This window comes from Pantherophis guttatus, chromosome 5 (assembly GCF_059756535.1).
Source record: "Pantherophis guttatus breed Tessera chromosome 5, ASM5975653v1, whole genome shotgun sequence".
In the NCBI taxonomy this organism is placed as follows: Eukaryota; Metazoa; Chordata; class Lepidosauria; order Squamata; family Colubridae; genus Pantherophis; species Pantherophis guttatus.
This window is the reverse complement of record NC_142067.1, coordinates 96,074,578-96,146,666: the sequence shown is the minus strand read 5'-3', so window position 1 is coordinate 96,146,666 and position 72,089 is coordinate 96,074,578. Positions and strand designations below refer to the sequence as shown.

Genomic DNA, 72,089 nt, shown 5'->3' with positions numbered 1-72,089 from the left:
TAAAACAGCTGAGGTGCAGCAATCTGCTCTGCCACACCTATCATTTGGGCTTCAAACAAAGGAAATATAGGTTGGTATAGCGCAGGGGCAGGCGGGTGGGCCCAGCTGATCATCGGAGTGAACCAGTTCGCTCTCAGCTAATTGTCAGACCTACAGGTTCACCCGAACTGATCTGAACCGGCAGAATCCCACCACCGTATGAAAGACTCAGCCAAGGAAAACAAGGTGCCTCTTTGGAGAATAAATCCACTCTTATGAAAATAAGAGATATTCCTTCTGATGAAAGTAAATATTCATTACATCCACATTAATTCAAATTGTAACTTCTCATTATCACTTTCAGAGTTGAGGATTGAGGCAAAAGGAGGAACTATTGTGTTAGTTAAGGAGTCTGCAAGGCAGTTTTCAAATGCCATGAACTGAACTGTCAGCCTCAGCTTTGCCTGCTTCAGCTGCCATAAGAAACGGGGGGAGGGATAGTTATGGGGCAAAGGGTGGGAAGATGCAGGAGGTGTTTTTTTTCCTTTGTAGGACGTGTCTTCATAAGAAACGAAAGTGGATCTTCAAAGGGGACGGCTGACCAACTGCCCTACATTCCTGATGAATGACGCTGCCAGACGTGTTGCCACCTGACCTTTGGAAGACCTTTGGATTGGCTGATGACTGATGGACACGGGGGGGGGGAGAAGCTTAGTAGATGCATTTCGCGCGTTTTGCTCACTTCCAGCTTTACTTGGGTTGCGATCTTTTCATATTCAGTAAAAGTACTATTCTCTTCTAAATGATTGAGTTTGGGTTTTCCTTTCCTGAGTACTGAAGGAAGCATACCTGACATTAAGCTGGAAGTCACATCCAGTCATCCCGGACAAAAACCGAGGGGACTGTAAATCCAAAATATGTCAGATCGAGAGACTGATGGAGAAGAGCAAAGCGGGGCAGCGTTTTCAACGGCAATCACTCTTCAAACAGAGAAAGAGACAGCAGAATGGTTGGAAAGAATCCGCTTAGAGCCGGAGGAAGCTAGATGGTCGAAAGGAGTGGGGAGTCTGCCAGACTGGGGGGAAGACCCCCGGGGAGTGACGACTTCCAGACCCTGTAAAAAAGAGGCAGTGTGGATGCAACAGCAGAAGGAACGTCTCATGATAGACCAAGCCTTGCAGCTTATCCGTGATGTAGAAGAAAGCAGAAAAAAACGTGAGTCTTTTGGGATTTCTGTGGAAAAGGGGAAGGCAGGCCCCAGGGGAGAGCCAGAAGAGACAGCCTGTGGGAGAGAGGAAGAATTTGAGGAAGAAAAATCCCAAACTTCGGCAGCCCAAGGGAGAGATACAGCCGGCCAGAGAACCCCAGCCTTGCAGCCCCCCCCCCCGCAGACGTAAAAAGCCAAAAATCCCCCCCCTTCCTGGGAAGTTTGATGGGAATCCTAAAGCCTTGGGATTTTTCCTGACCCAGGTGTGGAACCACATGCAAGATTGGGGGGAGGATTACGAATCAGAGGCTGCTAAAGTCAGAAGCGTCGCGAATGCCCTAGAGGGAGTAGCTGCTGAGTGGATGGTGGTTCTCCACAATAACAACTCCGTCTTGCTGAGAAATTGCAACCAATTCATGGGGGGCCTCAGGAGGCGTTTTGAAGACCACTTAGCTGAACGAAAGGCGAGACTCAGAATGAAAAGTATTCAGCAGGGCCGGAGGCCGGTGGCAGAGTATATCCAAGAGTTTCGTGAACTGGCACCCTATATGACAGGCTGGTCAGAAATGGCTCTTTTGGAGAGTTTCAAGGATTGGATTGAACAATTAAAGATCACATGGGCAGTGACTCGGAAGGCATTAGATGAGGCACACCGGGCCCATAAAGTGCAAGCTGATAAGAAAAGGTCCCCAGCTCACATTTATAAAGTGGGTGATAAAGTCTATTTATCTACTAAATACTTACAGACTACCCAGAAGTCCAAAAAGCTAGGGCCTAAGTATGTGGGACCATTTCGTGTGATTAGACTGATTAATTCAGTAACAGTTGAATTGGAATTGCCAAAAACGTTGAGACGTATACATCCTGTATTTCATGTTAGTTTATTGAAACCTGAACACTCATCTCCCCTAAGGGCTGACCAAAGTACCCCTCCAATTCCCATTCTCATAGAGGGGGAGCAACATTTTGAAGTTAAAGAAATCTTGGACTCTAGAAAACACCATGGAAAAGTCCAATATCTGATTGCCTGGAAACATTTCCCTTTGTCTCAGGCTGAATGGGTGAATAAATGAGATGTCCAAGCTCCCAAGAAAGTACAGCAATTCTATGCCAAATACCCAGATAAACCATAATTATTGTACATATTCTGTTTCTCTCTCTTTTCTTTCCTTTTATTTAGGAATAACGTCTCTTCTGCAAGAGGGGCCGAATGTCAGCCTCAGCTTTGCCTGCTTCAGCTGCCATAAGAAACGGGGGGAGGGATAGTTATGGGGCAAAGGGTGGGAAGATGCAGGAGGTGTTTTTTTTCCTTTGTAGGACGTGTCTTCATAAGAAACGAAAGTGGATCTTCAAAGGGGACGGTTGACCAACTGCCCTACATTCCTGATGAATGACGCTGCCAGACGTGTTGCCACCTGACCTTTGGAAGACCTTTGGATTGGCTGATGACTGATGGACACGGGGGGGGGAGGAGCTTAGTAGATGCATTTCGCGCGTTTTGCTCACTTCCAGCTTTACTTGGGTTGCGATCTTTTCATATTCAGTAAAAGTACTATTCTCTTCTAAATGATTGAGTTTGGGTTTTCCTTTCCTGAGTACTGAAGGAAGCATACCTGACATGAATTTTTAAAAGCATTTTTTCAGCCGAAGAGGTTGTAGAAAAAATGCTTTTAAAAGTAAAAAATTTTTTTTCAAAGCCTCTGATGAGGTGGGCGGGGTAAGCAAGCAGCGACCGGGCCAGGGACCGGTTCGAGGGCGTGCCCGCCAATGTTATTACCGGTTCTCCGAACAACTACAAATTTTTACTACCGGTTCTTGCGAACTGGTGTGAACCGGGAGCAACCCACTACTGGTTCAGTTGAAATTTCTAAGGACCCCATTTTCAGATATAGGTTATCTATTAATGGGATCAAAGCAGGTTCTTCATGTTATACAGTCCTAGTCACTTTAAATAGCTTTAAATCCCTCTCTTTCAGCTGTTATATAAAGCTGTAAAGGGATCATCTTGATACTTTTCTCCAGAAATAAGTTATCTGGGACTGGAACATCCTCAACTCTATAGACTGGAAAGTACCCCAAATAATGGGAAAATCAGTTGACAGGATTAAATTCGTTGGACCTGGCATAAGGCTAGAATCCAGCTCAAGGCAATTCTAATTACATTTATCTTTTTCTGGCTTGCTACCTGGTTATGATCAGAAAGCAAAGAAGGAGAATAAATAGTCTTACAACAAAGTCATAGAGTTTCTGAACTTGGCTCCTGTATCTGGAGAACTGGAATATTGGATGAGATTTGTTTATGGAATAGCTCTTTTATGAGAATATCCTAGGGGTATAGTGTGTTTGAACCAGAGATCAGGACACAATTAAAACACTAACACAATATGCAGATTAGTTTATTGACAGTGATAGAAAATAATAAAGTTGAAATGTTGGTGAAATTATAAGCCCTCTTTACAATTAATCACTACTAATATGATACAGCATTAATAAGGTTATATTACTGATCAGGTTAATTCAGATATATTGAAATACATAACTAGGGTAGAAAGAATGAGATAATGTTTCTGAGGTTGTTATTTTACAATAGCCATTATCTAAAAACCTTGAGTTCCCAGCACTAATTGTTAATTTCCTAGTGGCTAGACTTGCAATCCTACAGTTAATATTTTTACTTATGTTGTTTGCATCTATGGCATCCTGTGTGTGTTGCAGAATTTCTAGGGCTTAATTGCTTTTTAGAAGGGCTAAAAATACTGAATTAACAAAGCAATGTGTGTGTTTCAGAATCCTGATCCTGACCTTTCAGATTTTCTCTTGTACTTTGTTGTTTGTTTAATGTGTGAAGATTGTCTCGGTTTGTAAAAATGGGAAGAACTAAAGATCTATAAAGAGATTAATTTTTGTCATATGATAAAAGTTTCATCTATCTCTTTATTGCGCAGAATTGGTCCTCAGGATTTTTGCAGACATTGTCAGGAATCCCTAGTTATGGTGAAATCATATTGTGATAAGAAAAGGATCAGCTCTGTAATCTGTGGACATGGAAAGAATAGAATATATCTGTAATTAACAAAGCAAGATTTTGATTACTGAAATTTCCTCTTAAACATTCAACAGGAAGGAATCAGGAGCAACATTATTTTCTTCCTAGAATAATATGAAAGAGGCTTCCTTTCTTTAACTCAACTTCTTGGAAACCAGCCTTGCGGAGAAGCACATTAAACTCAGTTGTTGACCGTTCTTTTCCTTCAGTGTAGAGCAACATTAACAAGGAGTAGATGTGAGCTGCTAAAGGCCCTCTTCTGTCTTCATCAAGAAGCATTTCCACTATTAAGACACCACCACCTGTTCCAAAATATATAGTACTTATTTCAAAAGCGCAATGAACATTACATATTTTGAAAATACCCAAATTTTGTTATGAATCCTTCTTTCAAATATATTTATTCCTGCCAACAGATAACCACAGTTGTGGGTTTTTTTGCATATTTTGTCAATTTACAGATATTCTGCGTATTTGCCAAGGCTTTCCCCTCAATCTTTTCTAGAATAAAGCTTTTCCTTACCAAAATTCTTTTTGTTTCATTACATTATATTGTAAAGGTAAAGGTTTTCCCTGTCCAGTTATGACCAACTCTAGGGGGTCATCTCTGTTTCTTAGCCAAGAGAGCCAATGTTGTCCAAAGAAACTTCCCTGGTCATGTAGCCAGCATGACTGTACCAGTGGTGGGTTGCTCCTGGTTCGCACCGGTTCTAAAGAACCGGTAGTAAAACTGGCGGGAGGCTCCGCCCACAGACCCCAATGTCATCAAAATGGTTCTGCACATGTGCAGAAGAGCGTGTGGGCACGGGCGCGGTCCCGGTCCCGCTGCGAACCGGTAGTAAAGGTAAGTAGAACCCACCCCTGGACTGTACACTGAACTGCTTAGAACACTGTTACATTCCCACTGAAGTAGTACTTATTTATCTACTTGCATCTGCATGCTTATGATCTGCTATGTTGGCAGAACCTGGAGCAAATAACGGAGCTCACCGCATCATGTGACACTCAGATCTCGAACTCTGGCTGTCAGCTTTCCAGGTAACAAGCTCAGCCATCACTCCCCCATATATTATAATATAATATTATATTATATTAATATTCATGTTTTCTTTCCTGCACATTCAACAAAGACCAATTTTTAACTTGCATCAATGTTGGCTGCACAGTCAGCAGATGTTTAGATTAGATTTGGCATTTTTATCCACCTATTATCCACTAAGCACCTGGGATAGGTTGATACTGTTATTTGATATATTATTTGATGGCACTAAAGGTATCATCGAAGGATGTAAGTTGCTTCCAAGTAAAGTTTCCTTTTGCAATTGTCTGATGGTGATTTTGTCAATGCTGATTCTGTTCAGGTGGTGCCTCAGATGTTTTGAGATTGTACCTCAGGTGCCTATTAATATTGATACTATCTTTGCTTTCATCTGCCACATTCATTCTAATTCTAATTGCAGGTCTTTGTATTTTGTGATTTTCTCTGAGCCTTTCTGTTCTATTTTGTTGTCTCCCAGGTTTTGCAAGGTCCAGTATTTGTACTTTTTTGTCTTTCGTATCAACAAAATCTGGGATGGTATGTTTATTAGATTTCTATACCACCGTTCTCCCGGAGGACTCAGGGCGGTGTACAGCCATATTAAAACACATATAAATTTACAAAATTTAAAACAATTTAAAATTGAATATATAAAAATTTGGCCCATAGATTAAAACAAACATACACCCATTCTAAAATTCGTATTAGGCCAGGCCGGCTTGTTGGAACAAAAGGGTCTTCAAGGCACGGCGAAAGGTACGCAGGTCAGGGATGAGACGAATCTCAAGGGGCAGCTCATTCCAGAGGGCTGGTGCCACCACAGAGAAGGCTCTCCCCCTGGGTGTCGCCAGTCGGCATTGTTTGGCCGACGGCACCCTGAGGAGCCCCTCTCTGTGGGAGCGTATTGGCCGGTGGGAGGCTGTTGCTGGCAGAAGGGGGTCTCATATGGCGGTCCTAAGCCATGGAGTGCTTTAAAGGTGATGACCAACACCTTGAATCGTACTTGGAAGACCACCGGGAGCCAGTGAAGCTCGCGCAGGAGGGGTTTTACGTGGGTGTGCCGAGTCGCCCCCATAACCACCCGCGTGGCCGCATTCTGGACCAGTTGGAGCCTCCGAGCGCTCTTCAAGGGGAGCACCATGTAGAGAGCGTTACAGTAGTATGTGGCAGGTGCCTTTCTGCTTTAATTCTAAAGTCCCAGAGCACTTTAGTTTCATTTTCTATTTGTCTATTTTGTGATCAGTTCTTGCTTGCAGCAAATGGTATTTCTTGCACATATTCCAATGCACCATTGTTGCTATTTTGTTAGTATTTGTAGTCAGTCTGTGTGATAGTCTGCCAGCAGCCAACTAGGTGGTCCACTGTTTCTTCAACTTTTTTGCAGAGCTGTCTTCTCAGTTCTGACTTTGAATGCATTTGTTCTTAAGGCTTATTCTTGTGCAGCCAGAATTAGCTCCTTTGTCTCTTTATTCAATTTTCCTGCTCTTAGCCATTGCTAGCAGAGCTGGTATTCAGCAGGTGACCAGTTCTGGAGAGCTAGTAGTGGAAATTTTGAGTAGTTCGGAGAACCGGTAAATACCGCCTCTGACTGGCCCCGCCCCAATATATTCTCTGCCGAGTCCCAGCTGACTAGGAGGAAATGGGGATTTTCAGCAACCTTCCCCTGGAGTGGGGAGGGAATGGAGATTTTACAGTTCAAAACTTGAGCCATGTATGATCTTTGCCAGATGTAATTTTCTATGATTAAAGAACACCTACCAGGTTTGCAGGCCTGGTACACTTTATGTAGCAGCTGCGAACAACTCTCATCTGACCAGTCATGCAGAATCCTGCCCAAAATGTACAGGTCCGCTTCAGGAAATGGATCTTTAAAAAAATCACCTATAAAAGTAAAATCTCATTTAGCACCATGTCTTCCAGATTATTCTGATAGAATAATCTTTTTTTCCCTTTAAAAACCACAGAATCCAGTCTGCCTGTGAAAGTTTCTTGTCCTTAGCAAGACATGAGTTCAACCCACAAGGAACATCGCATCTTTTACCTGCATGGAAAGTGATTCGGGTCTCTTCTGAAGACAAACAATGGTTCTTGGAGGCTTCCACTACTCCAGGGAGGTCAAAAATGGTCACAGTACATTTTGGGTAGAGTGAAATTAATTCCTTAGCTAAGCCACCAAAGTTTCCTTAAATACACAACAAAATGTAATTAAGTAACTTCAGAACAAAATTTTGTACATGTCCAGCTTTTTTCTATGAAGCTACCTGCCTATTAATTTCTCTACAGCTGCACTTCAGATTAATTGGAATCTAATAATTTCAAAAATGAGACAATCTTGTTTCAAATCTGCTATGCTTCGTATCATGGAAAACAATTGACAGTACAGATTGTATCTGAGGCAGTAGATGGTGTACTGTCACATGATCTATCTATAATTGTAAAATATACTCCCTTTCTATGTGTATTTTAACTTGGTCTCTGACCGCAATAAAAGCTTACTTACTTACTTCATGGAAAACAAATACTAATAGGGAAAAAGAACAGAGATTGAGTCAATTTGTTCTCAACTTTCATATGGTCCTTCCAGCTTATAAAAATTCCTTAGGCTGGATGCACTGAATATTCAAAAGATGCAAAAACTTTGGCATTTGATGCAGATTGAACAGACAAAAACTGAACATCGTCTCAAAGGGCACAAATTCCACCTCATCTTCAGTCATGATCTCTTGCATCCCCCAAATGTTCCCAGGCAAATCCAGTTTAAGGGTCCTTTACTCATCAGCCTGCTATTCTCCTTCCCATCCTTGGTCAGCACTGGTAAAGGGGAGGTGGAGATGACTGTTTTCTTTTCAGAACTCTCTCCTCTTTTCAAACACCTCAGCCAATTTCTCCACTGTTAATAATCTTTAAAACAGGACTATTTCTCAAAGTCTGCTAAGGATTTCTCCTTTTCCAAATACAGATGAAAAGATTTGTAAGAGAAGTTAAGAACCCATCCAACCCATTGGCCCAACATTTGAAGAAGATGGCAAAACACTTGTGATACTTACCACCTAGATCGCAAATGAGTGGGAACTGGGACAGGTCAAAGGCAGAAAGCACTTCTCTTCCTACCGCAGGCCAGAGCTCATTCATGTGATTGGAGAAGAACTGTAACTCTTCCTTTGATCTAGAATTAAAATAAACACCTCTAAATATAACTTTATAAAATGCTATTGTTATTGTTTTACATATCAATTTATGTTTGAATTGAAGGAATTCTTTTTACAGCATCACTTAAATGATGCTAATCAGAATTTGGAAAAATCTGCATGTGATACATGGAGCACTCCTATTATTTTGGTGGAAAATGTTATAACGTTCTTGAAACAAAGCAGATTCATATAGGTACTCTAATTGCAGACCTATGCTTTGTATATAAAGACACACCTGGTCAATTAGATGTGCCACAACAATATTACAGTGCCATAAAAGAGAAGCTGAATATGGTGATGAGTCAGGATCATATGATAGAGAAAATTATGATCATATTGATTAGTTGCCCACAAAACAGTTTCTCTAATGACCATTCTCTAAAATTATGTTACCTGTACATGACGTCAAAAGTCTTGTGTGAGGGAGAGCCATATATTGATGGAATCTGATTTTTCCCTTTCCTAAAAGAATTTTAAAAAAGTTAGAAAGGAACAAGACAATCATCCTGGCATTTTCTTCTGCATAGAAGTAGATCCTGAATGTTGTACTGAATTTTCATAGTTCAGATTTTATTCTGAAGGTTTCATTACTAAGCCAGTTGTCCTTCATTCTCTGAAATACAGAGATCTAATGCATTTCTACTAAGAAATAGCTGTACAGTCATGTTGATTAAGTTGGTTAGTTGAAGAAACTCCCCAGATGAAGGCAAAAAACCCAACTGACTTCTATACTGCTGCCTTTTTAATGAAATTACCAGCTACAAATCCTTTGTTTTCTCTTTTTTTAAAAAAAAGAATTATTTTAATATTTTTGGTTTAAAGGAAGATTCAGAGGCAATCCCAATTCAGCAAGTTTTTGAATTTACTGTTGATGGATTTGTAGGTAAAAAACTCTTTTTGTCATAAGATATACATCAGATAGAGTAGCTCAAATACTTGTTCAGTCACTACCATGTTTCCCCAAAAATAAGACCCTGTCTTATATTTTTTTTGAACTCCGAAATAAGTGCTTGGCCTTATTTTTGGGGAGATATTATTATTTTGGGGTGCACGGAGCAAGACAGGGCTCTTCTTGCCGTCTTACCTGATTTCCTCATTAGCTTTATTTTAGTCTCTTTCAGAATTGCCTGCACAGAAGTATTGTCAGTTCTTCTCCTTCTGCTATTTATTTATTATTTTTGGGGTGCAAATGGGCTTTAATTGTAAATCACTTCTGAGGATTTACTGGGATTTATTGCCTCTGCCATCTCAGGTGTGAAACCTTGGCTGTTATGACACTATATAGTGCTTTTAATAAGCTCAGCCTCCGATGTCTTATTTTCCTTGGTGATGGGAGCAGAATGCTTTGCTGGTCTCTCCCCAACCTTTCATGGGGGGGGGGACCATTTGCATCTCCACCTTCATTTATGGAGGTGTTGCATATAGGCCCAAGGCCTGGAAAAAGGGAGAGTGGCGGGGCTGGATGTGATGAGTGACATTGAGTTGGTCATACCCACCCAGTCACATGACCACCAGGCCACGCCTACCCAGCCAGTCATTAGGGCAGAGAACTGGTTGTTAAATTATTTGCAGGACCTTACAGAAATAGTGTAAATCCCATGTTTTGAAATGGGAGAAGAGAGACTCTAAAACAGGGCTATCAAACTCATGCACTGGCCATGCATGAGATACGTCATGCGCTGGCCACGGCCACACCCAGTTTAGAGACGGGGAAAAAAGTCCTGATATGTCATGTGGCGCTGTCGTGACACCACAAGTTTGACACCCATGCTCTAAAACAACCCAGAAAGGCAGAACATGGTCCTTGACTTTTGTAAAAGAAGGAAACTATAAAAGAATATCCTTTGATCTGAACGAGAAAATTCAGTGATGATTATTCAGTGCCATTGCAATTAAGGAAGTAAATGTGATAATGTCATATTCAACATCCAAAATGTGAAATTTCCGTAGTTTCTCATGGATAAGGGTCTAATAATTCTGATCTTAAGATGATTTTTCATGTTTTTTATTTATTCTAGTTTACTTGTCCCCTGCTGGATCTGTTTACCTCACAGCATCAGGCAAATATTGCATTGATGGATACACAACTTCAGAATGGAATATTATGGAATGATACTGAGACTTTGGGCTTGATTTGACCAGGTAGAGATTGGTAAAGTCTGTGTTTCTATAAAGATCTAAAAGAAAACAACCACAAAAAATACTGATATCATTGCATGTAACTATCTTTCAATTCACAATAGTGTCTTAGCCTACTTCTTTAAAAACAAATTATGCTGTATTTATCTCAAGCTTATCATAATAATATAAAGCCAGTTTGATGTAGGTGTTAAGGCATGATGCTGAATTTCTTGGAGACTATAAGTTCCTGTCCCATGAAGCCAGCTCCTTGGGCTGGTCTTTTTCTCTCAGCCCTAGGAAGGAGTCAATGGCAAACCTCTTCTGAAAAACCTTGGACGAAATATATTGAGTACATACAAATTACATAAGAAGGCATCGATTGGCGAGAGAAGTGCACGTTAGATTCTCAAAACGAACAATTAGAGATGAAGTATACAGAAAGTTTAGAGAAGAAACGTTGACATATAAGGGTAAAGAAATACCCCGAAGAATCAGAAACTAAGGTCAACAATACCAATTTTTAACATCCCAATTGATCAGATATAAAATAATGTTTAGATGGCTTACTCTGGACGGGATCTTGGTCACTTGGCAAGACAAAAAATACAAAGTAGACACATTAGAGAAAGCAAGAGAATTCTATAACTTGCACTTTACCCAGGAGGAGGAACAGGAAAGTAAAGAAGAAACAGAAAGTAGAATCCAGGAAGAAGAGCAAATAGAAGTGGAGCAAGAGAAAGAAGTAAGAAAAAGTCAAGAAAAAGAAAGAGCAGAAAGAGAAGGCGTGAAAGCAAAAACATGGATGGAAACAAGATACACCAAAAAACAACTACATTAGGCAATGGAAGAGGCAATCAAACTTCTCTCTGTAAATATAAATGGATTAAACGCACCAAAGAAAAGAACTCAAAACTACAAAAATTAGAAGCAGATGTGATATGCCTTCAGGAAGTACACATCAAAAAAGGGTACCAAAAAATATTAGAAAATCCAAAATTAGGAAAATTATATACATCTCTGATGCAAAAAAAGAAAAGAAGAGTAGCGGTTTATGTAAAAGAAAGGATAGAATCGAAATTAATATACGCAGACGAGGAAGGTAGAACGGTGATGGTTGAGTTAGAAGTAGAAAAGAAAAAAAACATTATTAGTAGTAATATATGCCCCTAACCAAAATCAACAGGAATTTTTTAAAGGAATACATAAAAAAATAGTAGATCTAGAATACGAAGATATCTGCCTAATTTGAGATTATAACGCGATAGTAGATGTGAAAAAAGATTATAAAAGTGGTAAAAAGATAAGAAAAAGAAAGAAATACTTCCAAAAGAATTCTTTAATATGGCTGCGGAAATAAACTTTAGAGATGTTTGGAGGGAAACACACAAAGATGAGAATCAATATACTTTCTACTCTCATCCATACCAATCCTGATCTAGAATCAATATGGCTTGGATGACGCCGAATATTAGGACTGGGGTAGAAAAAATAGAGATAGGAATAAATCAATGGGCAGATCACAACCCAATACTTATAAAATGGAAAGGAAAAAAAAAGTTTAGGAGGTGGACAATGAACCAAAAAATATGTAAAGAGAAAGAATTTAAACATATGTTAAAAAAGGAATTAGAATTATTTTTTAAGATAAATAAAAAAGAGGACACCTCCTTACAGAATATCTGGGATACAGTAAAAGCATACATAAGGGGTCTGACGATTGCATATATAGAGAAGAAAAACAAAGAGAGGAAACAACAGCTAGGTAAATTATATGAAGAATTAAAAAATACAGAATATAAACTACAAAAATATCCCCAAAACAAAAAAATAAAAGAGGAAGGAAAATAATTAAACATAAACTAAATTTGATAAATCAAAAAGAACTAGCCCAGAAAATAAAAATGGCAAAACAAAACTATTTTGAGTTTGTGAATAAAACAGGTAGATGGTTGGCATATAAATTAAAAAAAGACAAAGATAAAAGAATGATATACCAACTCAGAGATGAAAAAGGGGAAATCCAATACAGAAGAGAGGCGAAAAAAGAAATTATCCAGACATTCTATTCAAATTTATACAAACAAGAAGAAGTAGAGGAAGAAAAGATAAAACAATATATAGAAAGATCAGAAATGCCAACAATTACAGAAGAACAAAGAGAAATATTAAATAGACCAATAAGTAAACTGAAATTGGACTTGGCACTGAAAAAGCAAAAAAAAAAAAAAAAAGCAAATAAAACACCGGGGCCAGATGGGCTACTGGTGGAACTATATAGAACCGTACAGGAAACATGTTAGAGTTATATAATGAGGCTTTGGATAAGACAAAAATTCTGACAACTTGGACAGAGGCAATAATTACTATCATACCCAAAGAAGATACGGACCACCAATTAATTCAAAACTACAGACCAATCTCCTTGCTGAACACAGATTACAAAATATTTGCAGTAATCATAGCGGAAAGAATCAAAAAAGTATTAAATAATTATATACACTCTGACCAAAATGGATTTCTGCCTGGCCATCAAATCAAGAATAATATGAGAATAATAATAAACACATTAGAATATTATGAATCACATCCAGAGAAACAAACTTCACTGGTTTTCCTTGATGCCCAAAAAGCATTCGATAATTTAAGTTGGAAATTTCTAAAGGGGCAATTAAAAATTATGCAATTCAGAATAAAATTTGAAAAAATTATAGGAGAAATTTATACAAAACAAACAGATAGAATAATTATGAATGACGATACTACAGATCAATTTGACATAACAAAAGGGGTTAGGCAGGGATGCTCACTTTCTCCATTATTGTATATCTTAACATTGGAGATCCTTTTAAAAAAGGTTAGGGAAGACCAAGAAATTAAAGGGTTAAAGATAAGAAGAGAAGAATACAAGGTTCAGGCCTTCGCTGATGACCTTGTGTTTATAGTAGAGGAACCATTAGAATCAGCACCAAAATTGTTTAAGAAAATAGAGGAATTTGGAGAAGTGGCAGGATTAAAAATAAACAAAAATAAATCGAAATTAATAACAAAAAATCTCACAAAGAAACAAGAAAAAGAATTGGAGAACACTATACAAATTCAAACAATGAAGAAAATAAAATATCTAGGGATTTGGCTATCAACAAGAAGTTCGTCAATAAAAGAAAACAATTACGATAAATTAATAATACAGATAAAGAAAGATTTAGATAATTGGAGAAACTTACAGATCTCACTAATGGGAAGAATTTCCACCATTAAAATGAATATTTTACCAAAACTCTTATTTCTATTTCAGGTCACTCCAATAAAATTAGAAAAAAACTTTTTTTAAACACTGAATAAAATAACATCCAAATTTATATGGCAGGGGAAGCATCCACGAATTGAACTTAAACTACTGTAAGATACAAAAGATAGAGGAGGAACAGCACTCCCTGAATGGGAAATTTACTACCAAGCAGCTGTGTTATCCTGGGTAAAAGAATGGATGGAATTAAAAAACAATAGAATACTAACAATTGAAGGACATGAAATACAAGTGGGTTGGCATTCTTTCCTGTGGGATGAGAGATACAAAACACATACCTACTTCAAAACACACAATAAGGAATGCGCTATTACAAATTTGGCTAAAAATAAAAAAACAGCATTACATGAAAATACTGATTTGGCTTTCACCACTAGAAGCAGTAAGGCATCCAAATTTAACAGAACTTAAAAAAGTAATTAGATACAAAGACTTAATTGAACAACAAGGAAAATTGAAATCAAAACAACAGTTGGAAACAGACCTAAACAGAGAAATTGACTGGTGGATTTATACACAAATTCAATCTAAACACAAGGAACATATAAAAGCATACGAAATCTATAGAGAGAAACAAGAACTAGATGAAATTATATTAGAATCAGAAGAGAAACTAATTAGCAAAATTTATAAATTTTTATTACGATATAAAATGGAGGAGGAAACAGTGAAGGATACGATGATCAAATGGGTGCAAAATTTTAAATATACAATAGATTTGGAGAAGTGGGAAAAATTATGGCAAGTGAACGCAAAATTAACACTAGCAGTGGCATACAAGGAAAACCAGCTGAAGATGTTTTATAGATGGCATATGTCACCGACAAGATTGGCAAAAATACACCTGAAAAACAGTGCAATATGTTGGAAATGTAAGAAATCTCAAGGAACCTTTTACCATCTATGGTGGACGTGCCCGGCAGCAAAAAAAAATTGGTCTAATATTAAGAAATGGATGGAACAAATAACAAAACTGCAAATAGAAAAGAAACCAGAAGCATTCCTGTTAGGAATCTTTACAAAACCATACCCCAAAGAAATAAAATATTTGATGATACATATGTTAACTGCAGCATGAATAACATGCAAAAAACTGGAAACAGGAAAAAATCCCAACTGAAGAAGAACTAATAGATAAAATCTTAGAATGTGCTGAAATGGACAGATTAACAAAAGGAATCAAAGAAAAAGAAGAGACAGACTACTACAGAATATGGAACAAATGGTATAATTAGTTTAACACCATCAATAAAGAAACATAAATACAAGAAGAAAAGAATAAAAATGTAAATATGTATATAAATAATTTTTATAGGTATATAATGAATATAGAAATGTAAAAAAGTAAAGATATAATCAAAATATATAGATCTCTATAGGGGGAAAGACAAGGAGGGAGAAAAAAAAGAAAAGAATCGCTGACTCTTTCATTACAACATAAACTTTGGTATTTCTATTGTTTTCAAACCATTAAGAAGCTGAGAAATGGGAGGTCTTTAGTAATTTCAAAGTTGAGAGTTCATATTTGGAAGTATTAACCCACCTTACCTTGAAAGTTATAAATGAATGCTGGTAGCTAAAGAATGTTTGAATATTTCCAATTTCTTCTAGTGAACTCATTGTTCTTGGCTTCTCTCGTTGACCAAAAGGACTTGGTATTCCTGAGTGTAAAAATGGCAAAATATAGGTGTCCATAAGATGTCCCAGGATAAAGTATGGAAAGCATTATTAAAGAGAGAACAATGCCAATTTAGAAAGTTTTCAAGAGTCCTTCAGCAAAGACTCTTGAATAAATTTAGCTGCCCTGGCATTAGAGGTGGTCTCATGGAATGACCTGAAAACCAGGAAACAAGGAATAGGAGTAAATGTGGAACTTCTGTGCTCATATGCAGGTCTGGTTGGCACAGCTTAAGAAAAATATGACATAGCTCTAAAAAGTGTAAATTTGCAGGATGGAGTAGCCTTTCTAAGATGGAAGTTTTCAAGCTGAATGGCAAACAATAAACACAATCCAGAGAGAATATGAGGCCATCCCCACAAGCAAAGCAAACACAGTGAAAGAAAGGGAAATCCAGAAAGGGATTTGTTAAATCAGCTTCATTTCCAGCCAATTATCTAAGCCTTCCTTTATATATGTTCAAGTTAAACTATTGCTTCTCATCTTTAATGCCCTCCATCCATTAACTCCATGTCTGCCAGACCTTATTTCTCTCGAGGACCCTGGAGGCGAGACTTTCCCCCATTCCTCCCTTCAGGGTATCTGTCCCCTGGTTCTCCATATCTTGGGAAAGTAGTGTCAACATTGTTCAGATAAATTTCCTTTTGAACTATGTGAGAAAATGGGAACTGATGAGAAAAGGGAAAAGGCAGAAAGAGAAGAACTGGCCTTTTGTTGCAGGAAAATATGTAGGAGTGAGGGCTAAGTATATGTGTACAGCTAAATGCAACAAATTTTAGAATATGGAAATTGGGGGAATATATAATGTCAGAAGTTTCATATTAAAATATATTTTATTTTTTCTACTGTTTCAATCTTCCCTTAAAATATTAACGGAATCCACAATGGACTGAGAAATCAGTAAATTCACTAGGAATTAAACTGAGGAAAAATCTTTTACTCAAACTTCTTCAAACCCCCAAATAAATTACCCAGACCTAAGCCACATATCAAAGATAAGGTCTGTAAACACAAAAAGAGTTAATTTAATTAGTTAATTAATTAGTTAGTTAATTTAATTAAAGAGTTAATTAAATTGTGAACTGCATGTTCACAAGAATAAACATCATAGATGACATACCTACATGCACCCACACCCCTCAAGTGTCACCCAGCACATAAACAGTTCCACACCCAAGACAAGTTCCCCTATAAAAGTATGTTTATTGCTTTAAAAAAAAAATTATTAAGTTTTTAATTAAAGACAAAACACAAAACCACACTCAGTGTATAATACAAAATAGGGAGAAGCGGAGGAAATTTTTCTTCATCTTCAGGTCTTCCAAAATTCTCTTTGCATTGGCACTGGCATTATTTCTTCCAAGTTCCCAATTGCGTAGTCCACAAATGGTTGCCATATCCTCCAAAATATATTTTCTTTCAATAGTCCTTTTTTGAATTTTATATCACACGTTAACTTATCATTAAGAGCAATTTTCCAAACTTCTCTGAACCATTCATTTATTTTGTATTCAATATTCAATTTCCAGTATCTTGCAATCACAATTCATCCCATAATGACCAATATCCTTACAAGCTCTCTTTCATCAATTGTTAACACCTTGTCATTCAACTTTAATATGAGATGGTATCTACTCCCAACTTTACCTTCTTTTTAATTATTTTATTAGATTCTTCTTCTATTCATAACCAAAAATTCTTCACTTTACGACATCCATACCACATGTGTTCGTATGTCCCATTCTCCACTTTACATCTCCAACATAACTTGCTAGCACTTTTATTCATTTTATATAATTTTATTGGGAACAGGTACCATTTCCAGATAACTTTAACTATGCTCCTTTATTCTTTTTTTTAAAAATTTTTAAACTTTTATTAATTTAAGAAACCACATAATACATTTATAAATGCAAGTAAAACAATTTACAACAAGCATCATCTTAATGACATCTACCTATAATATCTGAATTGTTACAATATCAATATCCTATATTCTTCAATATACAATATTTCTCTCACCTTATATAATGATATTATTTTATTGATATCTCATGTCTCTTTCTTAAATTTTATTTGATGTAAAAATTTATTTTACTCTATTGATATCTTTTCTTTTATTTAATTTTTCTTTCTTTCTTCTTCTCTTTTTTTTTTCACTTCCTTCTAACCATTTATACCACTTTTGCCAGACCAGATAATATTCAGATTCTTCCTTTCCTTGGATCTCCTTGGTAAGTCTATCCATCTCAGCGCATTCCATAATTTTGGATATTAATTTCTCTTGAGTCAGGACCTCTTCTTGTTTCCAATTTTGTGCGTATATAATTCTTGCTGCAGTCAAAATGTGTGTTATTAAATATATTATTTCTTTTTCATATTTGCTTGTAGGTATTCCTAATAAGTAAGTTTCTGGTTTTAATGGTACCTTTTGAGTTATTATTTATTCCAGTTGCATTTTTATATTGTTCCAGAATTTTTTAGCTTTGGGACATGACCACCATATATGATAGTATGTCCCTTTATGCGCTTTACATTTCCAACAGAGTCGAGATGTGCCGGGAAACATTTTAGAAATTCGCGCTGGTGGTAGATGCCACCTATAGAACAATTTATAAGCATTTTCTTTGTATGTTAATGTTAATTTATTAATACTTTTCCACAATTTTTCCCACTTATTTAATTCTATTGCATACCCAAAATTCGTCGCCCATGTGATCATATTCTCTTTAACTACTTCCTCTGCTAGTTTATATTCCAATAGAAAATTATAATAAAATTTTATCCAACTGATTTGGTTCCATTTGAATTCCAGTTTTTTCCATATCAGATTTATATCTGGATTTTAATTGCAAATATGACCACCACTTTATTTCCACATTTTGCATTCTCAATTCTTCTCTTGTTTTTAATTTTCCTTCTTCATTTAAGATGTCCTTATATGTTTTTAATTTATTTGTATCTATTGTATTTGGATCAATATGTGCTTCCATTATGGAAGTCCACCTAGGAATCCTATCATAGTGATATTTTCTAATTTCATTCCATATTTTAAGCAAATTGTCTCTTACAATATGTCTGCAAAATTGTTCTTGTTTTGTAATTTTCTCTCCCCAAAGATATGCATGCCATCCCCTTGTTAAGTCAAAACCTTCCAATATTAATGTTCTTATGTTTTTGAGTTCGATCCAATCTTTTATCCATATTAACGCTGAGGCTTTGTAATAATTCTGCCAATCAGGGAGTCCCTAACCCTAACCCTAACCCTAACCCTAACCCTAACCCTAACCCCCCCTCTCTCTTTTGTCTTGTAGATGTTTTAATTTGATTCTTGCTTTTTTTCCCTGCGAAATAAATTTTAATATCATTCTGTCTAAATCTTTAAAATATGTTCTTCCTGGGTTTACTGGTATTACCCTAAATAAGTATAACACTCTTGGCAGAATATTCATTTTAATGGTAGCAATTTTGCCTAAAAGAGACAATTGGAGTTTTGCCCATCTTTCCAAATCCTTTTCTATTTGTTTAGCCAATTTCCTTTATTCTTATTGATAAGGTCCTCATTATTCTACTATTCCAATTCAAAATCCATTCCTGTTCTGTAATATCTGTTTCTAAATCTTTTACCCAATTATCTTTCATCACCATTTGTAAATTACTATCCAAATTAATAATTTTATATACCTTATTAACCAATCCCTTAATTCCAATTTCTTCCATTCCTAATTGGGATACTATTTCTTCAAATTCCGTTTTTAACCTTTCTGCCCTCGTTTTATCCTTATATTTCTTATTCCAATTTTAACCTGTATCTTCTCCCACCAATTCAATTTCCACTTTTCATATATTTCCTCTTTTTTAAAATCATCTCTTACCATGTTTATCCATTCTTTTATTCCTTCCAGATTTTCCTCTTTTAACACCTGTTTCCTCTCCCTATTTAAATTTATGGAAAAATCCCCATCTTCCAAATTCCCCAATTGTAATCTGTCTGGAATCAATTTTCTGTCAAATTTACTCCAAGTTTTCAACAAACTATTTAACAAATCATTTCTAACTTTAATTTTTTCCGCTATATTCTCCATAAAATATATTCTTCCCCATTTTTCAATTTCTCCCAACTCCAATTTTCCCCATAATTCGTTTCGACCAACAATTATTTTAACTACAGTCCTCACTTGAAAGGATCTATAATAATTAATCAATTTAGGTATCCCAAGACCTTTGATTTTGATACCATAATTTTTTAACTATCCTAGACCTTTTATCACCATTACAAAATTTGTTGATTTTCTTTTGATATAATTCCATATCCTTTTCAGAGATATATATTGGGAGCATTTCAAATAGGAAATTAAATTTCGGTAATAACATCATTTTACTTAATGCCACTCTCCCAAACCAAGAGAAATTTAATTTCTTATACTTCCCGATTTTCTCATCAATTTCTCTTATCTTGTCATAATTCAACTTTTTCATTTCATTTATCTTTGTTGATAATATTATTCCTAAATATCTTATATTTTCTTTAACTTTTATTCCAAATTGATTTTTAAATTTCTCTTTTCCTTTTTTTATATCCCAATTTAATAACATTTCTGATTTAGCCCAATTTATAGATAATCCAGTAAGCTCTTCAAATTCCTCTAAATGCATCTTAATCTATTCAATATCTTTTTCTGGATTTTTCATTACAATCAGGGTGTCATCGGCATACAAATTAATTTTAACACCTTTATATCCAATAATATCTTCATCTTCTTCTATTTTTACTGCTAAGATCTCCATAGCTAGTAAAAACAATGCTGGGGGTAAAGGACACCCTTGTCTTGTACCCGCTTCCAGAATTGTCTCTTTTGTTAAAATCCCATTCACTTTTACTCTGGCAACCTCCTTTTGATATAATTTTGAAATAACTTGAGTAAATTTATCTCCAAATCCATAAGCCTTAATCAATTCTATAATCGTTTCCCATTGAATTGAATCAAATGCTTTAAATATATCCAACGCTAATATTCCTATTCTATCCTTATTATATTCTGCAATATTTATAATATTCAAAACTCTCCTAACTGACATATATCTACCTTTCACAAAACCTACTTGATTACCATTTATATATTTGTCTATAAAGCTATTTAATCTATTCGCTAAAATAGCTGTAAATATTTTTTCATCCTGATTTATTAGGGAAATAGGACTATAAGATTCTACCAATTCTAAATCTTTTCCTGGTTTGGGAATCAAAGAAATCAGTGATCTATTCCAAGATGCTGGAATATATGCACCATGCAAAATTTTGTTATACAATTTTTCTAATTTTGGCACTATTATGCCTTTAAATTCCTTATAAAATTCTGCCGGCAACCCATCCTCACCTGGTGCCTTCCTCAATTTTAATTTTTGGATCGTTTCTATAATTTCTTGCTGGGTTATACTCCGTCCATTTTTTCCTTATATTCCATTTCTATTTTTCCATGTTCATGTTTTTTCAAAAAGTCCTTCAATTTCTTACTATCTATTTCCTTTTTAGAGTAAAGTTTTTGAAAAAAATTTCTAACAAGCTCACATTTATCTTTTTTCTTATTACATTTTTTACCTTTTTCATCTATTAATATTCCAAATTCTCTTCTACATTTCTTATCTTTAGCCATCCTTGCCAATAATTTAGAGTTATTACCAAATTCAAAAAATTCTCTTTTCAAATACATTAAATTCTTTTTAACAACTTCAATATCTTCAATTACCTGCTTATCTTTTAATTGTCTCAATTGTTCCCCAATTTTTTTATTTTTAGTTCTTGAAAATTCGTTTTCTAATTCTTGTATTCTTTTCCCTTCCATTTCCATTTTTTTATAATCTTTATATTTTTTACATGACAATTTTATACTTTCATCCCAAAAAATCGCCTTCATTGTATCCCATATCACATTATAATTCACTTCATCATTATCATTCCATTTCCAATATTCCTCCCAAATTTCATTCTTTTTTTGTCTTCTTCATTTTTATACAATTTAGCATCATACCTCCAATTATTTTCTTTTTTCTCAGTATATACATTCAACTCCATTATTACATTTGCATGATCTTTAAATATCCCTACATCAACTTTTCCAACTCTATTAAGTAAATCTCTTGACACTGTTCTGAATTGAGAATGGCGGATAAGAGACCAAGATAAGCAACACGGTTTATTCCAGCAACAACACAAGGGTTAAAATATATAACCTAACATCGGTCGCGCGCAGCCGCTATTTATATTGCAGCTGGGCTCGCGCGGCCAATAGAACACTTTAAAACATTCACACCTCCCGCCGGCCGAGCTATCAGCTCAGCCGATCAGGAAGCCTCCCGTTGCTGGGCGACCGCTCATCAGATTGTAACACTCCTCCCCCTTTAGATAGTACAATAATCATCCAGATAACCCGGGCGCCTACATGTACGCCCAGACCGGCGCAAAACGCCTTCCAAGCGATCAAGGAGTCACGCCGTCTCCGGTACTTCCTGAGATGTTGTAGACGGAGGTAGCTGGTCTGAAGACGGTGGAATATATGATGATTGTGCAAGAACATCTACGGGTACCTCTGGCAATGAAGGAGCTGTAATTACAACAGGTGAACGTGAAGACCCCAACGACGGAGCCTCTAAAGTACTATCGTCCACCGGATCAGCTGTCGGAAGTGCACCAAACATATCTGGCTCCTCGTTACCCCAGGTCCGAGCTATAATGCGACTCCTTAGCTGGTCTATATGGCGCCGCCAGGTCCGGCCATCCTCAAGTTTGACCCTGTAAGAACGGGGTCCCGTGACTAAAATGATACGTCCAGGAAGCCACAAAGGATCACCCCCATAATTCCTGGCATAAATGCCATCACCAACCCCGAACACCCGGGGCCGGCTAGAGGAATCCACGGGTGCCTCAGGTGTATAGTCTATCGTGTATAGTATAGGTGAATGGCTATCATGCAGTCGTTTCAGAATAGTTGGCCGCAACACAGGAGGAACCACCACTCGGCAGCCCCACAAAAGGCACCCCTGGGAAATAGAAAGCTCGTGTTGGCAGATGGAATATGGCTTAACCTCCATGGGTAACGGCCCACACGGCCATCCCCTACGCACCCAATCCATGACCTGTACAAGGATAGGGTCCTTAGCGGAGTGTTTAGCTACATCCGCAGCCATCACAAGGGAAGGAATATCGTCTATCAAAAGAACCAGCTGGTCCGGAATGGGATCCTCTACGGCCAAAGGAAGGGGGCAGCGGCTAAGGCCGTCCGCATTTCCCAAGGCGCTCCCGGGGCAATAAATTAACTGATAGTTATAGGCGGCCAAGAAAACAGACCACCACGCCAAACACGGGGAGATAATCTGGGGAGTAGGCTTATCTCCGGCCAACAAACCCAAGAGTGGCTTGTGGTCCATAACCAATTGAAAGAAACGGCCGTAAATATAATCGTGGAACTGCTTTACGGCGGCCACGAGTGCCAACGCTTCTTTATCCAGTTGACTATAATTCCTCTCTGTCATCGACAGAGTTCTGGAATAATAGGCAACTGGAGCTTCGGACCCGTTGGGCAAAACATGATTCAGCATAGCGCCGATGCCATATGAGGAGGCATTGCAAACCACGGTGAGGGGTATATGGTCACTATACTGGACCAACACAGCATCAGAAGTAAGTAGATCTTTAACAGCCCTGAAAGCAGTACCTTGGGCTTGCCCCCACTTCCAGGGGGCCATTCTGTCCAATAGCCAATGGAGTGGTTCCGCTACAGACGCCTTATGCGGCAAAAATATACTATAGAAATTAAGCAGGCCCAGAAAAGCCTGAAGCTCGGCCCTACATGATGGCGTTGGAGCATTCTTTATGGCATCGACCTTAGAAGGTGTAGGATGAATGCCAAACTTATCTACAAGGAACCCTAAAAATTCGACCTGGGGAACATCAAACCTACACTTAGATTTTTTAAGTTTCAAGCCCTTTTGTTGAAATCTGCGTAGCACCTGGCGAACACATTCGACGAGGTCGTGTTTGGTGGTAGCCGAGATCAAAACATCATCGAAGTAAGGAACGACACCAGGGATTCCCTGGAGCAACCGCTCCATAAGACTCTGAAAAATGCCAGGAGCTACGCAGACCCCAAATTGTAATCAACGGCACTTGAAAGCACCCCGATGCATGACAATTGTTTGGGCGGTGGCCGTGGCATCATCAACAGGGAGCTGTTGATACGCCTGGGACATATCCAATTTAGCAAAAATAGACCCTTGACCCAAAGAATGTAAGAGGTGCTGAACTACCAGGACCGGATACAGGTGGGCCTGCAAGGCCCAATTAAGGGTACACTTAAGGTCCCCACAATATGGATGGAACCATTCGCCTTAGTGGGGATAACAATAGGGGTCTCCCATCGAGAATGATCCATAGGCTCAAGTACACCCTGAGCCAACAACTTATCTATTTCAACATCCAACTTAGGGCGAAGGGCAAAAGGGACCCGTCAGGGTTTAAGGCGTATAGGTGGCACTTGGGGATCTAGATTAAGAGTTATGGGGGTACCCCTATATTTACCCAAGGTGCCGTCGAAAACCTCAGCGAACTCTGTCGTCAAGGTTTCGAAGTCATCAGTAGACATGGTATGGATGCCGGCAATGGAAAGCCCCAACGCCCCGAACCAGTCTAAACCCAAAAGGCTAGGGAGCCTGCCCTTGTCTACCAAAAGTGGGAGGGGACCTGCAAACTCCCCCCACTCCACCATAAACTGGCTGCAACCCAAAATGGGAATGCCATTTCCCTGGTAGTCGTGAAGACGAGTAGAACAGGGTTGCAAACGGTCACAAGTGAAGGATGGCACCAGCTCTTTAAGGGTCTGCCAGGCGATGATGGACTTAGATGAACCAGTATCCACTTCCATCCTGCACGGTTTTCCTTCGATACGAACAGTCAGAAAGATCTTCTTGTGACCCAAGACAGCATGGCTGCCAGACGAGAGAAGATCACAGCGGGAAATAGCAAAACAAGAGTCCTGAGGACCGTTGAACCCTTCCCGGCCTAATTTAATGGAAGATGGTACACCCATGACGTCCGCGGAGGATCTCGAACGGCAAACCTTTGCCAGGTGACCTTTCTTTCCACAGTGGCAGCAAACGGCATTTCGAAAATGGCAAAAGGCATGAGGATGTGAATCCCCACAACCCAAACAAAATGCTGGAGCCTGTCTTTTGGAGGGTGGGCGTCGATTAAAGACCGACGCCTTGAGGCGGTCCACCTCCTCTTCGCTATCAGCAACGGTATCAGAGCATTCGTAGGACTCCCCTAGCTGTATGGCTGCACAACGAGAGGCCGGTAGAACGTGCGGGAAGTTTCGAATTTCCGCCGCAGACCGGTCAGACATCTCAAACGCAGCTGCTTCCTCAACAGCAGTCTCCAAATTGATGACAGATTTGGCCAAAAGGCGGCGCTGCAGCCGCAAATCACGCACGCCGCAAACTAGTTGCTCGAGGAGGGAGTCATCAAGGTTTTCAAACTCACAATTTATCGCCTCAGTCCAAAGGGCGGCGAGATAGTCATTAATGGATTCCCCTTCCTTTTGCACCCGTTGTCAAAACATGAAATGGCGAAAAATGCGGGAAGGTGCAGGTGCATAATGGCCCTTCAATTTAGCCAGCAAAGTAGGCCAAGAAACGGTGGACAGCTGTTGGGGCGCTACAAGCATCCGTGCCGTTGCAAAAATCTGCGGCCCACACACTTTGAGAAAATGGGCTCATTTCCGGTCATTGGAAAAGTCAGTATAGTCATTTGCCTGCAAAAAACACTCGAAACGCTCAACATAAGCATCCCAAGTTTCCGCGCTGGGCACAAAAGGCGCAAAGATAGCCAGATTACTCATTAGAAAAGAGTTGCAGGCCCACAAGGAATGAGAGAGAAGAGAAAAAAATGTTTGCCTCACGTAGCTACCTTCCGAAATGCCAACAACAGAACAATTCTTCTCTCGTGGCCGTACTCAGTGGGAGTTATCCCATCCTCGTCGCCAGTGTTCTGAATTGAGAACGGCGGATAAGAGACCAAGATAAGCAACACGGTTTATTCCAGCAACAACACAAGGGTTAAAATATGTAACCTAACATTGGTCGCACGCAGCCGCTATTTATATTGCAGCTGGGCTTGCGCGGCCAATAGAACACTTTAAAACATTCACACCTCCCGCCGGCCGAGCTATCAGCTCAGCCGATCAGGAAGCCTCCCATTGCTGGGCGACTGCTCATCAGATTGTAACAGACACCATAATATAATCAATCCTTGAATATGTATTATATACCTTAGAATAGAAAGTATAAACCCTTTCTTGACCTCTAATTTCCCGCCATGTATCAAATATTCCATTTTCTATCATCCAATTATCTAATATATTCATTTGAATATTATCACCATACTGGGCTACATTAGTAGTATCATATTTACTTCGAATAAGATTGAAGTCACCCGCCACAATCAGTCTATCCTTACTTTCTTTCAGCAGTATTTTTGATATTCTCATCAGGAATTCATTTTGTTTTTCATTAGGTGCGTAAATATTAACCAATGTTACAGTTTCTTCATTAATATTACGAACAATTATCAAATACCTACCTTCGGAGTCCACTACACTTTTTAATTTTTCAAACTGAACTCTACTTGAAATTAAAGTTATGACTTCTCTTGATTTCAAGGTTCCAAATGCTTTCTCATAGAACTGTATTCCTTTTATATACAACTTATTTGAGTCCTCAGACTTTTGATGAGTCTCTTGCAAAAAGATTATATCAGGTGACTCCCTTCCCATTTTTAATTCTAAGCATTTTCTTTTAATTTGATTCCCAGTGCCTTTAACATTCCATGACATAATTTTAATCACACCCATCATTATATTCAATATTTTCCATTTATTCCTCCTCCTCCCTACTGTGAATCTTTCCCCAACCCACCACCAATAACAAATTAAAAAAAAAACAATTTTTCTTCTTCCCCCATCACCTTCATTCAATTTCAGCCGCCTTGTCTTCCAAGAATGGGGGAGAGGGAATGTGTCTGTCAATTCAGCCATCTCTAGCTCCAGGCATTGTTCTTATGCTTCTTTTCTTTCTATTACTCTATTATTTCTTTTCCGCACTCAGATCCATCACTTGAGTCGGGCCCAAAACCGAGTTGATCTTCCATCTCACTTTCTTCACCAACATTTTCTCCTCCTTCTTCTCTACTTTTTTTTTTGAAAATCCAACCGCTCTTTTGTTGGTTTTCTTTTACGTTGTGGTTTAGCTTTAAGTTCTGGGCCCTCTCCAGCTGCAGCTCCTTGTTCCTTATCTAAATTTAATTCTTTCCTCACTCCATATCCACCCATCTGAAGCAATTCAGCTTTCATACTAATAACATCATCTTCTTTTTCAATCAGCCCAAGTTTATGCAAATAATCAACAGGATCAATTTTAGTATCAATTGTATGCATTCTTCTATTATAAAAAAAATTAATTGTTGTGGGAATCTCCAATTATATTTAATGCCTTTATTTCTCAATAATTTTGTAATTGGCTTTAAAGTGTGCCTCCATATACGTTCCTTCCGAGAAATATCCTGGTAAACCTCTATCTTGTCCCCTTCTATTTGAAGAATCTTATCTCCATCGTCTCTAATTTTTGACATCACTTTCAATTTATCGTTTATACTTGCAAATTTAACCAGAACGTTTCTCTTCTTTCCTTTATTACGTCTCATTCCAATTCTGAAGACACTTATTAAATCCTCCACCGTCATCGTTTTGTCCATTCCAATTGAGTTTAGCCAGTCCAGTACTCTCTTTCGTATATTATCCACAGTTTGTTCAGAAATTCCTCGTATGACCAGATTGGCTTTCCTTACTCCTTCCTCCAATAGGCATAATCTCTTATCTTGTTGACAATATTTATAAATGAGATCCCCGATTTTTCCATCCATTTTTTTAGTATGTATTTGCAATTGATCAATGTCATCTTTTATCATAGCTGTCTTTGCTGCATATTTTGCAAAGTTATCATTAATTTCACCCATAAATTTTTTATATGGTTCTACATTTTGAGCTTTAATCTGTTCCAATTGTTCAGCTCTTTCTTTTTTTTCCTCTTCCATTCTTTTATTTAATCCTTCATCCATTGTATTTAATCTTTCAGTAATTTTACTGAGAGCCAATACTATTTGTGCCATATCACTTGTCATCTGGGCTGAAGATTTTATACTCATATGATCAATAATCAATAGTCAATAATCAAATTTTATTTGCTTAGAGGGTCTAACAAGGGACCATGTGCTGCTTTCCAATTTCGTATAAAAAGTCTGTGATGGCTTAAAATATTGGAAAAAGAAAATCTGAGATTCCAAATCACTTTCATCCACCTTTACCACAATCTTTACAAAAAAAGAAATTTTTATCTTATTTTTAATTCCCCAGTCATGTAATATTTCTGTTCAACCATCCAATGGCAGCATCCACTAAAAAACAGAATCCACTCTCTCCTATGACTTCCTTCTGTATCCAATCACAATCAGCTTATTACAACATGCTGTCATCCGCCTTCACTTTTAACTTTATCGCCATTTTTACTTGTAAGTCATTGTATAAATAATAAATTTCAACAATTTATCTTCCCTTCTTCCACCTAATCTTTCATTTCTACTTTTTTCCAGTCAGAGGAATTTTATTTACTGAGCAAAGTTTCAAAAGTTCCTCATTTAAGTCTCTGTCATTTCTCCCCCCCCCCGAGCGTTTTAACAACCACAATTGGAGTGCTTGATGTAATTCCAAACTTTACTTACTCCTCGAGTGTTAGAAACTCCGCAACTCTGCAGGACTGATCCCCTTGGCTTAAAACTATTGTTATCACCTTTTTAATGTCTTCAGACTGCCGGTTATGCGTTTATCTCAATCCCCTTCTCCCACTCCCCTCCAGGGTTTGCAGGGTTTCCAGGAACTGAGACGCAATCCAAATCAATCCTTGAAATCAGAACACTCTCTGCTCACTTTTAAACTTCTCAGGTTTTCTTTTACCTTACTATTTCAAGTTCTTCATCGCTTTCACTTTACTATGCTGGAGCGAGACATTGGAGATGTTACTACGCTGGCATCAGGCCACACCCCCTATATGAATGTTTATTGCTTTTTGGAAATAAATATTTCTCCTTTCCTCACAGCTGTCTGAATCTCATTTTTATTTACTCTTGCACAATCCCAGCTCGACTTGAAACCCCAAATTATTCTTCTGACAATAGTAAAAAATACATTTCTTTAAGAAAGATATGCAAAGAAAATTTCAAAGAATTAGAAAATGCGAATGTTTAGAGAGTTATTAGAATATGGAAAGATTGGGGGGGGGTGTTGAGAAGGGTATGAAACTAAGCACCCAGTTTCAGAACAAATGTTTAAAAATAGCAAATTAAGCTTGAAAAAAGGATTTAAAAGATGTGGAACCCAAGACAATATATTCAAACAAACTTAAAATGCTATTATTGCAATAATTATTATATGCATACTGTATAGAAAATTGAAAAAGATTTATTATTGGGTATTTTAAAAAATGAACTTATTTTTCAGATTAAATATTAATTTAGCTACAGGATGGGCAAATTCTAGAAATCAAGTTAGGTAAAGAAAATAGTCTTATTTGCCATCTGCTTTTTTCAACCTCCTTTTTCTTGACTATTACATGGTCTAATTTGTAGATACTATAGATTTCTCTAAAGGCCTTGGCAAAGCTGGTGTAATTCCATATAAAGGAGAAGATGTAAAAAAATGGATAGAGAAATCTGAGATTAGTAGCCTCTTACAGATACGACAGTCCTTGCTTCGGAAACAAGAAGTGCTGAGTTTAATGGCTGAAGTCTTACCCACACAATAGCTGAGCAGTTTCCGAGTCAGTCTTTCAAATGATAGCTTCATGCGACTATCTCAGGATAAGCCTCAGTTTTAGGCAAAAGAAGTAAGAAAAAGGGTATATATCAGCACAGCAGACAGTGTGTTTACAGAAGTTGCTTAATCAACCGGCCACGCTAGTTCTGATCCTGTCACTTCTTAAATGTAGATGTCAGGATGACTGGTGGCCTCAAGCAATAAAAAAGATCATTTTGGGAAAACATTTGTTTTCAATACAAAAAGAATCCTAGCACAATAATAGTATGTTATTTAAAGTATATTGACTGGTTTTCTTTCTTTTTCTTTTTTTAACTAGTTAGCTTTCTGGCTTCTGTGCTGACTTCCATCTAGGACAGTGATGTCTAACCTTTTTGCTGTCATGTGCCAAAACTGGGGGGGAGTGCAGGGGGTCGTGTGAATGTGTGCCCCCACCCATAATTCAATGCGCTCCCTCCCCCTGGACATACACGCGTGACACACACACCCAGTGCTCCCCTTGGTTTGGTTGGCCCAGAAAGTCCCACTGGAATTTGGCAAACCGGCCATTTTCAGCCTCTGGAGGGCCTGGGGGGGGGTTGGGGAAGGCCGTTTTCACCCTCCCTGGGCTCCTAGAAAACCTCTGGAGCCTGGGGAGAGTGAAAAACAGGCTTTCCAGTCTCACCGGAAGTTGTCGAATGGGCTGTTTCCGGCCTCTGGAGGACCTCCGGGTAGGTGGGGAAGGCCTTTTTCACCCTCCTCAGGTTTCTAGAAAGCCTCTGGAGAGAGGCTTAGGAAGCCTAGGGAGAGCGAGAAACGGGCCTTTCCTACACCCCCACATGCCACTTGTGGCACACGTGCCATAGGTTTGCCATCACGGATCTAGGATCTCCCTTGCATTTTCTCCATTATCAATTATGTTTAATTTCTTCCCTCTGATAGTGCTGTATTATCAGGATTTGTATTTGGACTGGTCTTTTTAAAGCTCAGTTCACATCCCATTACTCTATGAGGAAAATACTGTTTCTTTATTACTCTCATTTCCCAGTTGCTGACTGTTTCCTTTCAGTGGAGTGGCCTGCCACCCACCTGAAGTTTCTAGAGATGGGTTGATGTTACCTTCCTGGAATGATGTGACTCCTGGAATGGGGAAGACTGTGGCTACTTACATTTTACCTTGCTGCCATCTCCATTACTACTCTCAACTGTTACTTCACTTCCTCCTAACTGCACTTTGGCATGGCTGCTTGGCTGGACTTTCTTAATCGGACTTTGCTTTTCTCCAGCTGGTCTTCAGTACTTCCATGGAATGCAGTGTTAATAAACCCAGGCCTGGCACTGGGACTTTGTGTATATATTGGCCAATCAAGGGTGGTAGGCTGAATATATACACAAAGAAAGAAAGCAAGCACAAACACTACTAAAAGTGTCCCATTAATTGCAAAATTAATTTATAGAGAGCAGAGTGTCCCAAAAGTGCTTTTTTTAAAAGGAGGAAACTGGACTTCCTTGTTTTTTCTTTGAAGACGTTTCACTTCTCATCCAAGAAGCTTCTTTAGCTCTGAGAGGATATTGGGGAATTGAAGGATTTATATTCCTTGCAGACAGCTGTCCATATAAATCCTTCAATTCCCCACTATCCTGTCAGAATTGAAGAAGCTTCTTGGATGAGAAGTGAAACATCTTCAAAGAAAAACCAAGAAAGTCCAGTTGCCTCCTAAAAAAAGCACCTTTGACAGATACAGACAGATAGCAGAGTGGTTATGCAATCCTTCAAAAACCTGAAAATGTAACCTGCATCTCTCTTCAAAAATTCCAAAGACCGATGCTAATTGATGAGACCAGAAGAATTCAGTTAAGAATGTGAGCAAACTTGCTTCACTAGACTTCAGTGAATTATTTCTACAAGGTAATGCATCATTGATATGTGACTCCAGAGAAATTATTCAGAATGTATGCGCTTCAAATTTATGCTGGAAATCTCAGTAACACAAATGGTCATTTTACCATGCCTGGTGGATTTATAAAAATTGCTTAACGCATTGTAAGTGGCCCTGAGTCTCCGGAGAAGGGCAGCATATAAATCAAATTAAAAAAACAAACAAAAAAAACTATTTGTGAAATGTTTGTTTTGGTTCCCCCAATTTATAGATCTGCATTTCTCACTGCACAGCACTGCATATACCACATTGTTCAGTTTGTATCTGAGTGTTTTATCCTTTGGATAGACAAGCTTCTTCCTTAATGCATTCCTGGGTTTAAAGTAGGCACGTATGTTGTGTTGTTTGAAAATCCTCATGAGTTTTTCAAATATTCCTGCAACATATGAAATGACAGTGTTGTTTTGTTCGTTATACTCTTCTATGTCTGTTATGGAGGAGCTCCTACTGGATCTTTTTCTGGATTTAATGAAGGCCCTGTTGGGATAGACATAAGTTCTGAGGGCTTCCTAGATTTGTTTTAATTCTTTTTCTTTTCCCTTTTTGCTGGAAGCAAATCTTCAGCCCAGTGGTATAGGGTTCTGATCACTTCCATTTTATGCTCCAGTTGGTGGTGAGAATCAAAATGTAAATACTGATCTCTGTGTGCTGGTTTTCTGTAACAGGCTTCCTTAATGTGTACTACATAGTCTAAGGAAACCAGACTATTTTCCTTAACATCTTCCCATGTGAACCTAATGTCCACAGGGTTGAACTGTTTGATGAAGGCTTCCTCTGGATTTTCTTAAGTGAACTTTTGCTCTTCTCCAGCTGGACTTTAGTTCTTCCATGGAATTCAATGGTAAAAAACCTCAGACCTAACATTGGGAATGTTTGGTTGATCATGGATGGTGGGTTGAAGATATGTATAACTGAAACAAAGAACAAAGATTACTAAAAATGTATCATGAATTGCAAGCTGGAGTCTGTGAAAAAGTAAATTATGTAGAGCAGAATAGTTAAGCAGTCCTTCACATACCAGAAAATTTAACCTATAGCTCTTCAAAAATTCCATATGTTAACATATGGAATTCAAAAGGGTCATATGTTAAGGGATGAGACCAGAATATTTCAGTTAGAAACATAGGTACTTCACCTAGAAAATATTATTTGGTATGTTTTGCTAGTTTATTTTATTTGAATGGCTGCCCATCCAATAACAGTGACTCTGTTTTATCTTCTTGCAGATATTTACCAATTTGACTAGTGTTCATGTTGTCCAAATAAGAAGAGAGGCATTATTGAAGAGTCAGTAAAGGAATGGTAGTACTCAGTTCCTCCTTATATTCATAGGAAGGATAATATTACAAGTGAGAGTTGATAAGTAAATACTCATTCTGCAGACCATTCAAATTACATTGCCATTAAGAAAGGAAATGTTTCTTTTGCGCTCTCTCTCTCTCTCTCTCTCTCTCTCTCTCTTGGCAAATCGTTCATTATGTGTGTGAGATTAACTGATAAAATAGTAATTGCTCTATGGAAATCTTGGTAAGATTTTTATATTCAGTTTTTCACTTTTTCTTCTGCATTATTGTTTTTAAATCTAAGAATCAAAATGACGTGTTACAGAGTGGTGGACTTCCATATAGGTGTATATTTAGGCATGGGTGCATGAATAAATAAATACATGCACACCATCACCACAAATTCTTCTTTTGAGGCCATGGGCTTTGCAGGTTTCATTAGTTTAGTTAGGACATATAAAAGGATTGGAATGATCCTATGGAGTATCAGTATATGAAGTGTGAGAAGAAAATATGAGAATATATAAGAATAGGTAGGAACAGCTGGAATGCATTGTAGAAGCGTTACCAAGGAAATTCATAGTATGGAAGAGCTGGAATCTACTCAACTCTTCATCATCAATGTCATAAATTCACTTCTCCTTTATTCCAGTACTATCATTCACGATGAGTGTGAAGACTCCTCATCTTACCCCTTTATAGCTCTGTCAAATCTTTCTTAAAGTATGCCAACAAAAGCCCACATAATCTCATAAATTGTTCTTTGGTCCATTCAGTTTCCTGCTATTGAACAAGAGTGCCAGTCTTTTAATGCCATGTCAGGTAAACTAATTCAGGACCCTTTGCTGAGGGACTTTCCAAAACCTTCTAAGTCTGACCTTTTTTCTCTTTAATAGAGCTTTCTGCCATTTTTTCCTTCTGCCATTAAGGACACCTATGTCTGAAAAAGTGTTCTCTTGGGTCTGAGAAAAGGCAAGAATAGCGAGTTCACCAGGAGAAACTGAAAACATGCTAACATTGTTTTGATACCAGCATTCATTTGTAACTGCCAAGGTGATTTGTTTGTTTGTTTGTTCTATTGCATTTCCCCATTTCTTTCCCATATACTATTTATATATAGCACAGTATTTGGCCACAAAGTATATTAATGATTCTGCCACTATATGCAATGTTTTTGCTTGTGCTCTCCAGCTGTTTCCTGTAATTTTTCTAATCCAGTTGTTCTTGGTTTTCAATTTTTGTCTGATTACTTCAAGGTGTTTTCCAACTATAAGGGATAAGTTCAGGAATATTCTGAAATATTTTGGGTGGCAATGACAAGGAACAGGTTAAAGCTTGAGAGAAGATTCCATCGTACAAAATTGTAGCTGACATAATGACTAATGTTCATGGCTCCATAATGTATCGCCATCATGACATCAAAGAATTCTAGATTGTTAATTGTATCCAGCAATACAATGTCAAACCTATCACTATTGAAATATCAGGAATAACAATCCTGGTCATTAGTAGATACTATTTAACTCAGGTTCTTCCTATTTGACATTTCATCTAAATACATGGGGAAACCCAACAGAATTAGACTGTTCACATTTGGGCAATAAAACTTTACTTGACAAATCAGGGAATTCAATAGAATTATTTTTCTTCAGAATGTTTTATGAAACCCTAACAATACATTTTTGTATTCACGGCCCATTGTTTCCATTCCCAGATCTGGACTACAGACATTTGGATGAACATTTGATGGCAGCAAAACACCAGAGAATAGATTCAAATTTTCAGATAGGCATTTCCGTATATCCAGTGAGCATCCGCTGGCGCTCATTTAAAAGTGGAGAAAGTAAATGGAAATGTGAAGCATAATAAATGATACCATATTGAGAAAGCAGGAATTGGGGATGATGTAGCTTATATTAATTGGTTTCTCCATTCTTATCATGAATGGGAACATCTACAATTCCTACAGTTAAAATGGAATGCTTCTTCATCTGAAACAAAAAATTATAAGACTCAATGGGTGTCTTGGGGAGATAGCACCAGATTCCAGCATGGTACACTTCCTTAATGAAAATCGTGCTGGCCAGCTTTTGTAACCAGACAAGGCTTCACACAGAACCTGTTTGCTTGATTCCCCTAGAGTAGCGCTTTTCAACTTGGAACCTTATGCGGACTTCACCTCCTGAAATTCTGGGAGTTGAAGTCCACACATCTTAAAAGGTTGAGATTGAGAAACACAGATTAGGTACAGGTAGTCCTTGATTTACAACAATTCATTTAGTGACCATTCAAAGTTACATTACTGAAAAAACTAACTTATGACAATTTTTCACTTATGACCATTGCAGCATCCCCATGGTCATGTGTTCAAAATTCAGATGCTTGGTAACTGACACATATTTATGGCCTTTGCAGTGTCCTAGGATCATGTGATCACCTTTTATGAACATCTGACAAGCAAAGTCAATGGGGAAGCCAAATTCACTTAAGAACTGTGCTGCTAACAATCACTGCAGTGATTCACTTATTTATTTATTTATTTTTATTTATTTTATTCAATTTGTATACCACCCTTCTCCTAGTGGACTCAGGGCGGTGCACAGCCAGAAACACATAACAAAACACATAACAATACAAAATTTAAAATTATTAAAAGAATTATATACTTTGGCCCAAAAACAATTCGAATTAAAACCCATTGACAGATTAAAAGCCAAACAACTAAAAAACTAAAAAGAAAAAAGAAAAAAGGGGGGGTGTCACGCCAGCCCTGCTTGATGGAAAAGAAAAGAAAAGAAAAGTTTTCAGGGCACTTAACAATGGTGGCAAGAAGGTTCATAAAATTCAACAAATTTCAACAAAAGGACAAAACTGAACAAATGTCTCACTTAGCAACATAAATTTTGGGCTCAATTGTGGACATAAGTTGAGGACTACTTCTACTGTTCTTTGATTCTGATGGTCACTTAAATCTAAGGTGACCAGATTTTAACATTGGTAAAGTGGGACACCCACCATTTTGTGGGCGTGGCTTGGAGGTCATGTGACTGGGTGGGCGTAGCTAGCTGGTCATGTGACCGGGTGGCCATGGCTATGTGAATAGAAAAAAGTCATTTCTGACAGGTCCTCGCACTTTTGACTGGTCCTCACACTTATGACCATCCTCACATTTATGCCCGTGCAGCATTCTTAACAACCATGTCACTCATTTCACAACTGCTTCTCTTCACCATGGTGATAAGATAGGGCAAAAATGTAAAATGTGAGGACAGTCGTAAGTTCAAGGACTGGTCAAAAGTGTGAGGACCAGTCAGAAATAACTTTTTCAGCCCTCTGAGTAGTCCATATGCACAAAAGGACTAACCAGAGGCTGAAAAAAGTCATTTCTGACAGGTCCTCACACTTTTGACTGGTCCTCATACTTTTGACCATCCTCACATTTATGCCCGTGCAGCATTCTTAACAACCATGTCACTCATTTCACAACTGCTTCTCTTCACCATGATGACAAGATAGGGCAATAATGTAAAATGTGAGGACAGTCGTAAGTTCAAGGACTGGTCAAAAGTGTGAGGACCAGTCAAAAATAACTTTTTCAGCCCTCTGAGTAGTCCATATGCATAAAAGGATACAGCAATAGAGAGGGATGAAGGAAGGGAAGGGAAATTAGAGTAGGAGTGAGGGTAAGAGAGGGAGGAAGAGAGGACGAGAAGGAGAAAGGAAGAGGAAGTAGGGAGGAGAAGAAGAGGGGAGGAAAGAGAAAGTAAGAAGGAAAGAAAAGAGAGAAAGAAAATAAATATAAAGATATTAAGATAAAGAATGAATTGTTAAACTTTAAAGAATAAAAGAGAACAAATATGAATAAATAGCAATAATTAGAAACACACATACAAACATACAATGTATTTTCTTTGAACAGAATATTTGGCTGGTTCACAAATTTAAACAGTGTTTAGTCATTTCAATTAAATTTACAATTTCTTTTCTTTTCCTTTTTTTTGTAAATATTTTTTATTTATTTTTTTCAAATTTAAACATAAAAACATAACTTTCAAGAGCAAAAATCTCTATCCAGTCATAGATGGTTACCATGCTTACCTTCCTTTCACAAACTCAATTCACAATTTCCATTACATCTTTTATAAATAAACAAAAAAAGATAAAAAAGAAGATAAAAAAGAAATTCAAAACTTAAGAAAAAGCCAATTTTACCTCAAATTTAACATTTTCATCTATATAAATCCATTATATCTATCCAAAATTAGTTTCAAATTCACTTTCACTCATTTTTACATCTGCATAACAATTCTAAACATATCTTTATTCTTCTTTACCTTATATCTTATACAAGTCATATCAAAATAATTTTTACAATATTCTAACCTCTTGTTAAGTGTTTACCTTACAATTTTATCACCATTTATTCTTAGTTTCAATTCAATACCACTCCATTTTTATTATATTTTATAAAACAACATTTTATCTAATTTTAATCCTTTGACCCTTATCCTCAAATCAGTTTACCTTAGTTTTTTTTTCTCCCAATTTACATATTACACAGATTTCTCACAAAGCCATATTTTATTTACTCCAATTTCTAATATATTTTCCACTATATCTCCCTCTAATATTTAACTATCTTCCAGCTTGTTCTATTTGATTAATTCTCAGCTTAATCCCCTCCAAAACACCAACTAATTTAGTTGATTTCAGAATAGAGCCCTGCCAAATCCCCTCTGCTAAGCTGCTGCCGATAGGTCTGCGGACCTCCCCTGTCTTGTAGGGACAGGGGGACAAGAAGGAACGCCTTGGGCGGCCGAGAGGAACGGGTAGGTTCCTCGGGGCTGGAGGCTTCTCCTTCACGTCGGCGGCAGCGGAACGGCAGCCATGGCTGCTGCCCTGAAACCGCGGCAACCGGGAACAAGGATTGTACTGGAGGAAGAAGATGAAGAAAGAGAAAAAATCAAGAAGCTGGGTGAGTGACACCAACCCAGGTAGTATAACGTACCTATTTGGAATTATTGGAAAATAAGACCCCAAAATTAAAAGCGGCTGCTGGACTGCGGGGCTTAAGGATTGAAAAGAAAAAAAAATAGGTAAAAGACCCAAATTGAACTTTGTTGCAGTAAACTTAAACTGGATGATTTGGCATTAATAAATTTCTGAAATTTGACTGTGCCTTTAACTGGAGTGGAGAGGAGAAATGGATATTTCTGAGAATTAATGCCTCTAAAAGAAAATGAAGCTAATGAAGATAGACAGATGGATGGCTACAAAATAGCCATGGAGTCTGTAGTGATTAAGCAGGGAAGTGGATTGAAGAGATTTCCCTTTCTGGGTGGAAAAGAAACATGTTAATTGGCTTTTTACCTTGGATTACTTGAAATTAATATTGGATAAAAGGATTTTGGAGATTCCTACTCTGCCCCAGATGATTTTAAGAAAGAAGAAAGAAGAAAGAAAGAACATTTTGGATTTTAACAATGGAGACTGACAAAACTAGGTGTGGCGTGGTTAACAAAGACAGGAAGCTGATGCACTACGCCTGGAACAGACATTTTAAAAGTTTTAAAGGGACATACAGAAATTCTTTACTTTGAACTAATGAACCTTGAAATAGAGCACTTTGGACAGAGAGGAAAAGGAAGAAAAGGAAGAATTAAAGTGGATAAATTTAAATGTGACTAACTGAAATGTAAAGTTTAAAAGCCTATGTATATATGATAAACTTTAAAAACCTAGGTATATATGATTTTTGGATAAAAACAGGAACAGTTGTGAAATAATAAAAATAGAAAATAAGAGGTGGCTATTAAAATAGTGGATGATATCAAGGGAATAAAAATAATAAAGAAGAATATATTTTGAGGCAGGAAAATTTTAAGAAAATACTGTTTGATGTAATACGTTTTAATTTTAATTTGCAAACAAATGTTAAACTGATGAATAAGGATTGATTGAACAAAATACAAGATACACAGATGCTAGTGATTAGTCTTGAATTAAGGTAATACAAGTTGGAAATGATGACTATTATGAAATATACTGAGATTTAAATTGAAAGAGTAGGATGGAAAAATGATATATAATAGATAATTATATTACAGTTAAAATGTGTGGGATGGATACCAACTAGATAAGAGTTTGAGACTCGGTGGAAATACGTTGGAAATTAATTCAAAATGCTGGAAACAGCCAAACAAATAGGAGGAGAGTTGGAGGAGACTATGCTGGTAATCAGCCAAACAATGGAGGGAGTTAAGGAGGAGACTATGCTGGAAATCAGCCCATAAAATGCTGGAAACAGTCAAACAAATAGGAGGAGAGTTGGAGGAGATTGAGGAACTAAATTTACAATTTCTGTATTTCCTTTTTGCCATATTTATTCCTCATCTATGTTTTTAAAAAACCAATATTACCCTTCATCCTCATCTCTAATCTTAATCAAATTCAATTTTTCCCTTCTATTCTATATTATACCCCTTCCCATTGTCATCTATTTTTATATCCATCCTCACATTGGTTAATTATGTAATACAGTTGTTTAATACAAATTCAACATTTTAATATAAATCAATTAGTTATATAACTATCTTTTTTGTATATTAATCAATATGAACATGAATATTCCAATTATTTCCATGCAATCCAATTTCTTACAAATCAATTAATTATATTTACCAATAATAATAAACCAAATATTTTCCCCCATATATTCCTCCAAACCACAATTTAACCATTTCTGCTTTCAATACAATATACAATTAATAGTATCTCAATTATTACAATTCCCTAGTTAAATAGAGCTTTTTTTCTTTTGTGTTTTAAAATCTTGAACTCTCCTCTTTTGTCCTAAATTTCCCATTGTTTGCAGTTTTGCACCTACCTTTTTTGGTGAGGAAAAAGTGCCTCATTTTGCCACGTTGCAGCAAAGACCCTGCTTTACTTTCAGTTTTGCTTTTTCAGCATAGTTAGGGGAAAAAAATCTCCAGCACTCTGCAGCTAGCAACTACAGAGCCCTGAGCAAAACAGCTGAGAGCAAATCAGCTGAGAGTCGGGAAGCCGATCTAATCAACTTGTGCTAATTAACTTATGCTGAAGCTTTAAGGGGCTGTTTTTTCTATTTTTGCAGGCATCGGTCTACTCATTTGTTTTCTTTTAACACTGATCAGCTGTAGGGCGGCCCTTTGAAGCCCCACGGCAAGAGTTTAAACAGTTTTTTTCCCTCTAGCCATCAGCTGGGACTCAGGAGGCAGCCGGGAGCAACCCACCACTGTGCCGTTCCCTAGGTTGTCGTGCATTCTTTCAAAAAATCGGGACTTTTTTAAAACACAGCGGGACGCGGGACAAATTGTTCAAAAATGGGATTGTCCCACCAAAAGCGGGATGTCTGGTCACCTTACTTAAATCATGAGAGTATTAAAGTCAAATGCAGCTCAGCAGCACTACCCAATGGAGAGGATGGGGCTTTGCGTGCAATGTTAGAAAGCAGCTTGAGAATCAGGAAAAATTAAAATAAGCAATTTTTCTCATTTCTTTAACAACCGTGTAGCTTGTTTATGGGCTGAGAGAAAAATGAGGATGGGGAAGAATAGAACTATGGGTCCAAAAAGAAAATAATGATTTACTAGTTGTATTAAGTACAAAAAAAAAATATTGGGGAATGAGCAACCCAACCCAAATACAAACTAGCAGAAGCATTTTGGACTTGGCTTAATAAAGTTTCTTGCTTTGAAATTGATTTTGCATTGGACATATTCAGATAATTAAAAGCCATGAAATGTTATTTCAGTATATTATGACAGCAGTGAGTTTACTGTATGTCGAGATGGAAAAATTCAACATTCTCCACTATGGAAGAAAGGTTGGTGAAGTTGATAGATTTTGCTGAAATGGTTAAATTAACTTCTTTGATCAGACAAAAGATATTATCTACATTTATTGCTGACTTGAAGTCCCTTATCAACATTATGCATGAAAAAAAAATAAACTTGTAACTTTTGATGATTAGATAGGATAGAAAAGAGAAACAGAAAGAAGAGTAATATGATGTAATTTTAAATGGAGAGGTTAAAATATATTTGTTCATGTAACTTGTGTGAAGTATGTTAGAAGCCACTTCTTTATATTGTTTTCCTTTTCTATTTTTCTTTAACTTTTTTCCTTTTCTTGCATCTTTTGCTTTTCCTTCTGTCTTTTCCTCTTCCTTACCTCGTAGTAGTTTGTGTTAGCTTTTATTTTCTTGTTGAAAAGTTTTAATAAAAGTTTTTTAAAAAAGAAATACTCAGATAATTATGGATCTGTTTGTTTGTTGCTGATTTGTTTATTATTGCTACTGAAGGAAGTCATATGAAAAAGAAAGTACAATCTTTTTGAGGTCCGTGGTTTTACATATCACGACATAGTAAAAATCATCTGGCCCTTCTTAAAAGTAGGTAAATACAACCTTAGATGAACAACAACATATGACATATTACACCATGCCATAATTTATTTTACAAAAAGAAAGACAAAATGGAGAAGCCATGCATGAAAAATTAAGTATACCCTTACTGCTTTCCTAGGCATGAAGAGACTATGTAGCAGCCAGATGCTGCTCATCAAATGCCCTTAATTAATTGATCATCAGCAAGTGTGACTACCTCTATCAAAACCAAAGTTTAGGAATTTGCTGGTTTCCAGCATTGAGGTATTGTATGTGTTAACAGAATGCCAAAGGGTAAAAATCTATCAGCAATGGTTTTAGAGAAGCAATTGTTGCTGCTCATCAATCTGGGAAGGCTTAAAAGGCCATTTTGAAGCAATTTAAAGTCCATTGTTCTATAGTGAGGAAGATTATTCACAAGTGGAAAACATTCAAGACAGTTATCAATCATCCTAGGAGTGGATGTCCCAGCAAATTCATCCCAAGGTCAGATCGTGCAATTCTTAGAGAAATTGCAAAAAATCCAAGAGTTACATCTCAGACTCTACAGGCCTCAGTTAGCATGTTAAATGTTAAAGTTCATGACAGTTTTCTACAATTAGAAAAAGATTGAACAAGTATGGTTGCCAGAAGAAAGTCTCTTCTCTCTAAAAAGAAGATGGTAACATGGCTTAGATTTGCAAAGTTCCATCTGAACAAATCACCTGACTCCTGGGTCATTTTCCTTTGGACAGATGAGACCAAAGTGGAGATGTCTGTCCATAATGCCTAATGACGCATTTGGTGAAAACCAAATACAGCAGATCAGCAGAAATATATCAAGAATGGTGGTGGAACAGCTATTGCATCCTGTGTGTTGTAGAATTTCTAATGCTTAATTGCTTTTTAGAGAAGCTGTCAATATTGAATTAGCAAAGCAATATGTGTGGGTTAGAGTCCTGACCTGGAGCCTTCAGATTTTCTCTTGTACTCTGTTCTTTGTTTAATGCAGTGGTTCCCAACGTGGGACCCACACCCCACAGGGGGACAATTTGATTTTTAATGGGGGCAATTTGAATCTTGTTTAAGCCAAGTTAAGAGCCTGTAGAGCCTGTAGTACAGTGGACTAAAGCACTGTTATTAACATCTGCTGCTTGCAATTACTGCAAGTTCAAATATCACCAGGCTCAAGGTTGACTCAGCCTTCCATCCTTTCAAAGGTAGGTAAAATGAGGATCCAGATTGTGGGGGTAATAAGCTGACTTTGTATAAATATACAAAAGTATGAAGGCTATTGCTTAACGCATTGTAAGCTGCCCTGAGTCTCCGGAGAAGGGCGGCATATAAATTAAAGCAAATTATTATTATTATTATTATTATTATTATTATTATTATTATTATTATTATTATTATTATTATTATTATTATTATTTAATCTTTAGTGAGATTCACAGCCTTTGAGGCCGGTTAATAGCTCAGCAGCTCGAGCCCTAACCAAGGACCTAGGAACTGTTAAGGTATCGTCGGAGGATGTAAGCTGTTCCGAGTAAGGTGGATTTTTGTAGAGTCAAAATGTTCAAGTCCGGCAAATTTAGAATTTCTAAATAGCGGGGTAGCCCTTTGGGTATTGCTCCAAGGGCTCCAATTACAATCGGGACAACACACGATTTCTTTTTCCACAGTTGCTCAACTTTAATTTGCAAGTCCCGGTACTTTGTGATTTTTTCTTGCTGCTTATCTTCAATCCGTGCATCACCAGGTATTGCAATGTCAATGAACCATACTTTTTTCTTTTCAACTATTGTGATGTCAGGTGTGTTGTGGACCAAGTGCCTGTCAGTCTGAATCCTAAAGTCCCACAAGATCTTGAGTTTCTCATTCTCTAAAATTTTCTCAACCTGATGTTCCCAGTGGTTTTTGCTGTACTCAAATCCAAACTTCTGGCACAGTTTCCAGTGAATGATCTTAGCAACACAGTCATGGCGTTGTAGGTAGTCAGTTTGTGAAATTTTGCTGCACCCACTGATCAGGTGGTCGACTGTCTCATCTTTCTCATTGCAGAGGCGGCATTTGCTGTTGGTGGTAACATGTTGAATTTTTGCCTTCATGCAGTTTGTGGCTAGGGCTTGTTCTTGAGCTGCCAAAATAGAGCTTTCTGTTTCTTTTTTCAGTACTCCTGATCTTAACCAGTTCCAAGTTAGTTTCTGGTCAGCTTTGCCTTCAATACTTTTCAAGTATTGGCCATGCAGAGCTTTGCGTTTCCAATTTTCAGCTCACTGCTCAATTACTTCTTTCTTATATTCTGCTTTTGTTTTAGTTGTCTTTAAAAGGCCTCCTTTATTTACTTCCTTAATCATTGCTTCTTCACTTTTCTGGATGTAATCATTCAAGCTGCGTTTTTCTTCTTCCACAGTCTGCTTTACTTGTAGGAGTCCTCGACCACCCTCTGCTCTTAGTAAATATAATCGGTCAACATTACTTTTAGGGTGCAAGGCATGATTCATTGTCATAAGCTTCCTTGTTTTTCTGTCCAAATTGTCTAACTCCATCTGGGTCCAGTCAATTATTCCTGCAGAGTATCTAATCACAGGTATAGCCCAGGTATTTATGGCTTTTATGATGTTTCCTCCACTCAATTTGGACATTAATATCTTACGAATTCGCCAAATGTACTTGGCTGAAGTTGATTCCTTGACTTTATTATGCATTAAGTCAGAGGCTTCTAAAATCTCTAAGTACTTGTAGCCTTCTTCTGATTTTACTGCCTTTATCATTTCTTCATTCTCTAGTTCTATTCCATCTTCTTCTATGATCTTGCCTGCTTTGGTTGCTATTGTTGCACATTTGTCAATTCCAAACTGCCTACCGATGTCTTGGCTGAATTCTTTTGTGTTTTCAATTAATAAATTCAGTTCAGCTTTTGTTTTACCAAACAGCTTCAAATCATCCATGTACATCAAGTGCAAAATTTTCAGTCCTTTCTTTGCAAGTTCATATCCACAGTTCATCTTCTTCAAAATGATTGTCAGTGGTAGCATTGAGAGTATAAAAAGTAGAGGTGAAAGGGAATCACCCTGGAAAATGCCTCATTTAATTTCAACTTTACCCAGTTCTTCTTCATTAGCCATAAGTTTTGTTTTCCAGACGTTCATTTAAGATTCCATGAATTTTTGTATGTTGCTGCTGATGCCTAATATTTCCAGGCATTTCTTGATCCAGCTATGGGGAATTGAATCAAACGCTTTCTTATAGTCTATCCAAGCCATGAACAGGTTGGTTCGTCTTTTCTTTGAGTTCTTTAGGATTAGCTTGTTGATCAGCAATTGATCCTTTGTTCTTCTTGAGTTTTTGCAGCCTCCTTTCTGTTCTACAGGAAGCAAGTTATTTCTTTCCAGGTATCCATAGATTTGGTTTGCAATGATACCAGTAAGAAGCTTGTCTGTTGTTGGCAAACAGGTGATTGGCCTATAGTTTCCAGGGTTCTTTCCTTTTTCTTTATCTTTTTGGATCAAAAATGTCCTTCCAGTTGTCATTCATTCATCATTTTCAGGTGTTTTTAGGATCTGGTTCATCTGGGTTGCAATCTTTTGTGCAGACTTGTAAGTGCCTTTAACCAGAAGCCATGCAGCTCATCCAGTCCAGGTGCACTCCAGTTCTTCATTTTTCTTGATTGTCTTTGCACCATTGCTTTTGTTTTTTTCACGTCTTCCATTTTATGCCTTTAATAGAGTCCTCAACCTGTTTGATCCATTTTGCATTTCTGTTGTGCTTCTTGTTGTTTTCCCACAAATTCTTTCAGAATTTCAGAGCTTTCTCTTTATCAGGCTTTTCATTTGTTGTTACTCTGTCTCCACTTTCTAAGCTCTTATAAAACTGGTGCTGATTTGCTCTGAGTTTTCTCAGAGTTTTCCTTGAACTGAGATACTCAGTTTTCATACCTTTTAATCTTTTCAGAATGGCAACAACCCTCTGCTTCAGCTCTTCAATTACTACTGCAATCTCCTTATTCCTCAGATCGTATCTTGCTTCCAGGCTGCTTTTGACCTGCTTGTTCTTTAGTTGACCTTGCCTTAGGTTCTTCAAATTGCTCAAATCTCCATGTACTTTTTTGATCTTCAATTCTAACCGAATTTTCCACTTAGGCTTCCCCTTCTTGCCTCTTTGGTTCTTTTGTATTTTCAACCCCAGTTCTTTGGTGGTTATGACGGCTGCTGCATACATCAGTTGGTTTGTTTCGGCTAGTGTAGTGGTTCGAATAGTTTGCACAGCCTCATTGACCTTGTTTAGTACATTTCTCAATTCTTTCCGGTTCACTTGGTTCAGCTTTGGCAAACGTGTTCTTTCGGCATCTTCCATTTGGTGCTTTATTTTTCCAGCTAATTGAGCACTATCTGTTGGTGTTTGTTTTTTAGTGCTTCCTTGTTCTTTATCTTCATCCATTTCAGTATCCTCTTCCTCCCTTTCTTCCTCAATTTGCTTTTGAGTCTGGAAATCATTCTTGATGTTACTCTTCTTTGTTGATGTACTCAGACCATTAATTGCTTTCTCTTCTATTGCTATTAATTCTTCTGTAGTGAAAAATTTGTGGTTTAGGATTACATGTCATTGGTCCATTAACCTTTGTTCACTGGTGTCACAGTCCATATGGTTCACTTTCCAAATCTGATGCATTCGTTTTTGAAATCCATGTTTTGCTGGCTCAGACTGATAGTAAGCTTCCATAATAAAGGTGTTTTCTTTCCTAGTCCAGATTTTTCGCTTTTTGGGTTTTTCTTCCAGTAGCTTGTCAGCTCCATGCCCTGGTTGCCATTATTATTATTATTATTATTATTATTATTATTATTATTATTATTATTATTATTATTATTATTATTATTAATTCTTTAGTGAGATTCACAGCCTTTGAGGCTGGTTAATAGCTCAGCGGCTCGAGTCCTAACCAAGGACCTAGGAACTGTTAAGGTATCGTCGGAGGATGTAAGCTGTTCCGAATAAGGTGGTTTTTTGTAGAGTCAAAATGTTCAAGTCCGGCAAATTTAGAATTTCTAAATAGTGGGCTCCAAGGGCTCCAATTACAATTAGGACAACACACGATTTCTTTTTCCACAGTTGCTCAACTTCAATTTGCAACTCAAGATCTTGAGTTTCTCATTCTCTAAAACTTTCTCAACCTGATGTTCCCAGTGGTTTTTGCTGTACTCAAATCCAAACTTTTGGCACAATTTCCAGTGAATGATGATGATGATGATGATGATGATGATGATGATGATGATGATGATGATGATGATGATTATGATTATTATTATTATTATTATTATTATTATTATTATTATTATTATTATTATTATTATTATTATTATTATTATTAACAACATTAATCAAATTTATATAATCCTAGTATTGATATACATGTTTGTTTTAAAGTAGTTATTCAATATTTCAATCTTCCATTTTAATGCCCATGATATTATTAAGCGTATATAGTAATACCATCTTTTAGGTTTCCTCCGCATGAGTAGAGTTCAATTTTTGAGTAACATAAGAATTATATGTCACCGGGGGGAAGGGGGCATCAGGAGTTTAGCTATGGTTAGGTGGGGCATGGCCAAAAAAAGGTTGGAAACCACTGGATTCATGTGTATAAGAAGATTGCCTTTGTATATACGGATGGGAAGAACTAAAGATCTATAAGAAGATTAATTTTTGTCATGTGATAACAATTTCCTCTATCTCTTTATTGCCCAGAATTGGTTCTTAGGATTTTTGCAGCCATGATCAGGGATCCCTAGTTATGGTGAAACTATTTTGTGATAAGAAAAGGATCAGCTATGTAATCTGTGGACATGGAAAAAGTATAGAGTATATCTATAATTAACAAATCAAGACTATGAGTCTGCAATTTTGTCTTAAACATTTAACAGGAAAGGAATCAGAGGCAACATTATTTTCTTCCTAGAATAATATGAAAGAGGCTTCCTTTCTTCAACTCAACTTCTTGGAAACCAGCCTTGCAGAGAAGCACATTAAACTCAGTTGTTGACCGTTCTTTCCCTTCAGTGTAGAGCAACATTAACAAGGAGTAGATGTGGGCTGCTAAAGGCCCTCTTCTGTCTTCATCAAGAAGAACTTCCACTATTACGACACAACCACCTGTTTCAAAATATATTTCAAAATATATATTTAGAGATGAGAAAATGCTGCTACAGTACTTATTTCAACAGCCCAATAAACATTATATAATATTTTGAAAATGCCCAAATTTTATGTTATGAATCCTTCTTTCAAATATATTTATTCTTGCCAATAGACAATACGGACCAATTTGTTGTTTTTGTTCTTGGACATTTTGTCAATTTGCAGCTTTTTTAAGTACAGTATTCTCATTTCATTCATTCATTCATTTATTAAATTTTTATACCGCCCCTCTCCCAAAGGACTTGGGGCGGTGAACAGCCAGGATTAAAAAACATACAATATAAACATTAAAATACTTTAAAACATAATTAAATCTATATTGGCTTCTCCCAATTTAAAACCCCTTACCCATAAAATTAACCAATTAAAATTTTTAAGCCAGCCCGGCTTGCTGAAATAAAAAAGTCTTCAGAGCCCGGCGAAAGGTCCGGAGGTCCGGCATTAGTCGTATCCCTGGGGGTAGCTCATTCCAGAGGGCGGGTGCCCCCACAGAGAAGGCTCTTCCCCTGGGGGTAGCTAGCCGACATTGCCTGACCGACGGCATCCTGAGGACACCCTCTCTGTGGGAGTGTATTGGCCGGTGGGAGGTTATCGGTGGCAGAAGGTGGTCTCGTAAATAACCGGGCCCTAAGCCATGGAGCGCTTTGAAGATGAGAACCAATACCTTGAAGCGCACCCAGAAGACCACCGGAAGCCAATGCAGCTCGCGCAGGAGAAGTGTTACGTGGGAGCGCCATGTCGCCCCCATAAGTACCCGCACGGCTGCATTCTGCACCAGCTGGAGCCTCCGGGTGCTCATCAAGGGGAGCCCCATGTAGAGAGCATTGCAGTAGTCCAGGCGGGAAGTGATGAGGGCATGAGTGATCGTGCATAAGGAGTCCCGATCCAGAAAGGAGCGCAACTGGCGTATCAGGCGAACCTGTAGAAAGCCCCCATGGCCACGGCCATCATATGCTGTTCTAAAGACAGCCATGCATCCAGGAGGACACCCAAGTTATGCGCTGTCTCCGTGGGGGCCAATGTCTCACCCCAATAGCCAGCGATGGCACCAGCCGGCTATATTGGGACGCCAGCAACCACAGCCACTCAGTCTTGGAGGGGTTGAGTCGGAGCCTGTTCCTCCCCATCCAGACCCGCATGGCCTCCAGGCACCGGGACATCACTTCAAAGGCATCATTGGGGTGGTCTGGAGGGGAGATGTACAGCTGGGTGTTGTCAGCGTATAGATGGCACTGCATCCCAAAATCACAGATGATCTCACCCAGTGGCTTCACATAATTGTTGAACAGGAGAGGCGAGAGGACCAACCCTTGCGGCACCCCACAAACCAAGTGCCTTGAGGTCGACCTCTGCCCCCCAGACTGCGACCGGTCGGAGAGATAGGAGGAGAACCACTGTAAAACAGTGCCTCCCACTCCCAACCCCTCCAGCCGGCGCAGCATGATACCATGGTCGATGGTATCAAAAGCCGCTGAGAGGTCTAATAGGACCAGAACAGAGGAGCAACCCCTGTCCCGAGCCCTCCAGAGATCATCAACCAACGCAATCAATGCCATTTCCATGCTGTACCCGGGCCTGAAGCCGGACTGGAACAGATCTAGATAGAGTTTCATCCAGGTATTGCGGGAGCTGTCACGCCACCACACTCTCAACAACCTTCGCCAAAAAGCGAAGGTTGGAAACTGGACGATAGTTTGCCAAAACAGCTGGGTCCAGAGAGGGCTTCTTGAGAAGGGACCTCACCACCGCCTCTTTCAAGGCGGGAGGCAAGAAACTCTCACTCAAGGAAGTGTTTATAATCCTCTGGAGCCTCCAAGGCTTTCCTCAATCTTTTGTAGAAATTGACCATGTAAAGTTTTTCCTTGTCAAAATTCTGTTTGTGTTTCATTAGATTATATTATAAAGGTAAAAGTTTCCCCTGTCCAGTTGTGTCTGATTCTAGGGCGGTGCTCATCTGTTTCTTAGCCAAGGAAGCCAGTGTTGTGCAAAGACACTTCCATGGTGATATGGCCAGCATGACTGTACACTGAGCTGCATAGAATGCTGTTACACTCACACTGAAGTGGTACGTAATTACCTACTTGCATTTGCGTGCTTTTGAACTGCTGGGTTGGCAGGAGCTGGGGCAAGTAAGAGCTCACACCTGATCTGTCCCCGTCCACACACACACACAAACACAGCCAGCCGAGGGTTAAGGAAGCACTTGGCACACACCCAGGTCTTTATCTCCAATTTGGCAGCGATATACACACCGTCTGCCAAGTGCTTTATTTCCACAGAAACAGAAAGATAATATACTCAGCGTACAAGAGTCCAACAGAAATAAATATTCCTCTCAGCAGTTTCGGACGATGCTTTAGTGACTATCCAAGGTTTATTTTTGTTCATCACAGGGATCACTGGCCACCACCCTCTATTATATAGTCTCTGGGGTGTGGTCCAGTGACTCAGTTCTAATCCCTAGCACGCCTCCTGAGCTGCTGCAACAGTTTATCACGCCTTCGGAGGCGTGCGTCCAGGAATGATGTCTCTCCTTCACTCTCATCCGAGACACCTGTTTCCCGGCTAATCTCCTCTCCCTCGGCCGGCACCTGAGACAGTGCCAGAGGGGAGGGGCCTGGAGAGGGAGGCCTGGCTGACTCCTCTTCCTCATGCTCGGAGCTTTCTTCCTCCGATGGGATAGGCTCAGAGGGCGGGGCCACAACAACACCATTGCGTGGCACTCAGATTTCAAACTCTGGCTGTCAGCTTTCCAGGTAACAAGTTCAGCATTTTTTTTTATTTTAAAATATATATCAATATCAATACCTGAACACATGGCTTCTGGGTATAATTCATTTTGATACAAACAGCAATAACAACAACAACATTAATCAAATTTATATAATCCTAGTATTGATATACATGTTTGTTTTAGAGTAGTTATTCAATATTTCAATGTTCCATTTTAATGCCAATGACATTATTAAGCGTATATAGTAATACCATCTTTCAACCTCTAATTTTTCAATCTAATTATTACGTATATTCTATTAAATAAAAATTATGTCTGCTAATATTCCTCCTATTTCTTATTTCTACCTCTATTTTAACTTCTAGTCAGGTCTCCATTACTAATCCTAGTGTTAAAACACTTGTTTATATTAAGACATAGTCCTTCATTACTAATGAGAAGGAAGGATTCACTGGAGAAGAGCCTAATGCTGGGAACAATTGAGGGCAAAAGAAGAAATGGACAACAGAGACTGAGGTGGCTGGATAGAGTTACTGAAGCAGTCAGCGTGAGATTAAATGGACTTCTGGGGGATGGTAGAGGACAGGAAGGCCTGGAGGAACGTTGTCCATGGGGTTGTGATGGATCGGACACAACTTCGTGACTAACAGCAACAATGATACCATCTTTCAATCTCCAATCTTTCCATCTATTACTTTAAATAAAGCTGTGTATTCTTATTTCTGTCTCTATTCTAGTTTTTAATCAGACTATCATTATATTAGGGAAAAAAGAAAGAAAAAAAAGAAATAATTCCTTTCTATCCATCATCTCTTTCCCATTTTAATACATCAATTCTTGTTCGTTTTTTAGCTTGCCTCCCATACACTTCCCTTGGATATTTGCCTCTATCAGCATCTATGTCTTCACTCTTCAATCTGAATATTTCTCCCATCTCTACCCTCCTAAGCTGCCAGGTCTCCAAAGTGTCCACCAAAACCCCTATCTCCCTTTCAAAAATATCTTGCAAGTTATCCGATTTAATTTTTAAATCTCTTAAAGTATTTTTCCCTTGGTTTACTTTATCAGTCATTATTATCTTTATCATCTTCTCCTTTTATTTGGTGGTTTGTCTGTTCCATCTTTTCCTCCATTCTTTCTGCTGTCTACTTTCTTTCCTGGACTCTTTGATTTTCATTCATTATCAGTTGTAGGATATTTTCTGTTTTCCCACTTATGCCTTGCAATAGTCCCAAAACAATGGTATTATTCAAGTCCAATGTTGCTCTTCAGAAGGTTCAATAATCATAGTCCTTTACATCTCAGAATTATTACTCAGTTCCATTTAAGTAGTCCAAGCAGCTTCCACAAATCAAAAGTCACTTTACTTTACTTAAGAGTTTTCCTTATTCTCACAATAAAGTCTCCAGTAATCATAAAATAGATAGTTATAGAACAGTAAGTCTCACCACAGTTCTCCAGATGAATATTGCTATGATATGGTATATTTTCCATTCACCAGTAGATGGCACCTTCAGCTTAGGTTTCAGCATTGTTTCAAGTCTGATAATCCAATTTTGGTTCAATTTATAAAAGCAAAGTTGGTTATTCAAGTAAATAGTTCCAGCATTTTATAATGCCTTTCCAAAATAATACCTACCCAGTTTAAAAATCCAATTTTCTATGTTTTAAAGGGTTTAAAAGATCTTTAGCTTTTCACCCTTTAGTTCCTTTCTTTCGGGTCTAGGACTCGGCATGGGTGCACAGAGACTCACTCCTCACGTCCAATCTTGCTGTGACGTCGGCCGGAAGTACCAAGCTCAGCATTTTTAACCGCTGAGTGATTACTCCCTCTTATATTATACTATAATATAATCTATCAACATTCATGCTTTATTTCCAGTTATAAAGGTTCAATTTGTAAGTTGCATCAGACTTGTTATTGGCTGCCATATATAATCAGCCAATGCGTCTACTTCTTTGACAATTTGTTTGACTTGACGTAAGCTTCTGCTTTAATTTATGTGGGCATAATTATCAATATTATTATGGGGTTGTTAGATAGTAAAAAGTCATTAGTTTTATTGTTTTTCAGTCCAAATTGTCCAGTTCAGCTTATGTCCAGTAAAAATTCCAGCAGTGTATGGGACTGTATTGATGGATTTGGTGGTGTTTCCACTTTTCAATATTGTCATTAGCAATTTTCTCACTCTCTGGATGTATTCTTTACTAATCAACTTTTTAATTTGTACGTCCTTAATGTTATCCAATTATTTTTCTTGTGGTTGGCTGCACAGTCAGCAGATGTTTAGACTGGATTAAGCATTTTTACACACCTATTATCTACCAAGGACTTGGGATAGGCAAATGTTGTTATTTGATATGTTGTTATTTGATGATGCTAAAGGTATTGTCTAAGGATGTAAGCATCTTCCAATTAAAGTTTCCTTTTGCAATTGAGTGATGATTTTATCAATTTTGATGATGTTCAAGTGGTGCTTCAGATCTTTTGGGATTGTACCCAAGGTGCCTATTAATATTGGCATAGGTTTCTATAATTTACATCTCACCATATTTTTTATGGGAGAGACATTCTTTGCCTGATTCCTCTGATGAAACCATCCAGTATGATTGAACCTTTGGCAGAGCTCTTGGTTTCCTCATAGCTTTCAAGCTCCCCAACCACATCAAAGTAGTGTCTCACTGGGGTTATTATTATTATATTCTTCCACCAGGAAGAAGCTATTACTTACCAATTTAGTCATTTTTACGGCAAGTGTAGAAAGATTGCAAATATATATCTAGGCAGTAGAGGCCAAGAAGTAGTAAAGAGTCACAAGGTCACAATGGGAGGTCCTATTAATTTGTACCACAGAAACTAAAATACGGATGAATCTGATCTGTACAACAAAGACCTTTTGGGTTATAGAGCAGAGATAGCTGGAAGAATCACTATGGAACCATAATTTATTCAGTACTGCAGCTGAATAAATTATTCTAAGATGCTAGTTGAAGGCCCAGGAGAACTGGGTGGTAAATTTGAAATGACACTAGATTTAGGGGAGTTCAAAACTTGAGCCCTGTGTGAACTTTGCCAGTTCCTTAGCAGATTTAACTTTCTATGATTAAAGAACACTTACCAGGTTTACAGGCCTGGTACACTTTATGTAACAGCTGCGAACATCTCTCGTCTGACCAGTCATGCAGAATCCTGGCCAAAATGTACAGGTCCGCTTCAGGAAATGGATCTTTAAAAAAATCACCTATAAAAGTAAAATCTCATTTAGCACCATGTCTTCCAGATTATTCTGATAGAATAATCTGTTCTCCCTTTAAAAACCACAGAATCCAATCTGCCTGTTGAAGTTTCTTGTGCTTAGCAAGACATGAGTTCAACCCATAAGGAACATTGCAACTTTTACCTGCATGGAAAGTGATCCGGGACTCTTCTGAAGACAAACAATGGTTCTTGGAGGCTTCCACTACTTCAGGGAGGTCAAAAATGGTCACAATACATTTTGGGTAGAGTGAAATTAATTCCTTAGCTAAGCCACCAAAGTTTCCTTAAATACACAACAAAATGTAATTAAGTAATTACATTTAATTTTTTTCTATGAAGCTACCTGCCTATTATTTCTCTACAGCTGCACATCAGATTAATTGTAATCAAATAATTTCAAAAATGAGACAAACTGCTTTCAAATTTGCTATGCTTCAAATCATGGATATCACATCATATGATGTTTTTCATATAATGAAAAATGAATACTAATAGGGAAAAAGAACAGAGATTGGGGTCAATTGATTCTCAACTTTCATATGGTTCTTCCAGGCTATAAAAATTCCTTAGGAAGGATGCACTAAATATTCAAAAGGTCCAAAAACTTTGGCATTTGATGCAGATTGAACAGACAAAAACTGAACATCGTCTCAAAGGGCACCAAATTCCACCTCATCTTCAGTCATGATCTCTTACATCTCCCAAATGTTCCCAGGCAAATCCAGTTTAAGGGTCCTTTACTCATCAGCCTGCTATTCTCTGATTTCAGTTCCTTCCCATCCTTGGTCAACACTGGAAAAGGGGAGGTGGAGATGACTGTTTTCTTTTCAGAACTCTCTCCTCTTTTCAAACATCTCTGCCAATTTCTCCATTGACTGTTATACCGTATCAGGTCAGAGTGACAGTTAATCATCTTTAAAACAGGACTAAAACAGGACTATTGGAGTAAATAAAATATGCCTTTGAGAGAAATCTGTGTAATATGTAAACTGGGAGAAAAAAAAAACCCAAGGTAAACTGATTTGAGGATAATGGTCAAAGGATTAAAATTAGATAAAATGTTGTTTTATAAAATATAATAAAAATGGAGTGGTATTGAATTGAAACTAAGAATAAATGGTGATAAAATTGTAAGGTAAACACTTAACAAGTGGTTAGAATATTGTAAAAATTATTTTGATATGACTTGTATAAGATATAAGGTAAAGAAGAATAAAGATATGTCTAGAATTGTTATGCAGATGTAAAAATGAGTGAAAGGGAATTTGAAATTAATTTTGGATAGATATAATGGATTTATATAGATGAAAATGTTAAATTTGAGGTAAAATTGTTTTTTTCTTAAGTTTTGAATTTCTTTTTTATCTTCTTCTTTTTTCTTTTTTTGTTTATTTATAAAAGATGTAATGGAAATTGTGAATTGAGCTTGTGAAAGGAATGTAAGCATGGCAACCATCTATGACCGGATCGAGATTTTTGCTCTTGAAAGTTATGTTTTTATGTTTAAATTTGAAAAAATAAATAAAAAATATTTACAAAAAAAAAAAAAAACCAAACAAACAAAAAAAATCACAGGACTATTTCTCAAAGCCTGCTGTAGATATCCCACAGTGGTTTTTTGTAATCTACGAAGGATTTCTCCTTTTCCAAATGCAGATGAAAAGAGTTGTAAGAGAGAAGTTAAGAACCCATCCAACCCATTGGCCCAACATGTGAAGAAGATGGCAAAACACTGGCTGTACTTACCACCCAGATCGCAAATGAGTGGGAACTGGGACAGATCAAAGGCAGAAAGCACTTCTCTTCCTACCACAGGCCAGAGCTCATTCATGAAATTGGAGAAGGTTTGTAACTTTTCCTTTGATCTAGAATTGAAATGAACATCTCTCAATATAACTTTACAAACTTCCTATAGTTTTTATGTATATGTTTGAATGAAATAAATTATTTTTACAGCATCACTTAAATGATGCTGATCAGGATTTGGAAAAATCTGCACGTGATATATTTATTTATTTATTTTATTCGATTTCTATACCGCCCTACTCCCGAAGGACTCAGGGCGGTGCACAGCCAAACAATAAAACACATCCATACAAAATTTAAAAGTAGAATAAAATCAAATTAAATAATTTTGGCTCCGACAAATTTAAAACCCCGAACTATTTAAAACCAATTTTAAAATTGAATGTATAAAATACTAAAAGATATTTATTTTATTTATTTATTTATTTATTGTGATTTATATGCCGCCTTTCTCCCTAGGGACTCAAGGCGGCTTACAAAATGACAACTTCAATACAAATCACAATACAATACCAAATTAAAATCAGTAACCCAATTAAAAAATGATTTAAAATTATACCAGTGTACCCCCAAACGGATCAGTTTAATTGGCGGAAGAGCCACGTCTTCAGCTCACGACGGAAGGAAAGAAGGTCGGGGGCTGTCCTGAGCTCAGTGGGCAATCCATTCCAGAGGGTCAGGGCTCCCACAGAGAATGCCCTCCCCCTGGGGGTCGTCAGCCGACATTGTTTGGCCGACGGCACCCTGAGGAGGCCGACTCTGTGAGAGCGCACAGGACGATGGGAGAACGGCTGGAGATGGTCCTGCAAGTACCCTGGGCCTAAGCCATGAAGGGCTTTATAGGTGAGCACCAGCACCTTGAAACGTATCCGGAGTGCCACCGGTAGCCAGTGCAGCTCACGCAGGAGAGGTGTTACACGGGAGTATCTAGACGCCACCGTAACTACCTGCGTGGCTGCATTTTGGACTAGCTGAAGCCTCCGGACACATCCCAAGGGCAGCCCCATGTAGAGGGTGTTACAGTAGTCCAACCTAGAGGTAACAAGGGCGTGAGTGACCGTGGCGAGGGCATCCCGGTCTAGGAACGGGCGCAACTGGTGCACAAGACGGACCTGTGCGAAGGCCCCCCTGGTTACGGCTGTCATATGGTCATCTAAAGACAGCTGAGAATCCAGGAGGACACCCAAGTTGCGGACCCTATTGGAGGGAGCAAGGGTTTCACCTCCGATCATTAAGGATGGAACCTCCAGATCCCGGGATGCCGGCATCCACAGCCACTCAGTCTTGGAAGGGTTGAGTCTAAGCCTGTTCCTCCCCATCCAAACCCGCACTGCTTCCAGGCAGTGGGACATCACGGAAAGGGCATCCCTAGGGTGGTCAGGGGTGGAAATGTAAAGCTGGGTATCATCAGCATATTGATGATACCTCACCCCAAAACCACGGATGATCTCACCCAGAGGTTTCATATAGATGTTAAAGAGCAGAGGGGAGAGAACCGAGCCCTGAGGCACCCCACAAGTGAGAGGCCTCTGGGAGGATCCCTGACCCCCCGCCCAAACAGACTGCAGATAGCCCGAGAGATAGGAGGAGAACCACTGTAAAACAATGCCTCCTAACTCTATCCCCCTGAGCCGCTGCAGCAGGATACCATGGTCGATAGTATCGAACGCCGCTGAGAGGTCAAGAAGCACCAGGATGGAGGAGCAACCCCCATCCCTGGCCCGCCAGAGATCATTTACTAGGGCGACCAATGCCGTTTCCGTGCTGTGGCCATGCCTGAAACCAGATTGGTAAGGATCCAGGTAGTCAGTTTCCTCCAGGAATTGAGGGAATTGCTGTGCCACCACGGACTCAACAACCTTCGCTAAAAAGCGAAGGTTGGAGACTGGACGGTAGTTGTTAAGTACGTCAGGATCCAGGTTAGGCTTCTTAAGGAGGGGCCGAACCACCGCCTCTTTAAGCGCAGTGGGAAAGACCCCTTCCTTTAGTGAAGCGTTGACAATAGCCTGGATCCAGTCTCCAGTCACCTCCCTGGCTGCCGAAACAAGCCAGGAGGGACAAGGGTCCAGTAAACATGTGGATTTAAAAATTAAAAATCTTTTATGAAAGAGGGAGAAAATTAGGACAGGCCTAATATATGGAGCAGTCCTGCCATTTTGGTGGACAACGTTATAATGTTCCTGAAAAAAAACCAGATTCATACAGGTACTCTAACTGCAAATCATGCTTTGTACATTAAAAAGAAATGCCTGGTTAATTAGATGTGCCACAACAACATTCCAGAACCATAAAAGAGAAGTTGAATATGGTGAAAATGAGGGGTCAAGAACATATGATAAAGAAAATAATGACACTGTTAAGTTTAATCATATTGATGAGTTGCCCACAAAAATCACTCTATTTAATGACCATTCTCTAAAATTAAAATGTTACCTGTAAATGATCTCAAAAGTCTTGTTTGAGGCAGAGCCAAATATTGATGGAATCTGATTTTTTCCTTTCCTAAAAGAATTTTAAAAAGAATTAAAAAACAAACAAACAAGAGAATCATCCTGACATTTTCTTCTGCATTGAAGTAGATCTTTAATGTCTTACAGAATAAAACCAGCTTATTTCTACACTTCTGCCTTTTTAAGGAAATCACAATTACAAATCTTTTGTTGTTTCTTTTTCTTTTTTGGAAAAAGTTCTTTTAATATTTTTGGTTTAAAAGATTATTTGGGAGCAATCCTAATTCAACAGGTTTATGAATTCACTGTTAATGGATTTGTAGAAAAAAACCCAATCTTTTTGTCTTAAGATTTACATTGGACAGATTAGCTCAAAATTCAGTCATTGGGTTTTGTCCGACTTTTCGCAACCCCATGGACCATCGTACACCAGGTCTCATGTCCTCCATTGTCTCCCAGACTTTGCCCAAACTCATATTCATTGTGTCGATGACACTACCTAACCATTTCATCCTTTGCCATCTCCTTCTCCTTTTTTCCTTCAATCTTTCCCAATATCAGGGTCTTTTCCAATAACTTCTCTCTTCTCATTTGGTGGCAAAAGTCAAGTGATTCATTTCATTGTAGAGTTTCAATGTTGTGATCAGGGATCAACATTGTCCAGAGATATTTCACGAGAAGAGTCCTCCACTCCTCTGCTTGCAATAAAATACCTTATGCCACCAGACTTGAAATTTTGGGCTTGGAGTTGTATTGTGTTGGGGGGGGTGCACTGAGGGAGTTCAACCAATATCATTGTACATATGTTGTGCACTGACAATAAAGATTTGAAACTAGACAACTTAGAACTTCATCGTCTTCAGTCAGACCTAAGCGTAGTACTTAAATTCATCTGCTACAATGTCCTACCTGTCAATGAATACTTCAGCTTCAACCAAAACAATACAAGAGCACACAATAGATACAAACTCATGGTAAACTGCTCCAAACTTGATTGCAGAAAATATGACTTCAGTAACAGAGTGGTCAATGCCTGGAGTGCACTACCCGACTCTGTGGTTTCTTCACCAAACTCCCCAAACTTTAACTTTAGACTGTCTACTGTCCACTGTAGACAGTCCTAAGAGGTCTTTAAGGGGCATGCTTAAGCGCACCAGCGTGCCTACCGTACCTGCCCAAATGGTTCCTTTTATTCATATCCATTTCATGTATTCATAATCATGTTTATACTTGTATCTGTTACCAAATACCTGCTTGACGAAATAAATAAACAAACAAAACATTCTAGTAGTTAACAAATAAGATGAAGATTGGAGTGATATATAGGTAGTCCTCAAGTTATGACCATTTGTTTAGCGAACTTTCAAAATATGGATTGAATGAATGGTACTTATGATTTGTCCTTGGAGTTCCAGACATTATACAATCTATTAGTGATCATGATGTTTCCTGTCAGCTTCCTACAAGCAAAGTCAATGGGAAAGCTGGCAGGAAGCTGGAAGTCGCGATCACATGAGGCTCTTGCTTAATGATGCATGCAGTCCTCATAACAATGTTGGCAACTGAAAGTGCTAGAATTGCAGTTGCTAAGCAACATGATCACATGGCATCATACTTTATGATTGCATCACTTAGTGATAGGAATTCCAGTTCTAACTGCTGCTGGCAGTTGTAACAGGGAATATGTTGACATTTTTCTATTTTAAGAACTGTGTAACAGCCAAAAATGTTTTATGTTTATCCTCATTTCTGCTGTTTTTTCTTTGAATTTTTTTCTTTGCAATTGCTACTTTTCATTTTACTTTAACTTAAACATGCCTCTTATGAGTTAAATTACTTTTATAAGGAAAATTTGAAATTTTTTTGATTGGCAGACATCTAATAATTATTGTTTTCATATAAATAAGAGCCTTGATAGTACACTGGTTACGCACCCTGTTATTAACACAGCTGCCTGCAATTTACTGCAGGTTCGAATCTCGCCAAGGCTCAAGGTTGACTCAGCCTTCCATTCTTTCTAAGGTAGGTGAAATGAGGACCCAGTTTGTGGGGGCAATAAGCTGACTTTGTATAAATATACAAAAGTATGAAGGCTATTGCTTAACGCATTGTAAGCCGCCCTGAGTCTCCGGAGAAGGGCGGCATATAAATCAAATTTAAAAAAAAAAATTACAATTTTATTTTTTAGAAGTTATTGACTTAGTCTACAGAATAAATATATAAACAATAAATCATCTGGAGAAATCTCAAATTAAAAAAATCAATATGGATCAGTATCATTTTAAAAAAGTAAAAAAAAGGTTATTAAAATACACCAGTATTTTCATTGTTTATCTTATTTTTGTCTTTTGTTAAATCCCATAGCAAACATCTTAAAATATCATTCAAGCCAGTAACTCTTTCTATTTGCAAAAAGTTACCTGTCTGTCACAAACTTTAATCTCAGTTATTCATTTTAATGAAATGACTCTATGGCATAACTCTAAATGTTTGCTTTTATAATTAGTTTTGTTCAGTTTGTCTTGTGTAACTTTTTAATGATGGAACCAATTAAAATAGAAGGAAAATTGTGAACAGCAACATAATGACTGTCCATAATTTACTATTGTTGTGTTTTCATTTTGGCATAGACGATGTAGAGATTTTCAATTTAATAAGAATTAATAAATGAGTCTCTTATTAAAAATGATACTGTTTTTAAGTGTCACAATAAGGATAATAGCTCCTTAAGTCAAGTTGGGCTCATGATGATTACATGAAGATGTTCATGTAGTTTTCTTGGCAATTGTTATGAAACATATTGTTATGAGGCATCAATTCTCTTCTGTTTTTTTTCTCTCTCACAATTTGGGTCACTGTTCTCCATAGATCTGGGAGTTGTGGCAGTTTCCCACCCAAGGAGTAATCAAACACAGCTCACTATAATTTATATAAGATCATTCATGATCAATCTGATTCTGCCAATGCTGGTATTGAACAATTAACACCAATTATGACTGTAACTTTGTTGCTTGTATCCTTACGATTTATAGTGACTGTTTCCTAATATGATTTGATTGCTTATTTGTACCCTATGACTATCATTAAATGTTGTACCTTATGATTCTTGATGAATGTATCTTTTCTTTTATGTACACTGAGAGCATAGTCTTCCGGGTGCGATTCAAGGTGTTGGTTACCACCTTTAAAGCGCTCCATGGCATAGGACCCGGGTACCTTCGAGACCGTCTTCTGCCACCAATAGCCTCCCACCGACCAGTCCGCTCCCACAGAGAGGGTCTCCTCAGGGTGCCATCAGCCAAGTTATGTCGGCTGGCGACACCCAGGGGGAGGGCCTTTTCTGTGGGAGCCCCAGCCCTGTGGAATGAACTGCCCCCGGAAATACGCAAGATCTCCGACCTCCGAGTGTTTCGTTGCGCACTGAAGACCCTGTTGTTCCGCCAGGCAGGGCTATCAACTTAATAATTTTAATTGGGGTATTTTAAATGTTTGGGGTTTTAAATCGGCCAAATCTATGTAATTATTTTAATTTTTAATTATTGTTGTGTGTTGTGTTTTTAAATTGGCTGTACACCGCCCTGAGTCCTTCGGGAGAAGGGCGGTATAGAAATAAAATTATTTATTTATTTATTTATTTATATGCACCAAGATAAATTCCTTGTGTGTCCAATCACACTTGGCCAATAAAGAATTCTATTCTATTCTATTAATTGGGGTTTGATTAAAGATTTCGATGTGCCTATGTAGGATCTTACAGCAATAGTGTAAATCCCATGTTTTGAAATGGGAGAAAAGAAACTCTAAAACAATCCAGATAGGCAGAAAAATGTCCTACTGCTTGGCTTTTCTAAAAGAAGGAAAATAAGAAAGAATCCTTTGATTTAAACAGGTAAATTCAGTGATGATGATCCAGTGGCATTGCAATTAAGGATGTAAATGTGGTAATGTCATATTCAACATCCAAATTGTGAAATTCCTTAGTTTATTGTGGGCAAGGATCTAATAATTCTGATCTTAAAATGATTTTTCATGTTCTTTATTTATTCTAGTTTATTAGCCCCCTGCTCAATCTGTTTACCTCACGGCATCAGGCAAATATTGCATTGATGGATACACAACTTCAGAATAGAACTTCATGGAATAATACTGAGACTTTGGGCTTGATTTGGCCAGGTAGAGATTGGTAAAGTCTGTGTTTTGATAAAGATCTAAAAAAGAAACAAAAATTACAGGTATCATTGTATGTAACTGTCTTTCGAGTCACTACAGGCATACTTGCATGATTGTTTTAAACTACTTTAAAAACAAATTATGCGGTATTTATGTCAATCGTATCACAATAATATGAGAGTAAATTTGGTTCAATGGTGAAGGAATCAGACTAAAAACTTGGAGAGTACAGATACAATTGTACAGGTACAATTGCCACAATGGAGCCCAAAATTTCTGTGGCTAAGTGAGATATTTGTTAAATGAGTTTTACCTCATTTACAACCTTTCTTCTCACAGCTAAGTGAATCGCTGCAGTTGGTAAGTTAATAACATGGTTGTTAATTGTAATAGGCTTCTCCAGTCGCAAAAGGTGATCACATGACCCAGGGGCACTGCAATCTTCATAAATATGAGTCAGCTGCTAAGCATCTGAATTTTTATCACATGACCATTGGGATGCAACAGTTGTTAGTGTGAAAAATGGTCATAAGTCACAATTAAGTAACTTTGAACAGTCACTAAATGAACTGTTGCAAGTCGAGGACTCCCTGTATAAGTTTCTGTCCCAGGTTAGTCACGAAGCTAGCTGGGTGACCTTAAGCTAGTCACATTCTCTCAGCCTTAGGAAGGAGGCAATTTAAAAACCTTGCCAGAAAACCTACAGGGATCTGTCTAGACTCTAGGCAGTCTCTGAGCATCAGACACAATTGAATGCAAGAAAAAAAAATCATAATGATATAATCACAAGTGCAAATAATCCTGATTTTTGGGGGAATAAAACTGATCCCTAAAACAAAGAAGGCACACAATATGACATTCCATAGATCTGTTGCATTGTTAAATCAATATGTTACGTACAGTCACTCATGCCCTCGTCACCTCTCGTCAGGACTATTGTAACGCTCTCTACATGGGGCTCCCCTTGAGGTGCACCCGGAGGCTCCAACTGGCGCAGAGTGCGGCCGCGCGGGTGGTTATGGGAGCAACGTGGAGCTCCCATGTAACACCTCTCCTGCGCGAGCTGCACTGGCTCCCTGTGGTCTTCCGGGTGTGCTTCAAGGTTCTGGTTACCACCTTTAAAGCGCTCCATGGCTTAGGACCTGGTTACTTACGGGACCGCCTACTACCATCAATAGCCTCCCACCGACCAGTACGCTCCCACAGAGAGGGGCTCCTCCAGGTGCCGTCGGCCAAACAATGTTGGCTGTCGGCCCCTGGGGGAGAGCCTTCTCTGTGGGGGCACCAACGATCTGGAATGAGCTCCCCCCAGAGATACGGAGGATTCCGGACCTGCGCACCTTCCGCCGCGAGCTGAAGACACTGCTATTTCATCAAGTTGGCCTCACCTAAATCTTCTCCCTTTTAAGTGTAAATTTTAAATTTTTACTGTATTTTAAAATATGGGTATTTTAAATTATGGGATTAATTCAGCCATATTTATTTAATTCATTTTATTCGATTTTAAATTTTGTATATCTATGTGTTTTATTTCATGGCTGTGCACCGCCCTGAGTCCTTCGGGAGTAGGGCGGTATAGAAATTCAATAAAATCAAAAAAATCAAAAATATTTAAAAAAAATACCTATTGGCCAGTGGAGTATTTTGAAATTATAATGTTTTTCTTGACAAACATGTATTTATATTGTTAACTAAATTAGTATTAGCATATTGTATGATGCTAACAAACCCATGCACAAACCAAGTTACTATATACCATATCAGCTTTCTGGCCTGTGATTTCCAGAAGACCTCTTTTACAAACTCTTGGATCTGTCAAACTCCAGAGGTGCAGCCACATATTGCCCACCATTATGGAATAATTCTTGGACATTCCAGTTGCTTCCTGCTTCTCACAGAATTACCTTTGCCATCCTTCGACTCCAACGTCAGGAGCTTTAACCCCACACAGGCCTCCAGCAGCCTCTGCATCCCAATGGGGCTGGTGGTCAAACATTCAGCAAGAGTTGTGGAAGACAGCGGTTCCCCTGATTCCCTCAGGAGATCAAAGACACCCAGCTCACTGGCAGTTGAAATTATCTAAGAAGAAGCAGAGAGCAGGAACAAAGCCATGGGCAGTTCCCTCAGTTCACATCCAAACAATTGCAAAATCTGTTCATGTAGTTTATTAAAGAAGAAATCAAGCAGGCCTACACATGTTAACCATCCCCACCAGCTATTGAATAAGAGGAGAAAAGGCATTATGTACAGATCCATTCATTTGTGGAGTCAAATTCTCCCTGTGCTGAATAAAACAACTAATATTCCTTTCTTATACAGATTTGGGCTTTGCTCAACTTATTTATGGACTTATACCCATAGACACAGAGAGAGTGGGGGAGGGAGGGGGGAAGGGGAAGAGAGAGAGGGGGGGAGGGAGAGGGAGAGGGAGAGGGAGGGAGGAGGAGGAGGAGAAGAAGAAGAAGAAGAAGAAGAAGAAGAAGAAGAAGAGGAAGAGGAAGAGGAAGAGGAAGAGGAAGAAGAAGAAGAAGAAGAAGAGGAAGAGGAAGAGGAAGAGGAAGAGGAAGAGGAAGAAGAAGAAGAAGAAGAAGAAGAAGAAGAAGAAGAAGAAGAAGAAGAAGAAGAAGAAGAAGAAGAAGAAGAAGAAGAAGAAGAAGAAGAAGAAGAAGATCTCCACGATCTGAGGAAACCAAATGTATTTATTTTGGATCCCACTTCCTAAAATGGACCTTTCAGCCTTGAAGGCTTCTAGGACCATGACTGGTGATGTGTTCAACCACCAGAAAGGAAGATAGTTAGAAAGTGCAGCATCTTGGTGGAGAAGAAAGGGGAACAGAAAGACAGATGTCTCATCATACCACTATGATTCAAACCCCAGGTTTTTAAATGTGCTCTATAACAGGGGTCTCCAATCTTGGCAACTTTAAGACTTGTGGACTTTAAGACTTGTGGACTCAGCAAAGCTGGCTGAGGAATTCTGGGAGTTGAAGTCCACAAGTCTTAAAGTTGCCAAGATTGGAGACCCCTGCTCTATGCTATTATTGGAGATATCCAAGCGGGAAATAAACTGAAGGAAAGAATATGTGATCCTACCTGGCTAAGGGGGAAAAAAAGATTCTACATATGATATATTCCATTGGGGAAGCAAAGCTTATGGCATAAAAAAATGATGATTCTGCCTCTTTCTTACTGCCACAATAATTTGCTTTGAGGAACTGAACTGTGGATTGGGGAGAGACATATACTGGTGAAAAGAAAGTACTAAAACGTTTGCATTGGAAATTGAAAGGAATAATAGCAGTGACCTTAGTTATTGTGAGAAATTTTAAGGAGTATTTGTTTCTTTTTAAACTGCTTGGTCTCGACCTTTGAAGAAGAAGAAAAACAATAAAGCTTTAAATTGGAGTGGATTAAACAACATTTGAACTAGACATCATTTGGAAATAAAAAAGGAATCAAATGGACTTGAATTTAAATTAAATATAAGTTAAAGTAGTAATAATTCTTAAATTGAATATATAGAGTCTTGGATGTATGAGAAATTAATGGATATGCTTAAAAGTGTGCGGGAATCATTAAAGGGTGATAAAAAGTCAGAAACCTTGTTAGAATACACAAAAGAGGAAAAAATATAAATGAGAAGCAAGAAAATAATGTCGAAGGAAAAGCAATTGAAATTAAAAAGTTAGATGATTACACTGGGATTTACAGTGACAAAAATCAAAATGATAGGGGGGGAATATCCCCCCAAAAAAACTCAGTTAAAGGGAAGAGAGGGAAATGGAAAAAGACTGGGTGAAAACTTGGGGACAACTATGTGACGAATAGACTTAAAAGTTAGAGAAAGGATTCAGGAGAAAAGATAAAATAAATATAAAAAGAAAAGAAGAAGAAGAGAAGGGGAGGGGAGGGGAGGAAGGGAGGAAAACATTAAGAAGTGGAATTTTGGAGAGACCAAGGGAAAATGGTTAAAAGGGGAAGAATAGTGGAGAGGAGGCTAAGCTATATATTAGTAGAAATAAGGGAACTGTGTTAATAATCCGGTCACAATTCAAGGTGTTGGTTATTACCTTTAAAGCCCTACATGGCTCAGGGCCAGGTTATCTTTGAGACCGCATTCTGCCGCATAGCTTCCAGCGACCGGTAAGATCCCACAGAGTTGGTCTCCTCCGGGTCCTGTCAGCTAAACAATGCTGGCTGGTGGGCCCGCGGGAGAGGGCCTTCTCTGTGGCTGCCCCAGATCTCTGGAACCAGTTACCTCCTGAGGTCCGGACCATCCCCACCCTATTGGCCTTCCATAAAGCGGTGAAGACCTGGCTTTTCTGGCAGGCCTGGGGTCGTTGATCTCACTCTTGTGATCTGGCGAGATCCGGCTATGAATGGTGTGAATGAGTTTTAAATGGTTTTAATGTTTTTAATTTTTAAATGTTTTTTATAATGATTTTTTAAAATATATTGTGAGCCGCCCTGAGTCTTCGGAGAGAGGCGGCATATACATTTAATTAATTAAATTAAATTAAATATTAGTAATTGTATGTAAGAAGCAAATATGATGATGTATATTGTTTATTGTAAAATGGACTAGCAGATGAAAATAATTCAAAGTTAAGAGATAAAAATGAAATGTTAACTAATTCATTAACATAATTAATTGACATTATTTTTAGCTAAAAACTGTGATGGAGATTTTGAGAAATATACTTAATAAATGGAAAAATAAGATATGGTGAATATTATCCATAGAAGATATTAAGATAAAAAACAAAAAAGAAAAATGGAATTGATTACAAAAATTAATATATAACTATGTTAGGTGTTCTAAATAATTGATGTTAGAATAGAAATTAGGAATTAGGGCGGACAGTGATTTTGGGTATTATGTACTAAGAAGAGATTAAGATAAAATGTGGAAGGTTAATTAAGCTAAAGGATTTTAATGTAAGAATTGAATAAGAAATAATGTTAAGAAATTAAGACTTGAAGGGCGGATGGTGATACTGTTTATATATTATATATAGAAGGTATTAAGACAAGATAAAAAACATAGGGAAAAATAATACTTTGGCAGTAATTGAATATGCAAATTGTGTTGGGAAACAAAAAAGAAGATTTGAATAGATTATAAAAATTAATATATAACTATGTTATAAGGTGGATAAGATGTGACCGAGTCAATACTCTGTTCATAAAATATGTATCAGAAAGAAAAAATCAATAAAACTTGTTTAAAAAAATAATTTGCAGAGTTAAAAAATTGTTTAATGCTTTATGAATACTAATTAAACCAATACAATAATAAATATTGAACCTCCTATTATAGTAAACATTGCTGAAACCCCACATTTAGTATTCAGAGTTTCCTTAAAGAAATTCAACCAAAATTTATCAAATAAAAGGAAATCTCAAGACTTAGATGCAATATTAGATATAGGACAGATCTAGATTTTGTTGCCAGATTAAGAATTAAAACATGCAGGAAAGTATACAATCACTAGATTATTTAGTAAATTGGCTGGGAGATTTATTCATGGAGAATCTTGCAGCAATTTAATAGCTGACTCTTTCATTACAACATAAATTTTGGTGTTTCTATTATTTTCAAACCATTAAGAAGCTGAGAAATGGAACGTCTTTTGTAATTTCAAAGTTGAGAGTTCATATTTGGAAGTATTAACCCACCTTACCTTGAAAGTTGTAAATGAATGCTGATAGCTAAACAATGTTCGAATATTTTCGATTTCTTCTAATGAACTCATTGTTCTTGGCTTCTCTCGTTGACCAAAAGGACCTTCCTTCAGCCAAAATACCTGGTATTCCTGAGTGTAAAAATGGCAAAATATAGGTGTCTATAAGATGACCCAGGATAAAGTATGGAAAGCATTATTAAAGAGAGAATAATGCCACACTTGATTGGACTTTTTTCTTTTTTTTCTTTCTTATTCTTTTTTTGTTCCTTCCTTCAGGGTGTCTGTCCCCTGGTTCTCCATATCTGAATTGGGGAAAGTAGTGTCAAAACTGTTCAGAGAATTTCCCTTTAAACTATTTGAGAAAATGGGAAATGATGAGAAAGGGGAAAAGGCAGAAAGAGAAGAACTGGCCTTTTGTTGCAGGAAAATATGTAGGAATTAAGTCTGTGTGTACAACTAAGGAGCAACGTCTTTTAGAATATGGAAATTGTGAACATAGTAAAAAGAATACATTTCTCTAAGAAAGCTATAGGAAGTGAATTTCAGAGAATTAGAAAATGCTAATATGCTAATATCTATGTTTAGAGCGTTAGAGAAAGATCGGGAGAAGTTGAGAATGAAACTAAACACCTAGTTTCAGAACAAATGTTTAAAAATAGAACTTTAAGATTTAAAGAGGTATTTAAAAGATGCTATACCCAAGACTTAATATATCAAAATAAACTTAAAATATTATCATTGCAATAATTATATGCATACACTGTAGAAAATCTAAAAATTAGAATTATTTTTCAGTTTAAATATTAACCTATCTTCACAAATCAAGACAGGAAAATTCTAGGCTATAAAAATGAATTAAGTATATTTGGAAATTAAATGTGTGATAATATAATAGAATGGTTTAGATTAAGATGCTAGAATAAATATTTTATGTTCTGATTTTTAATTTTAAAGGATGTAATGAGAAATTGTGAATGGAGCTTGTTAAAGAAAGGTAAGCGATTGTACCTATCTATGACTGGATCGAGACTTCGTTCTTGAAAGACATATTTTATGTTTATGTTTGAAGAAAATAAAAAATATTTTTAAAAAAAGACAGGAAAATTCTAGAAATTATGTTAGGTAGAAAGAATAGCCTTAATTGCCATCTGCTTTTTCCACCTACTTTTCCTTGATTATTACACAGTCTAATTGTAAATTTTTTCTCTAATGACTTTGGCAAAGCTGGGGTAATTCCATACAAAGAAAAAGCCTTAAAAATCTGGATAGAAAATCTGAGGTTTAGTAGCCTCTTACAGATACTACAGTCCATGTATTACATAAATGAAGTGCTGAGTTTAGTGGATGAAGTCTTACCCACAGGACAGCTGAGCAAGGAAGATTCCAAATCAGTCTTTCATGAGATGCTCAGGATAAACTTCAGTTTCAAGCAAAGGAAAAGAAGTCAGAAAAAGGTGTATATATCTGCAGAGCACTAGTGTCTTCCAGGAATTGCTTAATTGACCTGCCAAGCCAGTTCTTATCCTGGCAGCTCTTCATTAAAGATGTCAGAATGGGTGGTGGCAATAAACAGATTATTTTGGGGAAACATTTGTTTTAACTATAAAAAAAGAATTATGGTATGATATTAGTTTGTGTTCTGACCCAGCCTTAGTAGAACCAAGAAACAGACTCCTTGTCCCCTCTTTATTTAGCTACTGTGAATTCATGGCATTCACACACACAAAAATCCAGGCAATAATCCTTCCAAAGGTTAATTGCAATAACAGACCTTATCAGTCCTTGGATAATTGCCAGGCCAAGAGCTTTATATTAATTCTTGGCAAGAAGCCTCTGAGGCATGAACCATGATAAGAAAATCTTCCCAACAAAATAGGACCTGTTGTCTCCTGCAACCACCACTCCCCTTTTGCTTCTATTTATTTCCCAGCAAGGGAGGGGCCATTAAGTGTGCCTTTCTTCTTGAATCGGCCCCTGTTCAATGCATACGTGCATCTGAAACGGGCCCCAGCTGTTCTTCTTTCCCACTTATCTCTGACTCCGAAGGCAGCTGAGAAATGTTGGACAGCCCTGGCTCTATCTCTGCTTTCGATGCAGAGCATCCATCAGAGCCTTTCCCAGACTCCAGGACTGGCCCAAATTCCTCCCAACCACCTCCTTGTCCGAGTCTGCCACCAGCTCCGCTGGCAGCTGGTGGGCCAAAACAGTTTGTTATTTAAAGTATATTGGCTGGTTTTCTTTCCTTTCTTTCTTTCTTTTTTTTTACTAGTTAGCTTTCTGGGTTCTACCTGTATGCTGTCTTCCATCTAGGATCTCCCTTACATTTTCTCCTTTATTGATTATGTTTAGTACCTTCTTCCCTTTGATAGTGCTGTATTATCAGAAGTTGTATTTGGAGTGTCAGTTTTAACCTTGGCTCACATTCCATAACTCTATGTGAAAAATACTGTTTCTTTTTCACTCTCATGCCATTCCCAAGTTGCTGGAAGTTTCTTTTGGAGAGAGGGGAGTCTTACCCCCATTTCATTTTCATTTTTCATTTTATTAGATTTATATATTGCCCTACTTCTGAAGGACTCAGGGCGGTGAACAGCCAAAGAGATAAAACATACAGGCTACAAAATTTAAAAGACAATATAAAACCCAATTAAATTGTTTGGCCCGGAACAGATTAAAATAACCCTAAAATTTTAAAACAGATTTAAAATTTACAATTAAAGAGGGGAGTTAGGCCAGCCCAGCCTGTTGAAATAAAAAGGTCTTGAGGGCACGGCGGAAGGTGCGTAAATTCGGGATCCTCCGTATCTCCGGGGGAAGCTCATTCCAGATAGCAGGTGCCCCCACAGAGAAGGCTCTCTCCCTGGGGGCCACCAGTAGACACTGCTTGGCTGACGGCACCCTGAGGAGCCCCTCTCTATGAGAGTGTACTGGCCGGTGAGAGGCTACTGGTGGCAGCAGGCGGTCCCGTAAGTACCCAGGTCCTAAGCCATGGAGCGCTCTAAAGGTGAAGTGCACCCGGAAGACCACCGGGAGCCAGTGCAGCTTGCGCAGGAGAGGTGTTACATGGGAGCACCACGTCACTCCCATAACCACCCGCGCAGCCACACTCTGCACCAGTTGGAGCCTCCGGGTGCTCCTCAAGGGGAGCCCCATTTAGAGGCATTGCAGTAGTCCAGGCGGGAAGTGACGAGGGCATGAGTGACCGTGCGTAAGGAGATGCAACTGGCGGATCAGGTGAACCTGATAAAAAGTCCTCCTGGCCATGGCTGTCAAGTGCTCTTCTAAAGACAGCCGCGAATCCAGGAGGACACCCAAGTTGCGAGCCCTCTCCATGGGGGCCAACAATTCACCCCCGATAGTCAGTGATGGCACCAACTGACTATATCGAGATGCAGGAAACCACAGCCACTCAGTCTTGGATGGGTTTAGCCTGAGTCTGTATCTCCCCATCCAGATCCACATGGCCTCCAGGCACCGGGACATCACTTCAAGGGCATCATTGGGGTGGTCCGGGGTGGAGATGTACAGCTGAGTGTCATCAGCTTCAACTTTTCAGAGGGGTGTTTGTATTTCCCGTGCGTATCCTCTGGTGCTCATTTAATGGTGGAGAAAGTAAACGAAAACATGAAGCATAGTAAATGATAGCATATTCACAAAACAGGAATTAGGGATGATACAGTTTATATTAAGCGGTTTCTACATCCTTATCACGAATGGGAACCCAACCAATGAGTATGTCTGCAACACCTACAGTTAAAATAGCATGCTTCTCCTGAAATAAAAATAAGTCTCAGTGGAAGTTTTGGGAGTGTTGATCTCACCAGAGTCCAAGCTCATTGCCAGCACAGTACACTTCCTTACTGAAAATTTCCTTAATTGAAAAGCATGCAGGCCACAGTGTCTAGCTCCTTGATTGCCCTAAAACAGCACTTTTCAGCTTGGAACTTAAGACGTGAGGATTTCTATTCCTAGAATTCTAGGAATTGAAGTCCACACATCTTAAAAAGTTGAGGTTGGGAAACACAGATCAGGTATTGTACTTTAGAGCTTCCAGGTGGTTGTTTAAACGATCAGAGTATTCAAATTCAGTGGTACCACCCAAGGGAAAGGGTAGGGCTTTGCATGCTATTTTAGAAAGCAGCTTGAGAATCGAGGAAAATTAAAATAAGCAATTTCTCTCATTCCTTTAGCAACCATATAGTTTGTTTATGGGGTGAGGGGGAAATGGGGGAGGGTGAGGAAGGAAAGAGCTACAGGTTAGGGTTAGGGTGTTGATTTCTGCTTGTGTAATGTTATATTATTCAATATTTTGTGGTACTTCTTCATTGTTGTCTTATTCTATGCTATGAGGTTATATTTTATATAAGAGCCGAGGTGGCACAGTGGTTAGAGTGCAGTACTGCAGGCTACTTCTGCTGCCTGCTGGCTGTCTACAATTTGGCAGTTCGAATCTCACCAGGCTCAAGGTTGACTCAGCCTTCCAAGGTTGGTAAAATGAGGACCAATATTGTTGGGGTCAATATGCTGACTCAGTAAACTGCTTAGAGAGGTCTGTAAAGCACTGTGAAGTGGTATATAAGTCTAAATACATATTGCTATTGCTATTTTCTTTTAGGGAATGCACTGATTACAATTATGGTTAAAATGCAGTATTGCAGGCTAATTCTGCTGACTGCCAGCAGTTCAATTCTCACCAAC

The 72,089-nt window shown here is 38.1% G+C and overlaps 2 protein-coding genes across 5 annotated transcripts; both read right to left on the bottom strand.

The window, feature by feature from the left end:
• Positions 1 to 3,566: 3,566 nt before the first annotated feature.
• LOC117659969 (acetylserotonin O-methyltransferase-like) lies at positions 3,567 to 10,624 on the bottom strand. The gene is made up of 6 exons (XM_087895363.1): positions 10,510 to 10,624; positions 8,856 to 8,924; positions 8,319 to 8,437; positions 7,313 to 7,453; positions 7,030 to 7,152; positions 3,567 to 4,534 (listed from the first exon to the last, which is right to left on the bottom strand). Exons 1-6 carry the CDS (start codon positions 10,533 to 10,535, stop codon positions 4,326 to 4,328), a joined length of 687 nt encoding a protein of 228 aa, XP_087751489.1. The 5' UTR covers positions 10,536 to 10,624; the 3' UTR covers positions 3,567 to 4,325.
• Positions 10,625 to 31,559: 20,935 nt separating this feature from the next.
• Positions 31,560 to 68,887, bottom strand: LOC117658084 (acetylserotonin O-methyltransferase-like). Of its 4 annotated transcripts, none has more exons than XM_087895356.1 (9): positions 68,748 to 68,887; positions 67,389 to 67,520; positions 63,609 to 63,783; positions 61,613 to 61,742; positions 57,518 to 57,586; positions 55,025 to 55,143; positions 53,421 to 53,561; positions 53,139 to 53,261; positions 32,069 to 32,314 (listed from the first exon to the last, which is right to left on the bottom strand). In XM_087895356.1, the coding sequence occupies exons 2-9, from the start codon at positions 67,458 to 67,460 to the stop codon at positions 32,094 to 32,096; spliced, it is 1,050 nt and encodes a 349-aa protein (XP_087751482.1). In that variant the 5' UTR covers positions 67,461 to 67,520; positions 68,748 to 68,887; the 3' UTR covers positions 32,069 to 32,093. The 4 variants fall into 4 exon arrangements, with proteins under 4 accessions (XP_087751484.1, XP_087751482.1, XP_087751483.1 ...); XM_087895357.1 differs by lacking the exon at positions 32,069 to 32,314 and adding an exon at positions 46,990 to 47,240; XM_087895358.1 differs by lacking the exon at positions 53,421 to 53,561 and having other exon boundaries at positions 31,560 to 32,314.
• Positions 68,888 to 72,089: the final 3,202 nt, after the last annotated feature.

Coding starts and splice junctions, on each gene's coding strand:
- LOC117659969 (XM_087895363.1), bottom strand. CDS start 10,535: ATGCAATATTTGCCTGATGCTGTGAG. Junction 7,153..7,312: donor CCGAATCACTTTCCATGCAG/GTAAAAGATGCG, acceptor TTACTTTTATAG/GTGATTTTTTTAAAGATCCA. Junction 4,535..7,029: donor GTACCAGGCCTGCAAACCTG/GTAGGTGTTCTT, acceptor ATTTTGGAACAG/GTGGTGGTGTCTTAATAGTG.
- LOC117658084 (XM_087895356.1), bottom strand. CDS start 67,460: ATGAGTTCATTAGAAGAAATCGAAAATATTCGAACATTGTTTAGCTAT. Junction 57,587..61,612: donor TATTTGCCTGATGCCGTGAG/GTAAACAGATTG, acceptor AAATTCTTTTAG/GAAAGGAAAAAATCAGATTC. Junction 53,262..53,420: donor CCGGATCACTTTCCATGCAG/GTAAAAGTTGCA, acceptor TTACTTTTATAG/GTGATTTTTTTAAAGATCCA.